Below are 70,416 nucleotides of genomic sequence, written 5' to 3' on the forward strand. Positions count from 1 at the left end.
TGTAAAAACATGATATTTACAATGCGGAATACATGTAAGAAGGAAGGCGAGTGGAAATTAATCTGACGTCTGACCTTTATTGGTGAAATGTTGTAAATCTCACATGCCATATGTCGGTGTCTTGGAACCGGGGGTCCCTCAACCAACGAGTGAGTTTGTGCTGCGTGCCCCTAATCCCGGATGGTGATGCAAAGAGACACAAGGTTTATACTGGTTCAGGCAATCGAGGCCCTACGTCCAGTCTGAGAGATTGATCTTGTATTCCTTGCACCGGAGTGCTCGTAGTAGGGGGTTACAAGCTAGGTGAGAGAGGGGGCTAGCCCCAGGTCTCGGTGAGGGTGGTGCAGGCTGCTTGAGGCGTTGTTCTCAAGCAGCGTAGTGGAAGTGTCAAATTCTATCGGTGTCTTCCTCTCCTTTCGGTCGCCCCTAGAAATGGCCCCGGTGCCTCCCTTTTATACTCTAAGGGAGACCTGGGACCGTACATAGATTGCTACATGGCGCTTCTGTAAACGGGGTGGCGTGTCCGAGCCCTGTAGCCGGCCACTGTCGTGGTATGGTCGATGGAGTGCCCCTGCCCTTGTCGTGCAGAGGTGACGCGCCGGTCATACTCGATCTTGTGCGTCGTGGGGCTCCAGTATAACTTGATGCAGGACATGGCGGGCGACGTGCTGGTCACCGTGTAATGACGTCGTAGGGAGCAGCGGCCCTGCAGACGCCGAGGCCGAGCCATCGTGGGGGGCTCGGCGGATATGGATCCTCAGGCTGCCGAGCCCCTGAAGCAAACTGCCGAAGCCTTGGGGGAGTTATTGGACCTGGGTACTGATTCCGAGGCCACAGTAGCCCAGACGTGGCTCCCCACGCTGCGTTGTCCTTGGATCAGGAGTTGGCAGCACAGTGAGGCATGGGCGTCCGCCATGTGCATGGTGGTCAGCACTGTGGCGGGTAACCCCTGCCCAGTCCGGGCGACGTGCGGGTCATCGTGTGATGACGTCGTGGGGAGCTGTGGCTCTGCAGGTGCCGAGGCCAAGCCATCGCGGGGGGCCCCGGCGGACGTGGATCCCCAGGCTGCCGAGCCCCTGAAGCAGACTGCTGAGGCCTTGGAGGGAATTATTGGTCCTGGGTACTGATTCCGAGGCCACAGTAGCCCAGACGTGGCTCCCCATGCTGCGTTGTCCTTGGAGCAGGAGTGAGGCATGGGCGTCAGCCATGTGCATAGTGGTTAGCACAGTGGCGGGTAACCCCTGCCCCGTCCTGCTTCCTGTCCCGTCGACCACTCTGCTGTACTGTGCCGAGCGTGCGGCCGATGTCAGGGGCAGCAGTTGGCTGAGTTAATGCGACACGACGTTTTGTCAGAGGGACGGGAGAAGGAAGAGGCAGCGGAGTGCTGCCGAGCCCGCCTCGCGCGGGACGGAGGGTCAGTGGCCCGGCCGAGGCCTTCAGCGGGGAGTCGCTCGAGGCCAGCGGTGAGGGTACCTCGGGCGAGTCGGAGAATCGGCCGAGGCCAGCGGTGAGGGGGCCTCGGGCGGGTCGGAGAATCGGCCGAGGCCAGCGGTGTTTTAGCTGGTTTCGATCTTTACGAAGCCTACGCAGTCGTTTTTTTTGGGTCTTGCTTAGGGTACCCCTTCTCACGGCATCCGACAGTAGCCCCCGAGCCTTGGGGGGAGTGAAGGTACTCCTCCTGAGGTTCTGACGAGGATTGGCTCTCGACAGTTCCTGTTGGGATGATGTTTGTACTCGAGGCTTTGGTGGGTGCGCGCGAGCGCACCCGCCGGGTGTAGCCCCCGAGGCCCTGGAGGAGTGATTTCATTTCTTCAGGGGCTTTTTTCTCCTTCGAGTGAGGGGTGTTTGCCGGGCCCATGGGTGTGAGTTTGGATCGCAGGGCCTTGACGATGCTGCGGAAAAAGCCCCTCAGCCTCCGCCTGGAGCGAGAGGGCCGTCAGGGGTCCCCCTGGCTGTTTGTACGACCCTCATACTTCTTTTTCGCTTGGAAGGAGGGGTGGAAGATGCCGCGCTACCCTCGGTGGGCGCGAGCGTCGGCATTTCCGGTGAGCTGTTATCGGGTAAGTCCGAGTGGAGGCCCGTACCCCGTTCGCTGGGGGTCGGCTAGCGGTCCGGGGACGTGCTCTAAGAGTACCGGCGGGTTTCTCTAGTGGGTGCCGAGGCCGTTCGCTGGGCCTTGGTGGCTCGGTGCCTCCCTACGGTGGGATCCCATTCGGAGACATCCTTGCCGGTCTCGGACACGACACAGGGTGCGCCCGTACAGGCTCGCCCGTAGTCGTCCCTGACTCTTTTGCCCTGGGGCAGCTGTCGAAACCCCCGGGGGGTCCAGCCTTCGAACCCCTGGACCGTAACGGTCTTGGGTCGCTTTTGTCTTTATCTTGGGCGTAGGAAGAGCCCCCGAGCCTCCGCACGGGGCGAGAGGGTAGTCAGGGGTCCTCCCGACTGTTTTGTCCGTCCCCGCACGTCCTTTTCGCTCGGACGGGGGGCTGTTTGCCGAGCCCACTCGTGTGCGAGCCTGAGCCGCTGGGTCTTGGCAAAGTTGCAGGAGGAGCCCCCGAGTCTCTCGCGCGGAGCGAGAGAGCGATCAGAGGTCCCCCTGGCTTTTTGGTTCGCCCCTCGCGCGTGAGGGTCTGTCTGCCGAGCCCCCCTCGGGTGCGAGCCTAGGTCGCGGGGTCTCGGCATCTTTAGCAGAGGGAGCTCCCTAGCCTCTACACGGAGCAAGAGGGCCGTCAGGAGCTCTTCTGGCTTTTTGAACGACCCTCGCGCTTCCTTTTCGCTCGGAAGGAGGGTTTGTTTTGCCGAGCCCCCTCGGGTGCGAGCCTAAGTCGCTGGGTCTCGGCAATGTTTTTTGCAGGAAGAGTCCCTTAGCCTCTACGCGGAGCAGGAGGGCCGTCAGGGATTCTCCTGACTTTTTACTCGACCCTCGCGCTTCCTTTTCGCTCGGAAGGAGGGGTGGAATGTGCCACGCTACCCTCGGTGGGCGCGAGCGATGGCAGTTCCGGTGAGCTGTTATCGGGTAAGTCCAAGTGGAGGCCCGTACCCCGTTCGCTGGGGGTCGGCTAGCGGTCCGGAGACGCGCTCCAAGAGTGCCGGAGGGTTTCTCTAGTGGGTGCCGAGGCCGTTCGCTGGGCCTCGGTGGCTCGGTGCCTCCCTACGGTGGGATCCCATTCGGAGACCTCCCTACCGGTCTCGGACACGACACAGGGCGTCCCAAGCGTTTCGCTTGCTTGGGCCTCGGCCTCGTATAGGCTCGCCCGTAGTCGCCCCTGACTCTGTTGCCCTAGGGCGGCTGTCGAAACCCCTAAGGGCCCAGCCTTCGAACCCCTGGACCGTAGCGGGCTCGGTGCCCAGTTCCTTTGCCTGAAAGGAATGGGGGGGTTATTTCTCTCCCTACGGCTAACAACGGCAGGCGCGTCTTTTGAGGCGACTTTTTCGGGGCAGTGAAACGGCGCCTGCTGCTGCTGCGGTTGGACGTGACGTGGTGTCCACCGACGGGACGTATCTGCACGCATGATTTAATGAGGAGGGAGTGGGCGCATGGGCGGTAAAACCGGATCTGGATAACCGCGCCGGATCTTTTGGGGAAACTTCCCCGATTTCGTCGCCCGGCGGTTTCGCCCTATCCCTGCATAAATACGTGAAGAACCTCGCCCTTCCCCTTCTTACCTTTTCTGCACTCGCCTTCGCTGCCTCCGTGCCGTTGCTGAGAGCATAGAGCGCCGGGGAGGAGAAGGAGGAGGGCGAGAGACTGAAAGAGAGAGGGAGAGAGATTACCGCCGTAGCAGCGTCCTCCGCCGCGCAATGGCTGGTGGCCCCGTCATCCTCTCGGCGGATCCCTGGGAGCGGTCCGACGTCACCGAGGAGAAGCTGCAGTCGCTCGTGGAGGCCGGTCTTCTTCGCCCGATCACCGACCCTGACGAGCCAGAGTGGATTGCTCCGGGGAACGAGTCGGAGCCGAGGCCGCGCGACGGCTACGTGGTGAGCTTCGTCGTCTTCCACGAGCGAGGTCTCGGGTCACCGGTGGACAACTTCATGCGGGCGCTCCCGCACTACTATGGTGTGGAGCTTCACAATTTCAGCCCCAACTCCATCGCGCAGGCGGCCATCTTCATCGCCGTCTGTGAGGGGTACTTGGGGATTGCTCCCCACTGGGAGTTGTGGCTCCACTTGTTCCGAGCGACGTTCACCACCAAGCCGGGGGGAACGAGGGGGGCTCGGAAGGTGCAGAGGGCCGGCGGCTGCACCCTTCACGTACGCTAAGATTGGCAGTCCCTCTACATCCTAGCCCAGCTGTCCTCGTCCAACCATCGTTGGTATGACGGCTGGTTCTACCTCCGCAACGACGGCGGAGGACTTCCCCCTTATACCGGGCGGGTTGTAGAGAGTCAACCAGAGAAATGGGGATACGGCGTCGTCAAGGCCGATCAGCCTAGGCTGGAACCGCTCTTGAGGGCCTTGGGGAAGCTGCGTGACCACGGTCTTTCGGCGGCCGTGGTCGTGGCGGCTTTTCACCACCGGAGGGTGTTGCCGCTGATGGCCCGACGGCGGCGGCTGTTCGAGATGACGCCGGGCGATCCGATCGCTAGTGTCAAGATGTCCGCCTTCGCCCTTACCGACGACGAGACCCTACGTCGGGTGAGAGAGGCGGTAGACGGGAAGCCGAAGATTGGCGATCTGATGCCGTTCCCGATGCGCCCGTCGCGGGGGTATGTCTCGCTGGTAAGTTGGATGTCGTCGAGGCTTTCGCGGCCTTCTTGTTTTTCGTTTTCCTTTTTTCTTTTTTGTCTGTTGTCTTACTTCGTTGTTCCCATAGGGGATAAGAGACGTGCGAGGCTCCCCGTCGCCCGTTCCCGAGGACACTCGGCGGCGGTCCGTGAACAGGGCGCGTGCCGAGGAGGAGGAGAAGAAGAAAGATGCCAAGGAGGCGAAGCGCACGAAGAAGCTCCTTGCGCGTGAAAAGCTGGACGCCCATCGCCGGTGTCAGAAGCTCGACGGTCTCCCGTTGGAGCCGTCTCCCTCGTCGTCGATGTCGGATTCTTCGGGCGACGGCGACGGGCGCGAGGTGGGGACGGCCTGCCTGGAACACCTCCCCGACATTAGGGAGATGGTGCCCGGGGCGCCGGCAAGGAGCCTGACGCTCCTAGGAGGAGGAGGTGTCCCGGGGCCGGTGGCGGCTCGTCCCGGGGCCGAGGCCGACACACCCGAGGCGCGGGTGTTGGAGGAGCGTGCCGTCAGCCCGATGGGTTCGACGGTGGAGGTGGAGCCGGCGACGGTGGGGGCGACCCCCTCGTCTCCGCGAAGGGTCGAGGAGGTGCCGGGGCCCGACGGAGGCCAGCTGGCACCGGTGGTCACCGAGGCCGCGCTGCTGCCACCACCGCCGCCGTTGCAGAGGAGACTGGCGGTGTTGAAGCGGCTGCATCCCCGTTCACGGTAAGCGTTTTTTCTAGTGGAGTACGTACTACTTCTTGTTTGCCCCTCGGTCGCGTGCTGACCTTGGGAGTGTCTTTGCTTCCAGCCAGACGCATCTGGTGGAAGATCCTCCCTTGGCGCCCCGTAAGGCGCTCAAGGTGAATGTTAGCTCCTCTGCCCATCAGGCAGCGGAGGCGCAGGCTGGCGTGCAGCGTGGCGCGGCGTCGGGCGGGGCCGTTTCGGAGGAGGCGGCTGCCCAGGAAAAGGGTGCCGAGGCAGCCGCGGAGCGAGTGGAGGAGGAGGAGCCCACGCCTCGCGACTGTCGCGGGTCTTGGGGCGAAGGAGGCTGGGGCGTCCATTATTGCCGAGGCCGTTGAGGGTGAGGCCGGAGCCCCCGAGACCTCTGAAGCCAGGGCGGTGGACGCCGGGGCCACCGAGGTAGAGATGGCGGAGGCCAGAGCCCCCGGGTCCGTCGAGGCTGAGGCGATGGAGGTGGAGACGGAGCAAATTTTGGCGCCGCCCCTGGTTCAGACAATCTCGTCTGATGATTCTTCCTGAGGGAAGGAGGCGGCGGACGTCGAGGAGGCCAGTACCGCGGAGCAGCCGGTCCCTAGATCCCGCCGAGGGGAGTTCGGCCCTTGCCCGGCTACGGCCCGAGCCCCGTGGGTGGAACTTCCCGCGTGTTTTCTGGCGGAGCCAGGCTGATCCCGAGGGGGAGCCTGTGTTCACCCTTGAAGATATCGCAGAGGGGGGGCGGTGGGATACCCTCGAGCAGTACCGCCAACTGGCAGTGCGGTCGCTGCAGACGGCGATGACTATTATGGGACGGGACTTGCCCGGTGTTACCCAGGTAAGTACCTTCCTCTCCCGTGCCGAGTTGTTTTCTCTTCGAGTTCCCTCGCAGCGTTTTGACGCGCGTTTCTTACCTTTATAGGAGCTCGAGACCCGGTCCCTTGGGAAATCGGTGTTCCTACGAAGGGAGAGGGATATCTGGGACCAGCTCCGGCGGCAGAGGGGCCTGCTCGCCGACGCCCAGGGGCTTTTGTCAGCGCGGAGTGCGGAGGTGGAGGACCTCCGCCTTCGTTGTGCTGACCTTCAGGCCGAGTTGGTCACGGCTAAGGGGCAGGCTGCCCCCTTGGAGGCGAAGATCAAGGAACTGGAGGAGGAGCGAGACTCCTTCAGGTCTCGGGCCCAAGAAGCGACGGCCTCTGCGAAGGCCACAGCCGGGCAGCTGGGTGCGGAGCAGAGCGAGCATCAGGCGACGAGAGTCGCCTTGGCAGAGGTTACCAAGGCGGCCGAGGCCTCTCGGGTCGAGGTCCTAGCCTGGAAGAACAAGGCCGAGGGTGAGTTCCGCTGAACCGTGTTCCTTGTTCCACTTGTTCTGGTTCGCGTTTGACTCCTGACCCCTCGTTGCGACGTAGATCTGAAAAAAGAAGCTTCCCAGGCGGCTGAGGCCTCCGTCGCAGCGCAAGCGGTGCTGGATGCTGAGGTCCGGGAGCACGAGGCGTTACGTAGCGCTGTCCGTACCGCCTGCGAGGCCCTGGACGTCGAGGAGGTCCAATCAGCCAGCTCCCTTGGGAGCCGCCTGATTGCGTTGAGCGGTCGCGTCCGCGAGAGGCTCCGGGGGGCTTTGCACACGGGTGTCAAGCGCGCCCTGGCCGTCGTCTCTTCGCACTACGCCATCAACCTCGAGGCTGTCAGCGACGACTATGTATTGCCAGAAGATGACGAGGAGGCTGATGCGGAGGTCGTGAAGCTGTTGGAGGCGGCCGAGGCACCTGGCACGGCGCTGGCTGGTCTGTTTGAAGAAGAGGTGGTCCCTCCCGCGCCGGCCACCGATCCTTGAGCTTTGACCTGGGCCAAAAGGGGCCATGTAATCGGATTGAGTTAGTTGTTGTATCGTGACGTTTTTGTGGCTGTTGAGGCCTTTTAAAGTATTTGCGTATGTGCGTCTTTTAACCGTTTTCTGTTCTACTTCCAAGCCTGTGCCCTCTGTCTCGATCTTGGGAACCCGCAAAGAAATCCCTCGGGACCTAAGCCGTCCTTCGGCGAAGGGTGGTGAGGGAGCTGCCGTAGCCCAGAGGCGTAGGCCGTTCTCACGACTCGACCGGCCCTTTGGCCTCCAGACAAACTTTTGGTCTTTGGGTTTCTTGTGGAGGTCCCGTCGGAGCGTAAGAGAGTTTGGCGTAAAATTTTTTTTGAAAGATCATTAACAAACGGTGTTCGAGACTCAGGGGGTTTCGGGACTTTAGGGGGTTTCCCCCTATTTGGCCCCCGAGGGAGGCTCGGCTTTGCAGAGGCAGAGCCGAGTCTCCCTTATAGCGCTATTGTGACGTCGAGCCCCTATCTCTGCATAGAACTTCCTCGGAGCCTACGCTATCCTTTGGGTGAAAAGGTGGTGAGGGAGCTGCCGTAGCCCGGAGGCGTGGGCCGTTCTCACGGCTCGGCCGGCCTTTTCGCCTTTGAGACGTTCGTACGGTCCTTAGGTTCTATACGATCGACTTGTCTATAAGGGGGGTTCCTCGAAAGATTATAACAACTAAGAACGCTTTCTTTATTGTATTTCGAGAAACAATGTAAACAACGTTTGGAAATTTAAGGGTAGAAGCGACGTAGCTGTTCTATGTTCCAAGCGTTTGCGAAGATTTCGCCCTTCTCGTTGGCCAACTTGTAGGTCCCGGGCTTCAGCACTTGAGCGACGATGTACGGCCCTTCCCAGGGTGGGGTCAGCTTGTGGCGGCCCTTGTTGCTCTGCCTCCGTCTCAGCACCAGGTCGCCCACCTTCAGGTCTCGGCTTTGGACTGCGCCGGGCTTGGTAGCGCCGTAGGGCTTGCTGGTACCTGGCTGAGTGTAGTAGCGCGACGTCTCGGGCTTCCTCCAGTTGGTCGAGGGCGTCTTCGCGGGCAGTGCGGTTGCTTTGCTCGTTGTACGCCTGTAGCCTCGGGGAACCGTATTCTAAGTCAGTGGGGAGGATGGCCTCGGCTCCATAGACCAGGAAGAACGGTGTGAATCCCGTGGCTCGGCTTGGGGTATTTCTTAGGCTCCAGATGACTGACAGGAGTTCGGCAAGCCATTTCTTGCCAAACTTCTTCAATTGGTTGAATATTCTTGGCTTAAGGCCTTGTAGGATCATGCCGTTGGCACGCTCTACTTGGCCATTCGTCCTTGGGTGCCCTACTGGCCGACCAAGCCACCCGGATGTGGTGGTCGTCGCAGAACGTTAGGAACTTGCGTCCGGTGAATTGTGTCCCATTGTCAGTGATGATGGTGTTAGGAACCCCGAACCTGTGGATGATATCGGTGAAGAACAGCACCGCTTGCTCGGATTTGATCTGAGCGATTGGGCGAGCCTCGATCCATTTGGAGAATTTGTCGATAGCTACCAGCAGATGGGTATGGCCCCCGGATGCCTTCTGCAGAGGCCCAACCATGTCCAGCCCCCACACAGCGAATGGCCATGTGATGGGGATGGTTTGGAGGGCTTGGGCCGGAAGGTGCGTCTGTCGAGCGTAGTACTGGCATCCCTCGCAGGAGCGTACTAGCTTCGTGGCGTCGGCCACCGCCGTTGGCCAATAGAAACCTTGGCGGAAGGCGTTACCCACGAGCGCCCGAGGCGCCGCGTGGTGCCCGCAGACTCCCGCGTGCAAGTCCCAAAGTAAGGATTGGCCAGCCTCGGTGGTGATGCATCGCTGGAGAACACCAGATGGGCTACGCCTATACAACTCGTCGTCGCAGAGGGCGTAAGTCTTGGCGCGTCGCGCAAGCCGTCGGGCTTCGGTTCTATCAGCGGGCAGTTCTCCTCGAACGAGGTGATCAAGGAAAGGGACTCGCCAGTCCGTTCCTTGGTCGACCTTGGGAGGCTCTACGTCAATCGCCATGGCCTTGGGCTCGGCGGGCGAGGTCTTGGTGGCAGAGGGGGCCTCGGGCCCTTCGGTGGGCTCGGCCGATGGGCCCTCTTCCATCGCTGAGGCGTAGTCGACGGATGGCTTGTGGAGGTCTCTGGTGAAGACGTTCGGGGGGACCGGGGTCCGTGCAGACGCCATCTTTGCTAGTTCGTCCGCGGCCTCGTTGAACTTTCGTGCAACGTGGTTGAGTTCGAGACCGTCGAACTTGTTCTCCAGGCGACGTACCATCACGCAGTACGCCTTCATTTTGGGGTCATGGCAGTTTGACTCTTTCATCACCTGACCGACGACGAGCTGCGAATCACCCCGTACGTCGAGACGTCGTACTCCAAGTTCGATGGCAACTTGCAGGCCGTTGATGAGGGCCTCGTATTCGGCGACATTGTTGGAGGCGGCGAAGTGAAGCCGGATCATGTAGCGCATGTGTACTCCGAGGGGCGAGACCAGGAGCAGGCCCACGCCAGCCCCAGTCTTCATCAGGGACCCGTCGAAGTACATGGTCCAGCATTCTGATTGGATCTGAACGGGTGGCAGCTGTGTGTCGGTCCATTCGGCTACAAAGTCGGATAGGACCTGTGATTTGATCGCCTTCCGAGGCGCGAAGGACAGGGTTTCCCCCATGAGTTCGATAGCCCACTTGGCTACTCTACCCGAGGCCTCCCGGTTTTGGATTATCTCTCCGAGAGGAAACGACGACACCACAGTCACCGGGTGGGACTCGAAGTAGTGACGCAGCTTGCGTCGAGCCAAGACTACTGCGTAAACCAGCTTCTGGATGTGGGGGTAACGCGTCTTAGTTTCGGAGAGCACTTCGCTGATGAAGTAAACAGGTCGTTGGACGGGTAGAGCATGTCCCTTCTCCTACCTCTCGACTACTACGGCCGCGCTGACCACTTGGGTTGTCGCGGTGACGTAGAGCAAGAGGTGCTCGCCCTCGGCGGGCGGTACCAAGACGGGAGGGTTGGTCAGCAGTGCTTTGAGCCTGGCGAGGGCTTCCTCGGCCTCGGCGGTCCAAGAAAAGCGCTCGGACTTTCTCAAGAGGCGGTATAGGGGCAGGCCTTTTTCACCGAGGCGCGAGATGAAGCGACTTAGGGCCGCAAGGCATCCCATGACCCTCTGTACTCCCTTGAGGTCTCTGATTGGCCCCATGCTGGTTATGGCTGAGACCTTCTCTGGGTTGGCCTCAATGCCGCGTTCCGAGACTATGAATCCCAAGAGCATGCCTCGGGGGACCCCGAACACGCACTTCTCGGGGTTGAGCTTGATGCCCCTCTCTCTAAGGCATTTGAAGGTCACCCCCAAGTCATTCACGAGATTTTCGGCCTTTCTGGTTTTGACCACGATGTCGTCCACGTAGGCCTCGACGGTCTGCCCAATGTTGTCGCCAAAGACCTGGGTCATGCACCGCTGGTACGTGGCACCTACGTTTCTGAGGCCGAAGGGCATCGTCACGTAGCAGTACATGCCAAACGGTGTGATGAAGGAAGTCGCGAGCTGGTCGGACTCTTTCATCTTGATCTGATGGTATCCGGAGTACGCATCGAGGAAAGACAGGGTCTCGCACCCTGCGGTGGAATCAACGATTTGATCGATTCGAGGTAATGGGAAGGGGACCTTTGGACAGGCTTTATTCAGACCGGTGTAGTCTACACACATCCTCCACTTCCCATTTTTCTTCTTGACTAAAACGGGGTTAGCCAACCACTCCGGGTGGGATACTTCCTTGATGAACCCGGCCGCCAAGAGCTTCTGTACCTCCTCCCCGATGGCCCTGCGTTTTTCTTCGTCGAAGCGACGCAGGCGTTGCCTCGCCGGTCTAGATCCAGCCCGGATGTCCAGGGCGTGCTCGGCGACTTCCCTCGGTATGCCCGGCATGTCCGAGGGACTCCATGCGAAAATGTCGGCGTTCGCACGGAGAAAGTCGACGAGCACGGCTTCCTATTTGACGTTGAGGGTGGCGCTGATTTTCAGCGCCCGGTCGTCGGGGCATGCAGGGGTCGACTGGGATGAGTTTGATGGTTTCAGCGGGCTCGAACGCCCCCGCGCGACGCTTGGAGTCAGGCACCTCGCCACTGAGCTGGTCTAGGTGGGCGATGAGGGTCTCGGCCTCCGCAAGGGCCTCGGCGTACTCGATGCACTCGACGTCGCAGTCGTATGCATGTTCGTACGTGGATTCGATCGTGATGACCCCATTAGGGCCTGGCATCTTGAGCTTGAGGTAGGTATAGTTGGGCACTGCCATGAACTTGGCGTAGCATGGTCGCCCCAGGATGGCGTGGTAGGCTCCCCCGAACCCGACTACTTCGAAGGTGAGGACTTCCTTGCGGTAGTTGGAAGGGGTGCCGAAGCAGACGGGAAGGTCGATGCGCCCGAGGGGTTGCGTGCGCCTACCCGGCACGATGCCGTGGAAGGGTGCAACGTCGCCTCGTAGCCTTGACCGGTCGATCTCTAAGAGCTCCAGGGTGTTGGCGTAGAGGATGTTGAGACCGCTGCCTCCGTCCATCAACACCTTGGAGAGTCGGGTGTTGCCGATGATCGGGTCGACGACCAGCGGGTACTGCCCAGGATTCGGAATACGGTCGGGGTGGTCACCTCGATCGAAGGTGATCGCCTCTCGGGACCAGTCGAGGTACTGGGGGGTGGCCACCTTGACCGAGAAGACTTCTCGGCGCTCCCTCTTGCGCTGCCGCGTCGTAAGGCATGCCGAGGGCCCACCGAAGATCATGAAAGCGTTGCGTACCTCGGGGAACCCGTCGTCCTTGTCCTCGTTCCGACCGCCGGCGCCCTTCTGCTTGGCGTCATCGTCGGGGAGCCCGAGCTTGGCATAGTAGCGCCGCAGCATGGTGCAATCCTCGAGAGCATGCTTCACCGGACCTTGATGGTAAGGGCAGGGCTTCTTCAGCATGTCGTCGAATAGCCCGGGGCCACGGGGGCCTCGGGCATTCCTGCGATCTGTTGTGGCGACATGGATGGCCTCGAGGACCTCCCGCTTCCCTGGGCGACCCTTCTTCTTTTTCTTTGGGAGGTGGGAGGTCGAGGCCACGGGGGCCTCTTCCCTCCGCTTACCCTTGCAATCGGCGTCGGGGAAGATGGCTCCGACAGCCTCTTCCCCTGAGGCGAAGCTGGTGGCGATGTCGAGGAGCGCGGCAGCAGAGCGCGGGACGTTGCGTCCTAACTCTCGGACCAAGTCCCGACAAGTGGTGCCGGAGAGGAAAGCCTGGACGATCTCCGAGTCGCCGACGCTGGGTAGCTCGGTGCACTGTTTGGAGAAGCGCCGGATGAAGTCTCGGAGAGACTCGTCCGGCTTCTGGCGGCAGCTCTTAAGATCCCAGGAGTTCCCGGGGCGTACGTAAGTGCCCTGGAAGTTCCCGACGAAGATCCTAACTAAGTCGCGCCAGTCGTGGATTTGCGAGGGAGGGAGATGCTCGAGCCAGGCTCGTGCCGAGTCCGACAACAGCAGAGGGAGATTGCGGATGATGAGCAGGTCATCGTCCGCGCCGCCCAGCTGGCAGGCCAGGCGGTAATCGGCGAGCCAGAGCTCCGGGTTGGTCTCGCCGCTGTACTTCGCGAGATTGGTCCGGCTATCGGAACCGGGCGGGGAAAGGAGCCGCGCGGATGGCCCTGCTGAAGACCCGAGGGCCTGGCGGCTCAGGGGAAGGACTGCGGTCCTCACCGCTGTCGTAGCGACCGCCTCGGTGCGGGTGGTAGCCCCGGGCGGCTCCAGTTGTCGTGGCGCCAGTCGCCCGCCAACTACTTCGTGGTCGCCCCGTGCCTCGCGTTGGTCTCTAGGTCGATCGCGTACCGAGGGGGCCCTGTTGACCGTCGGCGTGCGAGTGGCCTCGGGGCGGACCGAGGCGTCCTGGCCCCGGCGAGGTATCGCTGCGGGCTGCTCCGAAGTGCCTCCGTGCCGGCGGGAGGCGGAACTTTTGGCCTGCTGCACCGCTGCGGTCTCGAGGAGGTCGCGGAGCTCTCCGCGGACCCGTCGCCCCTCGGTCGTGGAGGGCTCGGGCATCGCCCGGACCAGCATCGCAGGCCGCTGCGACATTCTGGCTAGCGCGATTAAAGATTGGGGGTGGCTCTCCCCCCTCGTTATCGTTGATGCGGTGATGGACGTCGCGGGCCCTCCCTCGGGCTCCTCCGCCCTCACCACGCCCTTGCTGCTCCTGCTCAAGAGTGTCCCGAAGCTGTTGCAGAAGGAGTCGGTCTTGTTCGACCTTGGCTTGAAGCTCGCGGAGCTGCTCGAGGTCTGGGCGTCGATGTCCCCCGCGAACAGGATTCTCGTTCCGTGCTGCCGGGGGTTCGAGACGCGGAGGTGTGGCGTCGCCCGCCCCTGCCCGGGGCGGGGAATGGTTGCCTGTCCTCTCGTCTTCTTCGCCCACCCTTGGCATCCCGAGCCCGACGTGGAAGCACTCACGAGATGGATCGTAAGTCCCTTCGTCGTCGGGGTCGGAGTAGCCGAGGCAGTAGTCGCTCGCAGCCAAGAATTGGCGCAAAGCCCCAGGGTTGTGGAGTTCGGAGAAGTCCACCCCGGGCCATGCCTCGTCCTCGTCCGAGGAGTCAGGGCGGATGCTTAGGTTGGGAGCGAAGCGCTGGCGGGGTTCCGAGGGGCACTCGTGAGTGGCAGCGTAGGCGTAAGAGGCGGCGGCATTTCTCAATCCAAGGGATGGCGACGGTGCCGTTTCCATATTCTGCCCCGCCGGGGTCGGCTCTCCAGGGAGTGGTGGAGCGGAGCTAGACGGCGGGGTATCGCCGCAAGCCGCCGACGATGTTCCTTCGTCCATGCTCAGGCCAGACAGGTCCCCAGCCAGGGACCCCATACCAATAGCTGGTCGTAGGGTATCGGCGGGGAGTGGCGTGCCGCCCTGGGTTCGCGTAGCGTCGGGGTGGCCTTGCTCGCGTCGTGCCTGGCGAGCGTGGCGAGAGCGGCTGCCCGGGCGTCGCCTACGCCTGGGCTGCCGGGGCGTGACTTCGTCGTCGGACGGTGGGGCTCGAGGGGCGAGGAACACCATGTCGTACTCATGTCCTAGAGACATGAACTCTAGGCTTCCGAACCAAACTATGGTGCCGAGACGCAATGGTCGTACGGGGTCTGCCATCCAGAACTTGCTAGGATGATGAAGCCGACACGCAAACCCCCTACCTGGCGCGCCAACTGTCGGTGTCTTGGAACCGGGGGTCCCTCAACCAACGAGTGAGTTTGTGCTGCGTGCCCCTAATCCCGGATGGTGATGCAAAGAGACACTAGGTTTATACTGGTTCAGGCAATCGAGGCCCTACGTCCAGTCTGAGAGATTGATCTTGTATTCCTTGCACCGGAGTGCTCGTAGTAGGGGGTTACAAGCTAGGTGAGAGAGGGGGCTAGCCCCAGGTCTCGGTGAGGGTGGTGCAGGCTGCTTGAGGCGTTGTTCTCAAGCAGCGTAGTGGAAGTGTCAAATTCTATCGGTGTGTTCCTCTCCTTTCGGTCGCCCCTAGAAATGGCCCCGGTGCCTCCCTTTTATACTCTAAGGGAGACCTGGGACCGTACATAGATTGCTACATGGCGCTTCTGTAAACGGGGTGGCGTGTCCGAGCCCTGTAGCCGGCCACTGTCGTGGTATGGTCGATGGAGTGGCCCTGTCCTTGTCGTGCAGAGGTGACGCGCCGGTCATACTCGATCTTGTGCGTCGTGGGGCTCCAGTATAGCTTGATGCAGGACATGGCGGGCGACGTGCTGGTCACCGTGTAATGAACGTCGTAGGGAGCAGCGGCCCTGCAGACGCCGAGGCCGAGCCATCGTGGGGGGCTCGGCGGATATGGATCCTCAGGCTGCCGAGCCCCTGAAGCAAACTGCCGAAGCCTTGGGGGAGTTATTGGACCTGGGTACTGATTCCGAGGCCACAGTAGCCCAGACGTGGCTCCCCACGCTGCGTTGTCCTTGGATCAGGAGTTGGCAGCACAGTGAGGCATGGGCGTCCGCCATGTGCATGGTGGTCAGCTACTAGTGGCGGGTAACCCCTGCCCAGTCCGGACGACGTGCGGGTCATCGTGTAATGACGTCGTGGGGAGCTGTGGCTCTGCAGGTGCCGAGGCCAAGCCATTGCGGGGGGCCCCGGCGGACGTGGATCCCCAGGCTGCCGAGCCCCTGAAGCAGACTGCCGAGGCCTTGGAGGGAATTATTGGTCCTGGGTACTGATTCCGAGGCCACAGTAGCCCAGACGTGGCTCCCCATGCTGCGTTGTCCTTGGAGCAGGAGTGAGGCATGGGCGTCAGCCATGTGCATAGTGGTTAGCACAGTGGCGGGTAACCCCTGCCCCGTCCTGCTTCCTGTCCCGTCGGCCACTCTGCTGTACTGTGCCGAGCGTGCGGCCGATGTCAGGGGCAGCAGTTGGCTGAGTTAATGCGACACGACGTTTTGTCAGAGGGACGGGAGAAGGAAGAGGCAGCGGAGTGCTGCCGAGCCCGCCTCGCGCGGGACGGAGGGTCAGTGGCCCGGCCGAGGCCTTCGGCGGGGAGTCGCTCGAGGCCAGCGGTGAGGGTGCCTCGGGCGAGTCGGAGAATCGGCCGAGGCCAGCGGTGAGGGGGCCTCGGGCGGGTCGGAGAATCGGCCGAGGCCAGCGGTGTTTTAGCTGGTTTCGATCTTTACGAAGCCTACGCAGTCGTTTTTTTTTGGGTCTTGCTTAGGGTACCCCTTCTCACGACATCCGACACCATAGTAGACAGTGAAACCTCCAAACTTTGGTGCTTCTGAAGCCTTGAAAGAGAACCTGGAAGACAAAATAGAGGGCTAATCAGTCACCGATGGTATAGTGATAAGATGGGATTGTTAGAAAGAAACAGTCGGCCAACAATCTTTGACGCAACGCAAATTTATAATGCAAATGACGAAGAACCACGAGGAGCACGCGTTTCCCGGTTTCTAAGCAAAAACACACTAGCGGATGGCTCGGTCCTAGCAACTATGCACGCCGCGCCGCAGGGTTTCGGAAAACGTCTGCAAGAAAGAGAGTGCGTGGAGCAGCGGCGGCCGTGCTCGGTTTGAGAGGATAAGATTGACGCGTAAAGCAGAGCGCAGGCCTGTTCTGAGTTCTGACGGACCTGTTCCGGTGGCTATCGGGGTGTTGCATTGCATGGGCGAGGGTGACTCGTGACTGAATGGAATTTGGGCCGCTGCCAGATCAACCATCCAGTATCACGATCCTGCAGTTGGGACACCACAAACAGCGTTCATATTTTATATATAAAAAAAACAGCGTTCCATATTTCCTTCTTACGGAGTACGTACGTCTGGTACTCTGGTCTGAAGAAGGAACTCTGAAGATCAGTACCCATAAAAAAAACTCTGAAGATCAGTAGGGGGAACTAACAACACGGGGCAGCAGCGATGCGTCGGTCACCCTCTTCATTTGAACTTATCAGTCCGGCTTATCAGTGACTCCGCCTCGACCGACCTCCAAGGGTTGGGCTCCGCCTCACTCGACGACTGAGGACAGGCTCCGCCTCGCCCGATGGCTGAGGGCTGGCTCCGTCTCGTCCGACCCCCGAGGGCTAGGCTTCGCCTTACCCGACGGCTGAGGACAGGCTCCGCCTCGCCCGATGGCTGAGGGCGGGCTCCGCCTCGCCTGACGGCTGAGGGCGGACTCTGCCCCGCCCGATGTCTGAGGGCAGGCTCCGCCTCGCCTGACGTCTGAGCTTCGGGGCTGGCTCCGCCTCGCCCGACGTCTACATCCTGCCCCTTCATAATGACGAAGCACAGGGTAAGACAGGACACTCAGGTCAACCGCAGTACCGAGTACCATACCCTGCGCACCTACGAGAAGGTACCGTCAGGATACGACGGGACGGGTGCTTTAAGCCCTCCCAGGCATGGCAGAGCCCAAATAGCGTTGTAGGCGCCGACTTTTGTCCTACAGTGTTGTGGGCGCCGCCTTCAGCCCTCGGGCATGGATCCTAACACAGGCATACGACAACCACTACAATCCAAGAGGGAACTCACGTCATCAATAGTAACTGGCGTATAGTCACTTCCCCGTCTACTCCCCGTAGGGTCACTGCTCGGCACCCTGCACACACCGCACCGTCCGTCGGGGGAGGATGGGACGTGACCACTCGCTGAAGCGAAGCCAGAACCCGGCCCTATCAAGACCAGCGAAACATGCTATCCCTGGCACGGTCTGCCATGTCAGCAGGGCAGGCTCAAGGGAAAAGGAAGACCCAGCACCTTCGAAGGACCTTCTCGACCTTTGGTTTTTTCCCCTTTCTCCCATCTATAGTCTCTGCACCCCCTTGGCCTATAAAAGGGAGGGCAGGGCACCCCACTAGAGAGACGGATCGATTCCACACACAACACACAGCCAAGCAGCAACCGAGCTCTTGGCATCCTTTCGACCTTTCTATCAGAGACTTGGGACCTGTCCCTCTCTCGACCATTTGTACCCCTACTACGAACCTTTTTCGGTACTAATAACATGAGCAGCAGCAAACTGGACATAGAGACATTCGACCCGAACCAGTATAAACCTTGTGTTCTTCAGTACACCATCCGAGCCTAACGCGCAACAAATATAAATTTACTAGTTGGTGTTTGTTTGAAACACCGACACAGTGCAGCATGTCTGCGACTCCGACGACGAGGTCAACGGTGACAACGCCCAGTCGCATTGATGTCGCTACCAACAGAGAGGCCACAAATACCCCTGCATGAAGATCCGATTTCCCTCTGTCCCCGCTGGATTTGCATCGGCTCTGCCGGATCGGGGTGCCACCACGCCAGGTCGGGGTGCTGCCGTCGATGGAGGGTGGCGGCGCTGCGCTTCGTTTGCCCACCATTCCGCCGCTTTCCCTGTGACAAGCGTGCAAGACGAAGAAGCACGTGAGATTCAGGGAGACACTAGCGACGCGTAGCCTGGCTGGCGTCGACGGCGGCGACGGAGACCTGGGCGTGGGGTAGCGGGGATGTGATGCGGGCAGCCGCGACGCAGCGGGGCACGCGCTGTAGCCTGTCACCTGAGGTCGTGGTAGCAGGCAGCGACGGCGGCGGTGGAGACCTGGGCGTGGTCATCCTCCGGGTTCAGCTGGCTTCCGTGGGGGTTCGGCTGGACTCGGCGGTGCCGGAGGACGGGACGGGCAAGCAACGTTGAGAGGCAGGGAACAAGAGGTGAGAGGAGGGGAGAAAAATCAACGGACTTTTTAGGGAAGGAAGAGATTACTGCGACGACACGAACGTTTCGGTCCCACCTGCCGGCGCCTTGGAACGATCATCGCGGTACCGCATGAAGGAGGCAGAGGCAGACCCAAAACAAATATTGCACCAAAAAATGTCCATGCTCTGTTCTTTTTAGTTGTAAGTAGAAGATGTGGCACTTGGGGGTATGACACGTTGTGCATAGATTGAAAGTGTGGTTTATTTTTATAGGAGATATAAATTACTTTTTTTGTCTCTAAAAAATTAATTTATAGAGTTGTTTTGAGTCAATTTTTTTATAAGTTTGACCAAATTTATAGAAAAGAGTACTAAGATTTATGACATTAACTAGTTTGCTTGAACTTATCAACCTGACTTATTAGCCATGGTACAGTGTTTTTTCTCTCACAACAAATCAGCGAACAATATTTTTCAGCGAAACGAACATGATTTGTATTAATTTAATCAAACTTAGAAATGTTTGACTAAGATAATTGATTTATTTGAAAACGGAGGTAGAGCTGTGAGAAATAACCTCTATCCCGGTAGCGAGTGATACAGCACCGTATCACAGGTTCACGTTGGGACAGCCTGACAGCATTCAGGTTCAATGGCCTGTTCGGCAGGACTGAAAAATAAGCCAAAATATCTGTTTTATATGATTGTGTATGCCATTGTTTTAGATAAAGGGCGCGTTCGGCTGGCCGGCCAGCCCACTCACGGAATCACTGTTCACGTGACAGTGTTTTCAGATATCTCACAACAATCAGCCGGAACAATGGCAGCACCCTTTATCTAAAATTGCTCTCTATAGTTCTTATACCATGTCCATCCTTTATCTAAAACAATAGCAGCACGACAATCATATAAAACAGATATTTTCAGCACAGCATACACAATCAAATCCAACAAGAACAAGGCTTCTTTGGAACATCATCTCAATGTGCACGTGTGATTGGTTACTGAAGAGCACGGCAGAAATTAGATGCTGGATAAGAATCATAAGGGTAAATGTCGTTCATGAAGCTCTGTACACAATCTCAACGTGTCTCAGGTTGTCCTGGGAGGAAGAAGGGAGGAGATAAAAGGTCAGCAGGCCATCCTTTGCATGAGTGAACTCTACTTCGTTTTCATCAACTCTACAAAGCTCCGGCCTGATGGCTGAATACGCCCCAAACCGCCCTGGTCCTCGGCATTTGATATGAATTGTCGTAGCTGAAGAATCTGCATCGCTTGAAACATTGTCAAGTGCACCACCAGAGTTGAACATGTCGATCAGTCCAAGAGGCGCAAACCGAACGACTTCGCCGAAAATCTGGTGTAAGAAACAAAAAATTTCTGTAAAAACATGATATTTACAATGCGGAATACATGTAAGAACGAAGGCGAGTGGAAATTAATCTGACGTCTGACCTTTATTGGTGAAATGTTGTAAATCTCACATGTCATAGTAGACAGTGAAACCTCCAAACTTTGGTGCTTCTGAAGCCTTGAAAGAGAACCTGGAAGACAAAATAGAGGGCTAATCAGTCACCGATGGTATAGTGATAAGATGGGATTGTTAGAAAGAAACAGTCGGCCAACAATATTTACATGAACCGAAAGCATATACTGCAGTCTCTCCATTCCAATTATCACCAGCTATCTCCTCGAGAGATTCTACATTGGACGGTGAGAGCTGACCAGTGATGTTTATGTTGATAGGAACATAAGCAGTTTCTTTCACTGGCCAAACCCACTGTCCAGCTCCCTGAAAATTGAACACTCCAATGACACCAGTGAAATTGTTCAAGTTCCATATCTTCAGCAGACTGCAGAAGAATTCACAGATTAGTATGCTATAAGGAACAACTTAGTAGCAAAAGAAAATGGTAAAGCTATATTCGTGCTCATACCTTTTGCCATCCATGACTGGGTCAGTGAACAGACAATCGCGTGTAGGACGACCAGCATACCTTGCTCTTAGAATCGAGCCGTCTGGTAGAACAAGCTTTTTTAGAACACTGAAATCATGCACCCCGGGTTTGTCGCTGCATATCACAACAAATATACATGCATGGTGAACTCCTGTGCTTGAGTTAAAAGCAACCACAAGAAAATAACTAGAAGATAGAAGTAAATGATCTACACAAAACTACCTGACATAAACACCACTTCCACTCAGGGCTCTAGCTGCTCCATGAATTTCCGCTGATTCATGCTTGCTCTTCACAAGGAAAATGAAAATTAGCTGCTACTGAAGTATAGAAACGTGCCTAAATATACTGCTCGAGATGTCAAAATCTCACATGGAACATATCCCAGTCAGGTATGAAGATTTCTCCCAACAATAGGCTATTGAATGCCACAGAAGCGATGTGCAGAGTTTGCAGTGTTGGTTCCCGAGGCATGAAATCTTCTGAGGCTCTAGCAACTGCACTCTTCAAGGCACTAGAAAACAACCAAGAATTATATCAGATTCTATCTACACAGTAGCTCATATTTTCCACAGCTAGAAATATGCTACCTAAAGATGCTGTCTGAATTGTGACTCATGCAGCAGATTAGGTTGTTTGTTTTGAAGTTCTGGGCAATGGATTCCTCAAGAGCCTGCTGATACTTTCGAGTTACTGCAACACGACCACCAAATCCGCATCCAAGAGTTTCCAACACGTTCTGAACATCAACCTTCACGCCATCCACACCCACACTAGAAAGGTAGCTGTGCTGATCATTGTAGAACTCATATATCTTGTCAGGATCAATGATGCCCACTCCAAATTTCTCCAAGCTGTCCATGGCAATATCCCTCAGGTTCGCAACATTACCTGGCGATTGGACTGGGTAAACAAGCTTTGGATTATACTTCTTCATCGCATCAGATGTTGCTAAGATGCCTCCCCAATATCCAAGTAAAGCATGCCACATGTAGACACACCTATGGTTTCATGCATTGCATTTTAATCAGCCAAAAATAGTATGAAGATTAAATCATCATAGAACAAGTACTTCGACAAAAAAAAACAATTACTTGACTCCATGTTTTTCTTTTATCTTCTTAATGAGGTCCCCAAGATTCTTGCAGGTTTCTCCCCTGAACTTATGGTTCTCCTTCAGATCAGTCAGCCTATGCGCAAATCTGGCATAATTACAATACAAATCAGGAACCGACCCTCACCCGGTGCACACTTTTATGGGTTACCAAAGGATGGAACACTAACACGGCCTGCTCACGGATGGCTTCGTCCGCTTCCTTGAATTCGTCAACTGTTTCTTGCCAACCATCATCTATAATCAGAAACCTTGGTGGCACACCACCTTCACGCAGACTGTAGGACAAGAAATGCATTATCACTTTATCAGCAAGTGATAGCTATGAAAAGGAGGCAAAAGATACTCTTCTTAGTGTGTATTCCAAGTGAAACATTTGTTCCTGCAAACCTTTGAAGGCCCTCCTCAATCCCACTTGGGTTCACAGCTTTGTAAAATGCATCCCAAGTGCACCACCCAAACCAGTCCAAATTTGAAGGAATCTGATATTTTGTAATGAATTTAAACAAGGCATGAGAAAAAAGAGAAGAATGAAAAGCTTCCCAAGAAGCAATATTACCAAATCAGGTGAAATGAGCATAATTTTACCTCCTTGTCCTCTATATGACTGAAAGTTCCTTTGATCTTGGACACCATCCTAAATGAAGAAGTTGAACAATTAAGCCAATTGTTGAAAAGACCATGTCCATGTGGTATTTTAGGACTTCTTTTTTATCGACTGTGCCTAAGCAAGTACAAGTATAAGAGGAGTGTTATTTTAGGACTTGTGTAAGAGAATGGCATTACTTGATGGATTCCTTCAGAAGATTGAAGGGGTTGTCCCCTGAGTTGATGAACACTGCATCAACTGCTTCCATCGTCTGGACATCAGGATCACCTACCAACAGTCCAGCATTTCCTCTCAGAAATTCCAATCAAAATCCCAAGTTTTGCACATTTTGATGCGATCGACGGATGGAGTACTTAAAGTTTCAAGTTTCATCAGATGGCAGGAGACAAAGCTCACCGCTCTCGAAGCAGAACTGGAGCTCGTCCTCGGGGCTCCCCTGGAGGCTGGCCCGGAAGCCGCCGTCAAGAACCGGCAGCATCAGCGCGTACAGTGAGCCATGCTCCGTCGCGGCCGCAGAACCCACCTCGCTCGTGGACTCCAGAAGCAGCATCTGCGTCTCCGCCGGCACAGCCGCCGCGCCGGCGCCCGTGGCCGGCATCATCCACCAGATCTTGAACCTGAACAGTGACAGCCACCTCCACCCACTGCGAGGCCACCGATCCAAGAACAAACCATCAGTCACAAATCGAATTGGTGGCACAGGCGCCCCCGCCCGCCAGCGCGTCGCGTTCTTGCACGCAGGACACGAGTACTATGACTGACTTACCTAGCCAGGTTTCCGACGGAGAACACGTGGCGGCTGGACGCCGCCGCCGCCCAGGCTCCGAGGAACGCGGCGCCCGAGGCGGCGGCGGCCTCGTCGTCGGCGACGCCGGCACCGGCTGGCCGTAGGGTGACGTTGGGCGGGGCGCGGACGAGGAGCTCGCGCCCGCCAACCAGCAGGGACCCGCGCTCGAGCTGCGCCATACTCTGCTGCCGCGGCGTGGGCGTGATGGTGCTGAGGTCCTGGCAGGCTCCCAGCATTGCTCTGCGGAGGAGGAGGAGTCTGCGACCGCGGTGGCAGCAGCAGCGCGATGTCTTATACGACGGCGACGGGAGCGACAGCGAGAGCGAGCACGGCGGGCGCGAGGCCATCATGAGCAGCCTCGTCAGCACCACGTAGGAAACGCGTCAGACGTTGAACTCCGGCAGTCCCGCGTGTGATGATAAGCTAGTACAGTAGTGGGTTTTGTGGGTTGTGGCCTGTGGGCGCATGGCTGAGAGTCTGAGACGTGCGGAACGCGAAGGCAGGGGGAGGAGAGAGACCCAGAACGATCTCAGAGCTGTCGGGTCTCCTGGTCTCCCCGCCGCAGCTGCAAACCGGCGCCGGCGCTCGGGAGCACCTCGGGTCTTCCACGCGGGGCCCTTCTCTCTCGCGTCGCCGTCGACCAGTCGCAGGAATCGCACCCTCGGAATTTCCATGGCCACACGGGTGTGAGACGATTTATCTATCGATCGTGTGACACGGAGCGTATCTGTAAACGCGCGCGCACACACAATGCCCATCCTGCTGGTTACCCAGGGCAAGAAGCACCCATTTTTTCTTCTTGGGGGGAGTCGAAATTCAGCCTATTTTTTCATGATTAAGAAAATTAAATCACATATGGTGCTTATTTATAGGTGCACTTCTGATAAAACGTGGGCACTCAATTATTCTAGCAGATAATAACTTTTTTCAAAAAGAAAGAAAAGGTCGACAAGATATGATGATAATGATAAAAACAGCACTCGAAGCGTGCAATGGGTGGGCCCGCACGCTCCACGCGACCATGCTGTGCACTCCGCCACAAACGCTGCACTCATCGCGGCGCCCGCTCCGTGCCGCGCCACGATGCTCCAACGACGCCCAGCCCTCGCCGTCCACCGCGCCTGGTGCTCTCGCCCGAGGGCCGAGCGAAGCTGGACCCGCGGCCGGACCGCGACTTCTACGCGTTCCCGCGCCTCGTGACGCACGTGGACGACGGCTTCATCGTCACGCTCACGGGCCTCTACCGGGAGCGCCTCCGCGCCGGGTGGGACGTGCTGGACCTCATGAGCTCCTGGGTCAGCCACCTGCCGCCGGAGGTCCAGTTCCGGCGCGTCGTCGGCCACGGTCTCAACGCGCAGGAGCTCGCCAGGAACCCGCGCCTGGACTACTTCTTCGTCAAGGACCTCAACAAGGACCAGCGGCTGGAGCTCGAGGGTGGCACCTTCGATGCTGTGCTCTGCACCGTCAGCGTGCAGTACCTGCAGTCCCCTGAAAAGGTACTTATCGATCATCTATTGCCTTTGGGTTGGGGCAGTTTTTCCCTATTGGCGTCATCGCAGTGGCGATTTGGCATGAATCAGGTCTTCGCGGAGATGTTCCGGGTGCTGAAGCCGGGGGGCGTGTGCATCGTGAGCTTCGGCAACCGGATGTTCTACGAGAAGGCCATCAGCGCGTGGCGGGACGGCACGGCGTACAGCCGCGTCCAGCTCGTGACGCAGTACTTCCAGTGCGTGGATGGGTTCACGCAGCCCGAGGTGATCAGGAAGCTGCGGTCGGCCGGCGGGTCGTCGCCGTCCTCGCCGCTGGACGCCGTGATGAGGCTGTTCGGCGTGGCGGGCTCCGACCCGTTCTACGCAGTTATCTCGTACAGGAACTTCAAGCCAATGTGAAACCCTGATTGACGGAACCTGTGCTACCATTGGGATGTACATACAATCTATAGAATCACTACTGATGCAGAGCTAGTTTGTACATGTACACTGCAGCACTAGCTCAGCTGCGGACAGATGAAAGTTCAGAAGCTCAAACATCATCCATCGACCACCTGATTCAGAAACATGCTAGCAGCAATCCTTGTTATTACAGAAACCACACTTTCACCAACGTCGTTCGTGAACATGAACGAACTAAGACCACCTAGCTATTCAGATGAAGAAACATTAACAGGTAAGCCGTAGCGATCATATGTACAGAGCATAGAGAACCTTATTTAGGGGTCCTGCAACTGCGCGGAGCGGCTGGTCAGTGGGACGTAGCGCACGGACGCATCCTTCTGGATGCTGATTGATCCATCCGTGTTCTTGTCGACCACCTGCAGGTCCTGCAAGTAGGTGCCAACCGGTATGACCATCCGGCCACCAGGCTTTAGCTGATCAAGCAGAGGCTGAGGGATCTTGGGTGCCGCTGCACCAACGTGGATAGCATCATAGGGTGCCACGTCTGGAAAACCAAGCCTGCTATCTGCAGTTTTGAGAGCAGTCAGACATCTTAAGCCCCAGGTTATTTCAGAGTTTGCTGGCCCAACAGAACAAAGTTTCTCTAGCTAGAGCACCAAGAACAAAATTCCAGAACCGGGATATATAATGAAAAAGGTCTACATTTGAAGACAACTTGATTTCGCCATCTGGCACAACAATGACATGTATTAGCACGCGGACTGAATCCCATTTGGAAAAGAAAAAAAAATGTACTGCAAACTGTCTACACTTTGAAATAGCATGCCAGCAAGTAAACAGGAACCAACAGTAGCCAACGTTGCTTCATCATAACATGCATACTGAAGAAAATAACAATCTTTAGAAGCTTTAAAGGCTGTGTAAACTGTTGCTTAATGAAATTAATAGCTCAGCATATTATAGATAAACCAATCATCATACCTGTAACATGAAAAGAGAGCGATCCATCCCTCAGTAGTGGAGCTGCAGCGCTTCTTTGCACATTTTCAATAGAAGAAGCAACAATCTCAGGAATGTGTTCAATTCCCACTGCACGACCTTCTGGTCCAACCATCATGGCAAAACAAGCTGTCAGGTAGCCGCTACCTACAATGTGACAGGAATGCATTTGTGACATCAATTAGAAAAAAAAAATAGAGCAAGCTGTTTATTCAACCGCAATTGCTGATGGACACTGGCAAATGGCTAAAGTATCAGCAACAGACCTGATCCAACATCCAGAGCATGCATTCCTGGTTGCAAATTATCCTTCAATAGCTCTAAGCAGGTTGCATGCATGTGAGGAGCAGATATTGTTGCATTGAAACCAATAGGCATAGGACTGTCGACGTAAGGGGTACCCTCTGGTACAAATAGCGCTCTATAAATCGTTTCCATTAATTCCGCCACTTTATCAGTTCTAACAGCACCATACTGCTATAGGTACTCAACCAGAGCTTTGTTCCGGTCCAGTGATGGTTGAGTCCAATATTGCTGGAAGTTAATCAAGAATCGGTGAGACTCCACTTTATATGTATGGCTACAGTATGGAATTGCAGCAATAAACAGGCCATCACAGTGATAATTTGAATTAACTTTCTTTTCTTATAACAGAAAAAGATTAAGCATAAATGAAACAAAAAGACTAGTGTGGCATCAAGCCCTTTAACATTAATACAAGTTAAATGTCTATTTACTTGGACATTTCACAGGGGAACTAAAAGTTTGTATGAAGCTTCTCTTGAAGAATAAGAATAGTTCTGTGAAGATTCAACAATCTCATAAAACTACAAGTGCACACTAAAACAGTATTTATACAGCTAGCTCAACTCTAGGATCATGAACCCCCTCATCTGGTCCACTTGTACAGCATATTGCCGTATTCAGAATTACCATGGAGCAGCTAGATATGCAAGCAGCAAATGGCCCGTCCAAAATTCTCTGTGGATTACCCAAAGAAATTATTTGTGGATACCTATGTATCAGAAAGTTGCGGCAAGAGGTGAGCTTCAGATACATCACCTCTGCTACACTTTGACACAAGCTGGCTATCTTCAGCTGCCCACAAACAAGAAGGGAACTTTTTACATCTTTTATTAGTCAAAACCAAATCTTAGAGTATAAAAGCCATGTAACCAAAAGCAAGCTTCATTCTAGTGCAAGCCAGTTTCCAAATTTGTTCATCCAAAACTAAGCCTACCACTCAATTCCACTTAATCGGTTTAACCTAACCCGTGCAGCCATCCAATTTACTGTAGCCACTAACAACTTAACAGGTGCCCGTGCGAGATAATCCGGGTAAATTCCACGACCAACTGACCAAGGGAGCTCAGAGACGAAACGGAGGTGGAAGGAGGGGGGACAGGGCGTCGTTGGTAGCGTGCGACCGCCATATGGTAGAACTTGAAGCAGCGCCGCAGCAGGGGCGGTGGCGGCGGGTAAGGCCTCGTGGGGGCGCCGAGGAGGCTGTGGATGAATCGGCGCGGGAGCGCGGTGGAGGCGGAGGGCGAGAGGCGGCGTGCGGGGGAGGAGGCGGACGCGCATGCGGCGGCGAGGCACATGGCGATGGCAGCCGTGTCGGGAAAAAAAAAATCCGTTATAAGAGAGCCGGGGGAGCAGCGGCCGGCTGCGGTGGCTGCTTGGAGAAGCCTCGTCTCGACAGGTGGGGGTGCCGCCGCCGCACGCGTTCTACTACCACGCCACGGCCACGGCTCTTCTAGTTGCAAAGCCTGCAGCCTGCAGGACACGTCGCCACGGCGCGGCGAACCGACCGCACGAACTAAGGCCTGGTTTAGATTGTAAATTTTTTAATCTAGACACTGTAGCACATTTTGTTTGTATTTGACAAATTTTGTTCGATCATGGACTAACTAGGCTCAAAAGATTCGTTTCGTGATTTACAACCAAACTGTACAATTAGTTATTTTTTTTACCTACATTTAATGCTCCATGCATACGTCCAAAAATTGATGTGATGGAGAGAAAGTGAAAAAACTTAAAACTTTAAGGTAATCTAAACAAGACCTGAAGTGCTATGGCCTACCCATCATCGCCTGTGTTCCACCAGCACCTAGAGAGGAGCTGACTAGAGGTCTAGAGGCAACTAAAATTTTACTGTATAATATACACTTTTATGCGTTGCACGAGTCGAGTTGATTCTAGATATACTTATATGAGATGCCGGTGTGCTAGCACCTTGGTGATGAGCGATTGACAACACGGTGTGCGTGTGACGTATCTCTCGGCAGGTTGTGGTTGTAGGTGACAGGTGGAGACAAGGTACATGCGGCGACGAGTGAAGAACGAGGATAGGATGCCGTTCCGAAGAACCGTGGGGGCGGAGAAGGGCGGATCGAGGCTTGCATTCGAGGGACAGGCGATCGTGTGGTGTACGTCTACTGTACCTGGCTATACGGTGAGAGGACGTCGAGGGAGGTTTCCAGATTACGCCACAAAATCCGAGGTTCGCTGGTTGAGCCACAAAGCCATGCATCGTACCGGGACGCTCGCGCGGCGTGCGTTGGCCGAAGATGGAAATTCTGGCGATCGCGATACGATTTCGGATGGTCGTGCGGCGACATCGCGAGGATCACATCGCGGAGATGGAGGGATCGCGGACATCGCGGAATTTGCCATGGAGGACGTAATTGGAATTTACGCCCCTACGTTGAATTTATTTAGCGTAGGGGGTTATGTGAAAATAGGTCGTGCCACCCTTTGGAGATATAAATATGTGGCACCTAAGGTTGAGAAGGGAGCGAAACGTTTTGGACTCTCGGCGAGTTACTATTCACGCATGAACAGTACCTGTGAACAGTACTTGTGCCCCCGGGGTTCCACGGTTCAGTTTTCCTCTCTCCGGTCTAGCCTAGGGTTTGAATTTTAGTGAGAGGTTTTTGTTGATCTCTCCGATTAAGAGAGGGAGGATATTCGGGCGGAGGCTAGATGCACTTTTGTAAGTTTAATTACTCAATTTAATCTTTCATCTATAATGATTGATCTTGTGCATCTCGATTGGTTCTTTACAATTCTCGTCAGCATCTGACATAGTCTACTTGTTTTAATTTTATCTCAAGATCCGTAAGTCCGATTGACGTGATTTCAGTTGGGTTAGTTTCGTAATTTCATCTAGTTTAATCTGACAAATTTTTAGGTCGATCGGAGTTACGGATTTTCGTCCACATCAGGTTTACTAGGTACATAGAGTTCTGGCCAGATTTGAAAAATGTGATTTAATCAGGTTTTGTGTTTAGGGGAAGGGTTAGAAATTATTTTTGGCTTCCGCGACCATTCACCCCCTCTGGTCGCCTGTTTCGATCCTTCAATTGGTACCAGAGCCGGTTTAGGTTTTCTATACCTTAATCGGTGCTGAAAGCTATGGCGACCAATGAAAAGTTTGATGTTCGCACTCTGTTTTTTGATGGGACTGATTATGATTATTGGAAGGCACGTATGACCAACTATCTCAAAGGCAAGTCGCTGAAGCTATGGAAAATCACACAAAATGCCACATATGTGATTCCAGCTGAGGAACCGACTGACGCCGCTGAGATTGGGCTTCTTGAAACAAATCATTGCGCTGTTGCTATTTTACAGGCTTCTATTTGTAAAACTGAATATGATCGGGTTTCTAGTGAAGATCTCGCTTATCAGATCTGGGAGAAACTTAGAAAATATCATGAAGGCTCAAACACTGTGAAAAACCGAAAATTTGAGATTCACCGAAAAGAGTTTGATGCTTTTTGCCAATTGCCTAGTGAGTCTATTGATGACATGTTTGCACGTTTTCAAGTGATTGTTAATAAGATGAAGGCCATGAATAGCAATATGCCTTATGATGATCATGCTAGGGCTCTCAGATTATTACATTCACTTAATGATGAATGGGATATGAAAGTTGAGGCGATCGTTGAATCTGTAGGTTATGAGACTCTCACCACTGATGAGCTTTACAGTAAGCTCAAATCAAAAGAGATCGAAATTGTTTCTAAGCGTAAATTGAAAAATCCCACAGCTGCTTCTTCTTCTGACGTTCCAATGGCTTTGGTTTCTGGAAATAAGACTAACACTAATGCTAATCCAAATGTTTCCAGTTTTGCTTTGTCTTCTTTGTGTCATGTTGCAGATGAGGAGTTGGAGGTGCTAGATGATGATCAGCTTGTACTGCTCTCCAACAAGTTTAAGCGTGTGTATGACAACAGGCGTAATAGAAGACGTTCAGATGGCTGCTTCAACTGTGGTGAGCGAGGACACTTTGCTGCTGATTGCCCAAACAAGCAGAGATCTTTTGAGCAGGGCAATAACTCCTCCAAGCGCCAGGAGAAGTTCAGGGAGAGGAAGAAGAAGAAGGATAAGCAATGGAAGAAAGGTGGACAAAAATACTCTGACAAGCAAGTCGCTAAGGCTGCAAATGTTTTGTTATCTTCTCTTGGACAGTATGTTTCAGGTGGCTCATCAGACTCCAGCGATTCAGATTCCGAGGATGAGACACCCAAGAAGAAGACAGACGGACTTTGCTTCATCACTGACGCCGGCATCAATGGTGGGATATGTACTATGGCCTTGGAGGGTGATGCATCAACCGACAGCAACGATGAAACTTCTGATGATGAGGTAGATACTTCTGCAGAACAAAGAATAGCTAATTTAACTAAAATTGTTCATAAGAAAAATAAAGTGTTGGCTAAACTTAAAACTAATTATGATAAAACTTATGCTGAACTAGCTACTCTCAAAAATGCTGCATCTAATCCTGCTGAACCTGATGAATGTGAAGAATGCTCAATTCATATGATTTTGCTTTCTAAATTGCAAACCAAGTATTCTTCCATTGTTGATGATCGAGATAAACTTTATGCTGAACTAAATGAACTTCGTTCTCGGTCGAATTTGCTTGGTACTTGTGTTTCTTGCCCGCTTCTGAAAGTTGACTTGGATAATGCTTTATGTCGGGTAAAAAATTTTGAAGAACACACTTGTCCTGATTTGCCGGTTTGTTTGATTTGTCCAACTTTACGATCTGAATTAAATGTTGCTAAATCACATATTGTTGAGTTGGAAAAACACACTTCTCCGGTTCTTCCTTCATGCCTAACTTGTCCTAATTTTGTTGTTGAAAATAATAATTTAAGGGCCAAACTTGCTGATTTGGAAGAAGAAAATAAGCATTTGAGAACTATTCTTGGTTGGTGTTCTATTCGTGAGCCTCAAATTGGTATGGCTATTGCTCAAATTAAACGGGGTGAGCGTTTTGGTCCCGGTTATGACTTGAAACATGTTTTTGGTGAAAAAAGTGGACCGCCTGTTGATGAGAAGAATCCACCTTTGGCTAAATATACTGGACCACCTCCTAGGAAGGGTTCAGGTGTCACCTCTAATGGGTTGCTGGTTGAGACATCTAGATCTGCTCCTAAAAAGCAGGTTTGGGTGCCTAAGCCAAAACACTTCAAGGGTGTACAAAATACTAAGCCAAATGGTTCTTCTTGTGATCATTTGCTAAGCCTGTTTTTGTTGCTTCTAGTTCTAATGTTGAGGCTTCTTTCGCTCCTGCACGCAAGCTTTATCATTGTGATTTTTGCAGTCATGATGGTCATCTTTATGAGTTCTGTTATCGGAGGATGCGTGCTGAACGACGTGAGCAGTACCCCACACGTGGTACTCATGATCGTCGTGTTTTTAGATGTGAGCAGTACCCTGTACGTGGTACTCATGATCGTCCTGTTTTGAGACATGAGCCATTTGTTCGCTCTTCTGGTTTTCGCTCACGTACTCGTGCTCTTGCACAACATCGGGATGACAGACCACATTTTCCCCCTCGTGGTTCTCATCGTTTTTTTTGAGAACTTTGATTTTGCTAACGCTTCTTTTGAGCAAGTGGCTCAGCACTGGTTTTCATTACATTATCCTAACCCCAGTGTTGAGTCATTAGCTCACCCTCGCTCTCGTTGTTGATTGTAGGTTGGAGGCGAGGAGGACATATGGATAATGGACTCCGACTGTTCACGCCACATGACCGGAGATGATAAATGGTTCTCTAGCCTCACCCCCACGAGCGTAAAGGAAAACATCACTTTTGGGGATAAAAGTCAAGGTAAGGTAATGGCGCATGGCTGCATCAAGGTAACAGATAAATACATGTTAAAGGACGTCGCATTGGTAAAGAATTTGCATTATAATTTGCTGTCTGTTTCGCAACTTCTTGAGGATGATTTTGAGGTTCGTTTTAAGAAAGGAAATTCGCGTGTTCTTGATTCTGCTGGTAACCTTGTTTGCAAGATTTCTCCTTTTAGACGGATTTTTAAAGCTGATTTTTCTAAATCTTTTGGTGAAACTCGCTGCTTAGTTGCTCATGGTTCCCCCCTGATTTGGAAGTGGCATCGTCGGTTAGGCCACTTGAGCTTTGATTTGTTTTGTCGTTTGAGTTCATTGGATTTAATTGATGGTTTATCGAAACTCAAGTTTGAAAAGGATTTGATTTGTGCTCCCTGCAAACATGGAAAAATGGTTGCTGCTTCTCATGCACCTATGACTCAGGTGATGACAAGACGACCGGGTGAACTGATACATATGGACACTGTTGGTCCAGCCCGTGTTCGGTCTGCTGGTGGGAAGTGGTATGTGCTCATCGTTGTGGACGATTTTTCTCGATATTCATGGGTGTTCTTTTTGGAATCTAAGGATGAGGCTTTCTCATATGTTCATGATCTTGTTCTGAAGCTGAAAAATGAGTTGTTAAATAATGTCGTTAGAGCAATTCGCAGTGACAACGGTACAGAATTTAAGAATTCTCGCATGAAAGCTTTTTGTTCAGAACAAGGTTTAGATCATCAGTTTTCCTCACCTTACGTTCCTCCCCAGAACGGTGTTGTTGAGCGTAAAAATCGTATGCTTGTTGAGATGGTTAGGACAATGCTTGATGAACATAAAACTCCTAGACGTTTTTGGGCTGAGGCTATCAACACCGCTTGCTATGTTGCTAATCACATTTTTCTGAGAGCTTTTCTGGGAAAAACATCTTATGAGTTGAGATTTGGTCAACCTCCCAAAGTTTTCCACTTTCGAGTTTTTGGCTGCAAGTGTTTTATATTGAAAAAGGGAAATTTGGATAAATTTGAATCGTGTTCTTCCGATGGGTTATTTTTGGGGTATGCCTTGCAAGGGCGAGCGTATCGTGTGCTTAATCTTGATACTAACCGCATCGATGAGACATGTGAGGTCACCTTCGACGAGACAATGCCTTGTTTTTCTTCTGCTTTTGAGTGTGCAGGTGATGACGAGATCGGGCAGGATATTTTTGAGGATGAGAAAGAGGAAGATGGATGTGACGACGACGATGACGATGATGCCCTGCCTGCGATGCAGGGGGAGCCTGGCGCTCAGCCTGAGCAGGCGCCCTCCACCACTTTGGAGGATGGACCATCACCGACACGTACATCTACAGCAAAGCCTGCAGCTTCATCGACTATTGATCATGTACCGGCTGTAGTTGAGGGGGAGGCGATTTCAGAACGTACAGCACCACGACACATTCAGAATCGTCATCCTGCCAAGAACATAATAGGTAATTTGGATGAACGCACGACAAGGAACAGAGGTATGAAAAATAAAAATTATGGTGTCTTTGCGCATACTGCCTTTGTTGCCTCTTTTGAACCCCGAGATATTGGACATGCTTTATCTGATTCTAACTAGGTCAATGCCATGCATGAGGAGTTAGAAAATTTTGCACGGAATCAGGTTTGGGTTTTGGTTGATCCTCCTCCTTGTAAACCAATTGGAACTAAATGGGTCTTTAAGAACAAACAAGGGGAAGATGGTCATGTTGTTAGAAATAAAGCTAGGCTGGTTGCTCAGGGCTTTTCTCAAAAAGAGGGTATTGATTATGGTGAAACTTTTGCTCCTGTTGCTCGTTTAGAAGCCATTCATATTTTGCTTGCATTTGCTGCTTCACGTGGATATAAGCTTTATCAAATGGATGTGAAAAGTGCTTTTCTGAATGGTTTTATAGAAGAAGAAGTTTATGTTAAACAACCGCCTGGTTTTAAACATCCCAATTTTCTTGATCGTGTTTTTAAGTTGCAAAAGGCTTTATATGGTTTGAAGCAAGCACCTCGTGCTTGGTATGCTAGATTGAAAACTTTTCTGCTTAAAAACGGGTTCAAAATGGGTTCAGTTGATAAAACTCCTTTTCTCCTCAGGCAAGGAAATGACACTTTAATAGTTCAGATTTATGTGGATGATATCATTTTTGGTGGTTCCTCTCATGCTCTTGTGAAAAAGTTTGCAGATGTGATGAGTAAAGAATTTGAGATGTCTATGATGGGCGAGCTGAATTTCTTTCTTGGCTTACAAATAAAACAAACTTCGGAAGGTACATTTGTGCATCAGGGAAAGTACATGAAGGATGTCCTGAAGAAGTTTGCGATGGATGATGCGAAGCCAATTTCTACGCCCATGCCGACTAGCGCTGCTTTGGATGCTGATGAGGACGGAGAGCCCGTGGATCAGAAGGAATATCGAAGCATGATTGGGTCGCTGCTATACTTGACTGCTACGAGGCTAGATATACACTTTGCTGTGTGTATGTGTGCTCGTTTTCAGGCGTCCCTCAGGACTTCTCACCGTCAGGCGGTGAAGCGCATAATGAGGTATCTTCGATTTACTCCTGCATTTGGCCTTTGGTACTCTGCTGCTTCAACTCTCAGTTTGTGTGGTTATTCGGATGCTGATTTTACTGGGTGCCGTTTGGATAGAAAGTCTACATCGGGTACTTGCCAATTTTTGGGTTCTTCGCTTATTTCTTGGTCCTCTAGAAAACAATCTAATGTTGCTCAATCTACTACAGAGGCTGAGTATGTTGCTGCTGCTAGTTGTTGTTCTCAGCTTTTATGGATGATAGCTACCCTTCGCGATTTTGGTTTGTCGTTTTCTCGCGTTCCTCTCTTGTGTGACAGCACTAGCGCTATAAGTGTTGCAAAGAATCCTGTACTTCACTCTAAGACGAAACACATTGAGGTTTGTCATCATTTTCTGAGGGATCATGCTGAGAAGGGTGATATTAAGCTTAAATACATTGATACTAGTCAGCAACTTGCTGATATTCTGACTAAACCACTCGATCAAACCACGTTTGCATGTTTGCGTGGTGAGTTCGGGGTGTGTTACCCATTCTAGTATCATTGTAAGTTGCTTCAGTTACATATGTCTTATACTTGTTTTGGCTAGTTTGCGATCGATGCTTTTGGAGAGGTTTGAATGTTTTGCTTGACCAATTTTTATTTTGAAAACAACACAGATATATACTTAAAAATTTATGTTGGGCTATGCTTGCTTTTCTGGATCTAGTGACTTGTTGAATACTTGACATATGTCTTGCTCATGGTTCGGTTGTCAGCTTCTTTTAATGGGTTTTCACTGCAAATGTAACTCACAATGCAAGTTTTAACTTGGAAGTGCATAGTATGGTTGTAAATGATCTGCTTGCTTTCCTGAGAATTTAAATATGGGCACAACTCTGATTTTTCTCATGTCCCTGCTGGTTCTCGCTCATAATCAAAATTAAACAAACTGGCTGGGCACAACTCTTGCTTCCCATGTCCCTGCTAGTTCTCGCTCATAATCAAAATTAAACAAACTGGCTGGGCACAACTCTTGCTTCCCATATCCCTGCTTGTCAAGCTCACAAAAGCCAGAATTAAATATGACAAATGCATGCATTTGTGGGTGTTGCAGTGAACTTTGACTGAAGCTGTGTATCCATCGTGTCAGCTTGCTATATGTTTTTGTCTTCAGCTTGGCACTAATTTTGGAATATGCATGTTTTTGCCTGGCTAATTGGTTTTTCAAAGAGATTTCAGTTCTAAAATTCTATTGGTCATGGCATTGTGTTGCTCCTTCTCTGAGTAGCTCGTGTTGCTGGTTAGCTTTTATAAGTATTTTGTATATGTCTCAGAAGCTTCGACTTGTGCTTTCTCACATGCTTTTCTCTAAATTGGTTCCTTGCATTTTATCTTGATGGAGTGCTTTGTCAACAAGGGGGAGAGTGAGTCACAAATTCATTTTTGTAGGGGGAGTTTGATTTCGTTTTTGCTGAGACTTGGCATGCTTGTTTTGAGGGGTTGAGGGGGAGTGTTGCTGAAATTGTTGAGTTTTGCTGCTGAGATTGCTTTTGGGAAATTGATATGGCTTTTGATTTATTTTGGGGAGAGTGATTTTTTTGTCTTGATTGTGTCGAGCCTAGCTTTTTCGCTAGCCCATGTCTTTGGGGATCAAGATTGTTTATTTTTCTTTCTTTTTATTTTTTAGTTACAATAAATTTGTGCGGTGTGGTGTTGTCAATGCACTCATCAAGGGGGAGATTGAGATGCCGGTGTGCTAGCACCTTGGTGATGAGCGATTGACAACACGGTGTGCGTGTGACGTATCTCTCGACAGGTTGTGGTTGTAGGTGACATGTGGAGACAAGGTACATGCGGCGACGAGTGAAGAACGAGGATAGGATGCCGTTCCGAAGAACCGTGGGGGCGGAGAAGGGCGGATCGAGGCTTGCGTTCGAGGGACAGGCGATCGTGTGGTGTACGTCTACTGTACCTGGCTATACGGTGGGAGGACGTCGAGGGAGGTTTCCAGATTACACCACAAAATCCGGGGTTCGCTGGTTGAGCCACAAAGCCATGCATCGTACCGGGACGCTCGTGCGGCGTGCGTTGGCCGAAGATGGAAATTCTGGCGATCGCGATACGATTTCGGATGGTCGTGCGGCGACATCGCGAGGATCACATCGCGGAGATGGAGGGATCGCGGACATCGCGGAATTTGCCATGGAGGACGTAATTGGAATTTACGCCCCTACGTTGGATTTATTTAGCGTAGGGGGTTATGTGAAAATAGGTCGTGCCACCCTTTGGAGATATAAATATGTGGCACCTAGGGTTGAGAAGGGAGCGGAACGTTTTGGACTCTCGGCGAGTTACTATTCACGCATGAACAGTACCTGTGAACAGTACTCATGCCCCGGTGTTCCACGGTTCAGTTTTCCTCTCTCCGGTCTAGCCTAGGGTTTGAATTCTAGTGAGAGGTTTTTGTTGATCTCTCCGATTAAGAGAGGGAGGATGTTCGGGCGGAGGCTAGATGCACTTTTGTAAGTTCAATTACTCAATTTAATCTTTTATCTATAATGATTGATCTTGTGCATCACGATTGGTTCTTTACAATTCTCGTCAGCATCTGACATAGTCTGCTTGTTTTATTTTTATCTCAAGATCCGTAAGTCCGATTGACATGATTCCAGTTGGGTTAGTTTCGTAATTTCATCTAGTTTAATCTGACAAATTTTTAGGTCGATCGGAGTTACGGATTTTCGTCCACATCAGGTTTACTAGGTACATAGAGTTCTGGCCAGATTTGAAAAACGTGATTTAATCAGGTTTTGTGTTTAGGGGAAGGGTTAGAAATTATTTTTGGCTTCCGCGACCATTCACCCTCTCTCTGGTCGCCCGTTTCGATCCTTCATTATAAATAGTCATCAGTTTAGGCTTTAGAGTCCGTGTTACAGCAAACAAGACAATATACTGCAGGCTCACATATTTTTCACCTGGATTCTGAGCTCCAGGCGCGGTGATGACGGCTGGGCTGTGTTTTGTTATGTCAAATACCATAACAGCACGAAAATATTCCAAGAAATGCATTTGTAACAATTTCTTAAAGCGATGTAGAAGCTGCGTGTGTTTACAAGACATTGATTTTTTTAATATCACGTGACAAGACATTGATCAGGCATACGATTCCGCTGATGCATCCGGGCATCTTCTTTATCCTTTCATGCCAGACACGCTTGGATAAATGCATTCGCCCAGATAAACAGTTTTGGAAGCTCCATGGGGTACCTCAAAAGTCTAAGAGCAGTTGTGGCAACACACGCTCCAGGTGGGTGGGTTCGATGACACTACCATCCTCCGCTTCAGCGATAAAAGCAGAGCGTTGAATAGCCTCTGCAAGAGAAATTTAAGTTAAACTACCGAAATGGAATTACTTCCCCAACATCAATTAGCTTGTAGTGATGCAGCATTTTTTCAGAGGTGCAAACCTGTAACAAATATTCGCAGAAGTTCGCAGCTGACTTTGAGAGCATTTGCATTGGCTGTCAGGTGAACATATCATGTTAGCATATCATGAACAAGGACCATGCACTCAGTGAAGTTACTTTCAACTGTATATTGTCCACTAGAAACCAAAGGGTGACGATAATTGAGTCAAATACATCTTTCGAACTCTTTGTGGTGTCAATTCTTCATCTCTTATATTTGTTTTTTTTAAAGAGTCCCGCCATTTTCGTTAAAGAACACCATTTGTTCACCAAGTTTCATCTTACTGAAACTCTTACCTCGAGTCACAAGCAGAATTAAGCCACTAAGACATAACAAGGCCAAAAATACCAAAGTTAGGAACCGGTTTTAACATAGTATCTGGGAACCATACACCATCTAGTTCCAATCTAGACAAAAGAACAGGTAGTTCTTTTTTTTTTCTAAAAAAAACACTACTCATGATGATGTGGGATGGGGTTGGAGAAACAACTCGAGCCCTTGAGCTGCATTAGATGGAACACAGGGAAGGAGGCTCTTTTCAAGCTTGATTTCCCAGTTCAGTCATTCCTCATATATAGAGCTGCTCATTACAAATCCATCCAAGCTAACAAACAACGTGCATGTCTAACAACCCAGTTCCAATCCTAACAATCAAACCAAGCTAAAACTTGATAACAAAGCAAATAAAATCTTTGTCTGGCCTACGGTGGCTGGCACGGACTTCTTGCAGCCGATGTTCAAATGGGTGCCCCCCAAGGCCCAAGTAACACATGAGACTCTACATAACCTAAGGAGCAGTGCTTTGCGCAGACAGCCTTGAACGCTTGAGGCATGTAGGTGCGGTTACACAAGTCAATTGGTGACAAACAATGTAAAATTGTCTTACCCACTTCATATAGCTATTGGCAATAAGATGATATTACATCTGCTGTAGCAATACAGCTCACACTTTGAAGGTATAAAAGCCATCTACTTGGACAGGAAAGTGGTGCTTGTTGGATTGATTTCCCACGCCATTAGGCCCAACGGCCTTTGGGCCTTGTTCTCGCGCCCTGATCGGGGGCGCCCAACCCTACATGGTTGGTGGGCCCCTGTCGCACAGCGCTATAAAGGAAAGGTGGGGGCCGGGGCTCGCAGTACGAGGTTCACCGCGCCGCCAGTCACCCCACCGACATCCTAACCCTAACCCGATCTTGAGAAGGGGCGCTGCCAGCGACGGGAAGCACCACCGACGCCGGCAACGCCACCACGACGCACACGCCGCCGCCAAGGACGCCACTGCACCGACTCCTCTCTCTCCACCGAACGTCGCTGTCGGCGCGCAGATGGCGTCAGCGAACGAGGCCGCGGCCGGCGCTTCCACCACTCCGATGGCTTCGACCACTACAGCCTTCGATGGTCTGCGACTACCTATTTCACCTACCCCTTTTGTTCCATTTATATCTTTGTAGTTCATGCATTAGGTTTTGTGTATATACTGTGAATCTTGAACATGTATTCCTATTCTATGTACCTGATTTGGTGAACTTGACTCGATTGAGTCCTAAGAAATACAACAATGGTACCGGAGCTAGGTTAGAGAAGAAACCGGATCGGGAAAAAGAAAATAGAAAGAAGAACAGAGACATTCGATTGTGAATCGGGCGAAAGAAAGAAATCAAATTGAACCGATTTCAAATCGGTCAAACTAACCCGAACCCTAGATCTAAATCCTTTCGTATAAGAGAAAATCAGACCCAAATCCAAAGAGGGGAAATGGGATAACCTTGGAGAACTCGAATCAAACAAAAGAAGGGTCGGAACCCTAACCCTAACCCTAGTCTCCCATTCGGATGAACTCGAAAAGAAAAGAAAGAAGATAGAAATCGAATCCGAAGGGAGAAGAAAGTCTACCTCGACGCGCGTCGGATGTCCCTTCACCGGCGCGGGAGAAGAAGGGCCGGGGGGGGGGGGCAGCCGCTCGCCGGGCTCGGCCAAAGGGGCGCTGCGGCCAGGCCGCTCGACGGCGGCGTGCTCACCCGTTGGGGAGCATGCGCGCCAGCGAGGGGGCCGGCGACGGCGCCATGGATCGCCCGCTCCTCCGCCTTCGAGTCCCTCTCGGCTGCGCTCGCCTCGCTGCTGCAGCTGAGAGAGAGAGTAGAGAGAGAAGAGGGAGGAGCGAATGGCTCTAGGGTTCGGGAGGACGCGGTCAGAGGCCATTTTTGTTCGCCCGAAGACGACGCGCGACCGTCCGATCAGAACCAACGGCCACGGATGCTCGGGCCGTCGCCGGCCCAGGCGGGCGCGAGCGCGCGCGGCACTTTGCCGGCCCAGGCCCAGGTAGCGGCCTGGGTGCGGCCTGTGCGGGCGCGGAAAGATGGGCCGCTGCAGCGCGCGCTGCTGGCTGGGCCGCGCGTATGGGCGAGCTGGGCCGCGCTGGGCTGAAATGAAATAAAAATTTTGTTATTATTTTCCAGGAGTAATTTTAATGCATATTTTTTGATGAATTTGAATGATTTTGATATAATTTTTCTGTGCAAATTTTATCCAACGATATTTTGCTCAGAAAACAGTGAATTTTTTAGTGCTTCTAGAAAATAATAATATGAAAGATTATTAAGTTTCCGTTGTGCATGATAATTTTCGTTCTCTTTTGATTAAATTTGAACCAACGAGATAATTTAATTTTAGGAAAAGTGATGAATTTCTGATAATTTTGATGAGATTATGATGTTGTTATTTTCTGACCAACGTTGTTAATAATAATATTATAATTTTGATCCATGAGAAATTGTGCATTAATTTTACTTCTACCCAACGGTGATGTAAAATATTTGCATGGATGAATTATAAGTTTTAATTTGACCAACGTTGAGTTAAAGCATGAAATTTTATGTATAAATATTTCTTACTTACTCTGGTGTGATTTTAGGAGGCAAATACATTGTGAACATTGCCAACATCCCGACACTCAATGGGACTAATCACCGTATGTGGCGGGAGAAGTATGAATTGGAACTTGCGTTGGGAGAGGTCGATTTTGCCATCACCTCACCGTGTCCTACTGAGCCAGAGGACCCAGTGAGAGGTGAAAATGAATCTGACGCTAATTTCGCTGCTCGAAAGCGTGATCATGCTAAAATAAGAATGAAATATGACCTTGAACATAGACAATGGACTCTCTCCAACCGCAAGTGCCTGTTGGTGGCCAAAGTCACCATAGAAGAACAGATAAGGGGCTCAATCCCTGAATGTGCTACTGCCAAAGAATATCTTGAGAAAATCAAGAGTCAGTTTACTGGGTCTACCAAGGCCACAGCAAATTCACTGATTAAGAAGCTTGTGAATGAGAAATTCACTGGTGGTAGCATAAGAGAGCACATTTTGAAGATGAACACTACGGCATCTAAGCTAAAGGAAATGAATTTGAAGGAGGAGGATTTCCTGATTCATTTAATTTTTGCTTCTTTGCCAAAAGAATATGACACCTTCATTGTGAACTACAATATGTAGCCTAAAAGATGGGGCATAGAAAGACTCATCTCAACGTGTGCTCAAGAAGAGGAGAGGATAAAGTCCTCACAGGGTGAAACCGCTCATTTTGTGAAGGATAACAAAAGAAAGAACTTTAATGGCAAGAATTCTAAACCACAAGAGAAACCTAAGTGGGATAAGGCCTCTTCCTCCAATTCACAGGGAAAGAAACCCCTGGATTCTGAGAATCAGCAGTATGGTGGAGCTGAAAAAGATCAGTGCAAGCACTGCTTCAAGAAGGGACACTACAAGAGGGATTGTCCAGACTTCCTGAAATCTCTGCTAAAGAAAGGTAATAAATTTATTATATTTGTAGATGAATCCCTATATTTATGTTATGATAAATCCACTTGGTGGGTTGATTCAGGAGCAACTACTCATGTTGCAAATTTATTACCGGGGTTAAGTGGGACGAGAACCTTACAAAGAGGAGAAAGAACGATTAAAGTTGCAAATGGAGTGCAAGCCAATGTTGAAGCCATTGAAGTTTTTTCTTTAGAATTGAATAATAGTTTTGTACTTAGACTTAAAGAAGTACTTTATGTTCCCTCTTTGCGTAGAAATTTGATAAGCGTTTCGAAACTTGATGATGATGGAATTGATTGCCATTTTAGTGATGGCAAGTGTAAGATACTGGTTGATAATAAATGTATTGGTCTTGCCTTCCGACAAGACAAGCTTTATTTGTTATCTCCTGCTGAGAATGCGAACAATGTATGCGATGAGAATGTGAATGATTCCCCATCTGCGAATGTAACTAAGAAGCGAAAGAGAATTGATTATGTCTCTTCGAAATTATGGCATTATCGTTTGGGCCATATTTCGAGGGGGAGAATAGAACGATTGGTTAAAAAATCAATTCTCCCGCACTTAGAATTTTCAGATTTAGAACAATGTGTTGATTGTATCAAAGGAAAGTATGTCAAGAAAATTAAGAAAGATGTCAAACGAAGCACATGAATTTTAGAAATAATCCACACAGACATATGTGGTCCTTTTCCTATGAAAAGTGTGGATGGTTATAACTCGTTTATAACATTCACAGACGACTACTCTCGTTATGGCAATATTTATCCAATTAAAGAAAGACCGGAAGCATTGGATAAATTCAAAATATTTAAAGCTGAAGTTGGAAATCAGCACAATAAGAAAATCAAGATAGTACGATCAGACCGAGGTGGAGAGTACTATGGGCGACATACCCCATATGGCCAAATTCCTGGACCATTTGCAAGGTTCCTACAGGAAAATGGCATAGTTGCTCAGTACTCCACACCAGGGGAGCCTCAGCAGAATGGAGTGGCTGAAAGACGTAACCGTACCTTAATGGATATGGTAAGAATCATGATGAGTTACTCCACATTACCGATTAGTTTATGGATGGAGGCACTGAAAACCACCATTCACATACTTAATCGAGTACCAAGTAAATCGGTGCCTAAAACACTGTATGAATTATGGACAGGAAGAGAACTCTCACTTAACCATTTGCGTATGTGGGGCTGTCCAGCTGAGGCGAAAGTGTTTAACCCAAACATATGAAAGTTGGACTCCAAGACAGTCAGCTGCCATTTTATTGGCTATCCAGAAAGATCGAAAGGATATCGCTTCTATTGTCCTGACAGACATACGAAGATTGTAGAAACAAGACACGCTGTGTTCTTGGAGGATAACATGATCAGGGGGAGCATGGTAGCACGAGAAATCAGCCTACAGGAAAAGTGGGTACATGTACCCACTCCGATGGTTGAAGAATCATTCTTCACGCTACCTGCTGCTGTTGCACCAACAGTGAAGGACACTGTAGTGCCAACACCTGTTGCAAGTTCTCTCGTGGCGACAATGAATAAACATGAGGAACCTATCCTTGAGGAACCTATCATTGAGGAACCTATAGAACCAAATGTTGCACATGAGAAAGAACAACAACAGCCCAATGTGGAACAAGTGCTAGAGGCACCTAGAAGGTCTCAAAGAATAAGAAGATCAGCTATTACTGATGACTATGAAATTTATGAAACAGAAGAATTTTAGATGGGGGATGATCCCACCTCATTTGAAGAAGCCATGAGAAGCGACCACTCATCAAAGTGGCTTAAGGCCATGGAAGATGAATTAAAATCAATGAGTACCAATAAAGTTTGGGACTTAGAAAATATTCCTAAAGGAGCCAAAATAGTAGGCTGTAAATGGGTCTACAAAACGAAATATGACTCCCAAGGGAATATAGAAAGATTTAAAGCGTGACTTATGGTGAAAGGCTTCACGCAAAGAGAAGGATTGATTACAATGAGACGTTTTCTCCAGTCTTATGTAAAGATTCCTTCAGAATTATAATGGCACTTGTAGCCCACTATGATTTGGAGTTACATCAAATAGATGTAAAGACGGCTTTCCTAAACAGGGATTTAGAAGAAAATGTTTATATGGCACAACCGAAAGATTTTGTCGTAAAAGGAAAGGAAAATATGGGATGCCGCCTGAAGAAATCAATCTACGGATTGAAGCAAGCTTCAAGACAGTGGTATTTGAAGTTTGATAGAACGATAAAAGGTTTTGGGTTTAAAGAAAATGTTGAGGACAATTGCGTTTATGCAAAGTTCAAGAATGGAAAGTACATATTCCTAATTTTGTATGTGGATGATATCTTGCTTGCTAGTAGTGATATCAATCTACTAATAGAAATGAAGAAATTCTTGTCCTCAAACTTTGATATGAAAGATCTCGGTGAGGCCTCGTTCGTTTTGAGAATAGAGATTCACCAAGACAGAAGAAATGGGGTTCTAGGATTATCGCAAAAGGCATACATAGAAAAGGTCCTGAAGAAATTTAGTATGCATGCGTGTAGTCCTTCACCTGCTCCTATAGTCAAGGGTGATAGATTTGGGGAACATCAGTGTTCTAAGAACCAATATGAAATTGACCGAATGAAAGTGGTACCATATGCTTCAGCTGTTGGAAGTTTACAATATGTTCAAGTGTGTACATGCCCTGACTTAGCTTTTGTTACCGGGTTACTTGATAGATATCAAAAGAATCTAGGAATTGAACATTGAAAATTAGTGAAGAAAGTCATGCATTATTTGCAGGGTACGAAAGGCCTCATGCTTACGTATAGAAGATCTGATTCCCTGCAGATAGAGAGGTATTCAGATTCTGATTATGCGGGAGAAGAAAGAAAATCCACGTCAGGATATGTATTTACTCTCGCAGGAGGGGCTATATCGTGAAAAAGCTCCAAACAAACCGTAACTACATCCTCGACAATGTATGCCGAGTTTATAGCATGCTATGTGAAAGGATCTAGGATGTCGCCTAGAGGGGGGGGGGTGAATAGGCGTTTCTGAAGAATCAACACCTTTAAAAGCAGAAACAATTAATAATAGGAGTTTCCAAAATGGAAACTCCAAATCAGAGTAATACAACCCCTCACAAGTTAGCCACAAAGTATATAAAAGATACTAGATAAACCTAGGGAGCCAAACAGTGGCAACCAAAGAGTTGAATCAAAATGCACTAGTCAGTTAATGTCGGAAGTCCCAATAGTTTGGGTCAGAACTTCCGACGTGTCAGAAGTCCCGATGTTTGGGTTAGAACTTTCGACATGTCAGAAGTCCCGACAGTTTGGGTCAGAACTTCCGACGCAAACTGTCAGCACTTCCGACCCCTACGGGAAATGAACTACAAGTGCTAAAATGAACTTTGTGATGCCGATAACTTACAAACCATATTCCTAGTGGTAAGGTAAGGTGTTGGGTCACTCTCTTGACGTTGATAAGCCACCACTCCGTAGATCGAGGCCCAAACCCTAAGAAATAGCTAGAGAGAAGAAGACAACCAAATACATGTAATTTCGAGCAAATCACAACAACAACAAGCACGCAGAAGACAAGAATTTATCCTGAGGTTCGGCAGCCCCACAAAGGAGCTCCTACGTCCTCGTTGTTGAGGTGACCACTTTGGTCAGAGTCTCTTCCACCTCCTTGCCTCACTCAAGGATACCACAAAGGTCACTTAAGTTTCTTCACTAGAAATCAAGAGTAATACAAACTTTCCAAGGCTCTTCCACAAGATGGAAGCTCTTGGGCGACGCCTCGCCGGCTAGGGGAAAATCCCCAAGAGTAACAAATGCAAATCAAACCGGCTTGACGAAGAAATCAAGTGCTCAAGCTTGCTCAAAGTGTTTTTCTCACTTAATCCACTCTCCAATCACTCAAACCCTTTAGGAATTAAAGTTGGAGGCAAAGGAGAGAAGAGTGGCGAGCCTAGAATGCTTGGGGGCTGTTTTGGCCGAGTGTTCGTTGCAATGAAATGAGTGGGCAACGGTTAGAAATGAGAAGAGGGGTATATATACTCCAAGGCAAAATCTAACCGTTCAGATCTACGTCGGGAGTTCCGACGCAGATCTCAGGACTTCCGACGTATGAAGAAAACACTGTTCATGCAAGGTCAAAGTTCACTCGAGATAGCCAATGTTGGAACTTCTGACGAACGTCGGGACTTCCGACGGTCGGAACTTCTGATGAACGTCGAGACTTCCGACGTGCACAGTCAGCAGGTTAGTAGAACCATCGATGCCGGGACTCCCGGCTTGGGTCGGGACTTCCGACTGTCGGGACTTCCGACGTCCACAGTCACCGTGCAGGCTGTGACTAGGAGTCAGCACTTCCGGCAAGAGTCATGACTTTCGACTGTCGGGAGTTCCAGCTTACGTCGGGACTTCCGACACCGACAGTCACAGAAAATTATTCTATGTGCTCGTGAAGTGCTAGAGTGTCTCTCTTTTGATTTTATTATTATGCTTGAGCACTCTATCTTCCTCAGACCACCTAAACTTGCATCCCTCTTAATAGTACGGCATACCTATTAACTCAAGATCAAAAGAAAAAAGAAATTAAACCTTTTGAGTTGATCTTCTTTAAATTGATGCCGTGTTTTTCAATCTTCATCAAGTGAGGGTGCCAACATGTCAATATTGATCTTGTCACTTGAGCATAGCCATCTTGAGCAAGTGACTTGATTCCATTCATCAAATATGAATGACTCCAAATGCATCAAGTCACTTTAATCAACTTGTCCAATATAGATTTGATCCTTCACATCAATATGACCATCTTAGCTTGATTAGTACCTCAACTAAATGCAAGTACTTTCTTCTTCACCCTAGCTAGGTTCTTCAGCCGCCAAGCCATCGCTTGCCCTTCACCCTTGCTTAGTACCTCGAAGCCTTTCATTGCTATCTTCACTATCTCAAGCCATTAAGTCACATCTTGTGTTGAATCATTCATTCATATGTATTGTTATCTTTTTTATTTCAATTTAGCAAGCTTCAAATATGAGACCATTTCATATACAATCCCTCATGTCTCATTAACTAATACTCATGAGCTTGCTTTCACATAGTACATGGAAATCCCACAATAAACAAGCATTTGCATGAATTCCATTTGCATTGTTGTCTTGTGCTTGAACTAGATTGTTTATACAACAACACATCATTTTGGCTTTCATTAAGTACCTGTGGGATAACCTATTACCTGTCCACACTTAGCAAACAGGTTAGTTCTTTAATCACGTTGTCATTCAATCATCCAAAACCCACTAAAGGGCTAGATGCACTTTCAATCTCCCCCTTTTTGGTGATTGATGATAACTTGATTAAAGCTTACAAAATAATATAAACATTTAAACTTTTTGGTTCAATGATTTATGAGAGGCTCCCCCTTAATATGTGCTTATGATTAGAATTCACAAAATGACCTCAAATGTCAATTGCACATACTAAAACATATAGGAGACTCCCCCTAAATCATTGCATCCATGGGGTGCATGTGTGTATGACAAAGTGAAACCGTGATGCATATGACAAGATATATCACACAAGAATAAATATAAAGGCATCACATCAAATATTTTCATTCTAGCATGCATAGTCCGTATGAAAATAAAAATAACATATGTAATTCACACATAGCACTCATTACACATTTTCTCAAGTCCACAAGCCACTAAAATATAAATAAAGATCATGTCTCAAGAGATACATAGATAAAGCATAAGTAAGTCTTATCTCTCACATGATGCAATCTATCTCAAGATACATCAATGAAGCTCAAAAACAAGAAACGACAGTCTGCAGTACATATCTTTAGGTACAAAGATAATCAAATGAAACTATCCCGAAGCTTTAATCAGTCTCTCTCCCCCTTTGTCATCTATCACCATAAAGGTCCAACAACGACATACTAAGGACAAAGGGGCTACAAGCTGTCACACAAAGCACAAAGGGTGCTTAAGGTTCAAACTTTGTACTAATCTCTCCCTTTGTATTAAACTCTCCCCCTTTGTCATCTTAAAGAGGTTGTACTTGTCACTTGTTTGCAATTCAAAATAGATCAAGTACATGGGTTTACTAGCTCATGAACAAACTCATACACTAACCACTAGATCATATAATCATTCAAGCAATAGTGGTAGTCTATGAATCTAAAAAAAATTCATTTGTAATGCATGATCCTATAAGCATGTACTATATGCACTAACCGCATACTAGTAAGGGATGAAAAATGATCATGCACAATACAATGATACCTTTGCTATATTGGAGAGGAAGATAGTCATATAGATTTTAATTCATTTCTCCAATAGCACCATGAAGTCCAATTATAAGCTTGGTGAAGACCAATAGATACTAATTCTTTGAATTCATATTCTTCACCCATATGAATTGAGAATCACTAATGATCAAGTGCACTCTTCTTGTTGTGGTTGGCTTGCTTCTTCTTTGATCATTGCTTGCTTGAGAGAACTAAAAGATGCACCACTTGTAATACCACTTGAAATTTCATGATACCACTTGAAATTTCATGACTTGTTCTCTTTTGGGTGTTGCTTGCTTTCTAGACCAATCTCTTGATTTTCTTCAACCAAGTACCTCAAATATCCCTTTAGATTACCACTTCAATTTTAGCCATCCAAGCCTAGGGCGAAGTGACCTCTCTCCAAAGAACCATCCTTGATACTCACTTGAAATAACTTGAAAGAAAACCACTTGATCCACTTGAAAGATTTTGTTTGATTGATCCATATTGTTGGACTTAATTTGATGAATAACTTTGAATCCTTCTTTAAGTCATTTTCTTTCTACTTGTTTAAGTCCTTTTGTTTCTATCAAAAGATCTCCAATTATTACTAGAACTTAAACTTCATCTTCATCTTGATCTTAGTCTTGATCTCTAGCTTGAGTACCAAATGCGTACCAGATATACTCTTCAAACAAATTGTCTTGTACTCATCATTTGTCATGCTTCTATCTCAAACCAAAACCAAAACATAGGTACCTCAATCACTTATAGATATGATTCTAATTTGGGGACCTTTGCATCTAAGTGACTTTTGATCAATCCAATAATTGTCACTTTCCTAGCAGATTCTGTACTCTTCAAAGAATAAATCATATCTCCCAAAGTATATATCCAAAAATCATGAAATTTGGTGAAGATGTGACACACTAAGTTTTCTAGTAGCTGTAAAAATTTTAGCTTCTTTTAACTTCTTTATTGCTACCAGATTTCATATCTTTCCATACTGCTACATGCTGAAAACTGCTGCACTATAGCTGACAAGATCTACTCCAAATCCGAAGTATCACTTATCCAAATCTCATGAAATTTGCACAACAACTAATACCATAAGTGTAGAGCATGCAGACCAAATTTCAAGCCAATACAAATAGATTTGGTTACTCAAACATGTCTATGATCACTGCTACCTCAGATTTTCAATATTGGATAGATTTCAATAATTGAGCTATTTTTCTTCAAATTGAACCAAACTTGAAATCAACTTGTTTGAATACTCTCACAAGACATATGTCCATTCAAACCACTTACTAGAAGAAATCTTATGAATATATCCAATCAAACCAACTTCAAACTTGATTACTTAAGCATTTAATCCATTCAAACATCTCATAGCAAGCAACATATGCATATATATCCAATTCAATTAACTCATATGCACCCAAATAAACTTTGATCAACAAGAGATATACCTTGATAGCTTATGATCATCTTTGCAAGCTTCAACTCCACTTATTTGCAGGCCTTCAAATATATCAATAAATGTCCACAATTTGAATATGACACTTGTATGTTGATAGCATATGGACTTCACTCAATTTTGACTTGGCATTGGGATAGAATTGCACTAGGTTTCAATACTTGACTCAACATAAGATGAACAATAATAATTCCATTGAATCAAGTCTCCAATGCCATGGTACCTACAAACGATCATCCACTTTTCGATGGTACCCAAACTAGTTTGGGTCCTCTCATGTTAGACGCAACATACTTAGGCATAGTCTTAGTATGAATAGCATTTTTTTTGCAATACTAACCAATAAGGTACCATAACAAACCTTCCTAGGCATAATATTTGCATCGATTGAAATAGGCTTAGGATCCTCACTTAGGGGACATGAATTAGCCAAGAATTGATTTTCTCTTTTTTGAATATTTGGCAAATTTATGATTTTCAAAAACTTGAGAGAGATTTTAGACGGATATAGGGATTTTTATGGACTTGAGAGAACCATGTCACATGTGATTAGGCAAATAATCAACCAAGGGTAGCAATAATCACAATATGACATGACTAGGTCACAAAGATCCAAAAACATCTATCCTATATCACACAAATGCACACACTAGCATATAAAGGGCCTTAGATGCACTTACAATGCATGTATATAAATACATACCTTTGTCTTGAGCCCACAATATCGCCACTGAGATAATACATGGCATGACAACATCATGTTGACCTCACTTGTCAAATAATCATACCATATATGAAATCAATTTTCATCCAAAGGACTACAAATAATACTAGATAATTTTGTTAGTCCACAATGGTGCAAAATAGAAATTGAGCTCCCCCTAAATAAGTACCACAAGTAATTTGAATGACTTTCAACAAGCACTTTATTCTTTTAAGAATTTGGGAGTCAATTTTCTATTTTGACCAACACAAAGTAATTTGCCATATTTAAATTTCATTGAGACATACTCACAACCCACTTAGATTTGATAGATCACAAGCTTCTGAGCAAATTAAGGATATATGAAATCATATGGATCAAACCTCAATTGCATCCCAATTAGTGCTCTGGTTCCTGCCATACCAGACACGTCCGGTAGACATACCGGACACGTCCGGCATGTGAAGAACATAAACACTTTTCCTTTCTACCCTAGCCATACCAGACATGTCTGGTAGGCGCAGGACAGAAACAATTGAAGCGCTGCTTGTGATTCTTCGTTTTAGCTCTAGTACTTCTTGTATGCCTGCATCTGAACAAATGCATTGCTCTACTAGAGAGCCATTAAAAGCATCACATGGCAAATATGATAATGGTTAAATAAAACTAATTAGTCACTTCCAATTATTTCACAAATATGCTTATTTGTGAGCCATTGAGCACTAAACACAAAGTGGCTATCCTATAAGGTCTTTAGGTACTTGTTACCAATGGTAGAGATGAAGTAAACGATATGGTCATTGATTTATCTTCGGGTCAACCATATATGAGATTATGATAAGAATTGATTGATAGATTGAGTGAATATTTTCAATTTGCTTGCTCAACCACCCCGAAGCTATTATCTCACCACCAAGTACCTACATTATCAACCTAAGCACATTTTGGTACCCAACTCTTGTTGGGTCCTTTTGGGTTAGTCAACAAGTGCTTAGGCACCCAAATGGCCTTAGTACTAGTTTGTGGTGAACACATCACCTTGCTAGTGCTAATTCTATTTGTGGTCTTCCTAAGCATATTATCATAAACAAATGTGTTCGGCTTAGGGATGTTACCATTTGGGCAATCATAGCTTAGATGCCTCTTTCTTCCATAAGCATAGCATATGCGACCTTTGTTTGCTCTATGCTTGTTTTGCTTGTATGGACATTCATCAACCTTGTGGCCCATCTCATTGCATCCATAGTATCTTCTTGTTGCAACTTGGGCTTCCTTTCTTGCCTCCTTGTACATTGGGCATTTCTTGGTTGGATGCCCCAACTTCTTGCATATGAGATAAGTGCTTTGTCCATCACTTTTCCTTTGGTTGGCCAACTTGTTTGAGGCCGTTTGATCGGCCACTTCACACTTGTCGGCCCAACTCTTGTGTGGACACATGGTAATCTCATGTCCATTCACTCCACAACCATAGCATAGTCTTTTTCCATGTTTCTTGCTCTTGGTTGTGTTGGCCTTGCTTGAAATGTGATTCTTTTGTTGGGATTTGGAGGAAGCAAGGTTTGAACCCTTCTCAAGCTTCTTCACCATGTTAACACGGTTATCTTGCAAAGGTTGTGCTCTCTCCTTACCCTTCAATCGAATCACATCATTTCTTAGCCTTTCCACTTCTTCCTTAAGCTCTACATTTTCTATAAATTTTTGCTCAATCGAAGATTGGCTTGCTTGAGAAGCACACTCATTAGCACAAGAAATATTCAATTGAGATTGTGTACAAGTGAGTGTGTGAGTGGGAGGTTGAGATGATTTTACCGTTGTAATCACAACCTCATGAGCCACCTCAAGCATGATGCTTGATTCTACTAATTCTTCATGAGAGCACTTGAGATGAACATAGTTTGCTTGTAGCACATTATATTTGCTTGAGAGTTCATCTAATTTTGCCTTGAGCTCAAAGTTTTCCTTCTCTAGTTGTGAAACACTAGAAGAGGAGTTAGTAACTAAAGCATGCTCAATTGATAATTTTTCATACCTCTCATTTATGGCCTTTAGCTCTTGCAATTTGGAGATGAGAAACTTTTCTTGATTTTGAAGTGATTGCTCTTGTTTCTCATTCTCTTCCTCTAGCTCATCATTCTTCTCAACTAGCTTCATGAGAATGAGCTTGTCTTTGTTGCTTAGATGATCAAGAGTGTAGCTATCTTCAATTTCAATATCACTCTCTTTATGATCATCTACTCGTGCTATCTCCTTGGCTTGATCTTTCTTGCTAGCCTTCTTCTTGCTTTTCTTGGCCATGAGACACAAGTGATGAGTATCATGAGATACTGAGGTTGACTCATCACTTGGCCTCCACCGGGCTTGAGCCTCATCATCACAGACTGTCTGCTGTCCGGTTGCCTCGGCCATACCGGACACGTCTGGTAGGGATACTGGACACGTCTGGTATGTGCTTGCAGACAGCGCAGTCGCCTCGGCTTGCACCTCTTGCTCTGGCTCGATGCTCTTGAGGTCTTGTGAGGCTTCTTCGCTGTATGAAGACATAATAGACATATTTTCCATTGACTCGACCTCAAGTGCATCATCGCATTTGGATTTTCCATATACCTCAACGAGTTTGGTCCAAATGAGATGAGCACTCTCAGGAGGTGGTTGTCCATTGAATATTGCCTCATCTTGAACCTCTGCACTCAATGTACTCAAAATGATATTGATAGCTTGAGCATTGAGTTGCACGCATATTTCTTCATCTTTTGATAAATTCTTATAGTTGCTCCAATCAACTATAGGAAGAGGTATGCTTGCAAACATAATATGCTCAACAAGAGGACTAATATCTCTAAAAGCATTGAGTACATGAATTGACCAAGGTAGAAAGTTTGAACTATTATTTTGCAGAAGCATCGGCTCCAACTCGATAGGCATCGACATCCTTTTCTCATAGCGGTGAAGCTTTAGGTGAGAACCTCGCTCTGATACCAATTGAAAGGATCTAGGATGTCGCCTAGAGGGGGGTGAATAGGCGTTTCTGAAAAATCAACACCTTTAAAAGCAGAAACGATTAGTAATAGGAGTTTCCAAAATAGAAACTCCAAATCAGAGTAATACAACCCCTCACAAGTTAGCCACAAAGTATATAAAAGATACTAGATAAACCTAGGGAGCCAAACAACGGCAACCAAAGAGTTGAATCAAAATGCACTAGTCAGTTAATGTCGGAAGTCCCGACAGTTTGGGTCATAACTTCCGACATGTCAGAAGTCCCGACAGTTTGGGTCAGAACTTCCGACGCAAACTGTCAGCACTTCCGACCCCTACGGGAAATGAACTACAAGTGCTAAAATGAACTTTGTGATGCTGATAACTTACAAACCCACTTCCTAGTGGTAAGGTAAGGTGTTGGGTCACTCTCTTGACGTTGATAAGCCACCACTCCGTAGATCGAGGCCCAAACCCTAAGAAATAGCTAGAGAGAAGAAGACAACCAAATACATGTAATTTCGAGCAAATCACAACAACAACAAGCACGCAGGAGACAAGAATTTATCCTGAGGTTTGGCAGCCCCACAAAAGAGCTCCTACGTCCTCGTTGTTGAGGTGACCACTTTGGTCGGAGTCTCTTCCACCTCCTTGCCTCACTCAAGGATACCACAAAGGTCACTTGAGTTTCTTCACTAGAAATCAAGAGTAATACAAACTTCCCAAGGCTCTTCCACAAGATGGAAGCTCTTGGGCGACGCCTCGCCGGCTAGGGGAAAATCCCCAAGAGTAACAAATGCAAATCAAACCGGCTTGACAAAGAAATCAAGTGCTCAAGCTTGCTCAAAGTGTTTTTCTCACTCAATCCACTCTCCAATCACTCAAACCCTTTAGGAATTGAAGTTGGAGGCAAAGGAGAGAAGAGTGGCGAGCCTAGAATGCTTGGGGGCTGTTTTGGCTGAGTGTTCGTTGCAATGAAATGAGTGGGCAACGGTTAGAAATGAGAAGAGGGGTATATATACTCCAAGGCAAAATCTAACCGTCCAGATCTACGTCGGGAGTTCCGACGCAGATCTCGGGACTTCCGATGTATGAAGAAAACACTGTTCATGCAAGGTCAAAGTTCACTCGAGACAGCCAACGTTGGAACTTCCGACGAACATTGGGACTTCCGACGGTCGGAACTTCCGATGAACGTCGGGACTTCCGACGTGCACAGTCAGTAGGTCAGTAGAACCATCGATGCCGGGACTCCCAGCTTGGGTCGGGACTTCCGACTGTCGGGAGTTCCGACTCACGTCGGGACTTCCGACGTCCACAGTCACCACGCAGGCTATGACTGGGAGTCAGCACTTCCGGCAAGAGTCATGACTTCCGACTGTCGGGAGTTCCGGCTTACGTCGGGACTTCTGACACCGATAGTCACAGAAAATTATTCTATATGCTCGTGAAGTGCTAGAGTGTCTCTCTTTTGATTTTATTATTATGCTTGAGCACTCTATCTTCCTCAGACCACCTAAACTTGCATCCCTCTTAATAGTACGGCATACCTATTAACTCAAGATTAAAAGAAAAAAGAAATTAAACCTTTTGAGTTGATCTTCTTTAAATTGATGCCGTGTCTTTTAATCTTCATCAAGTGAGGGTGCCAACATATCAATATTGATCTTGTCACTTGAGCATAGCCATCTTGAGCACGTGACTTGATTCCATTCATCAAATATGAATGACTCCAAATGCATCAAGTCACTTTAATCAACTTGTCCAATATAGATTTGATCCTTCACATCAATATGACCATCTTAGCTTGATTAGTACCTCAACTAAATGCAAGTACTTTCTTCTTTACCCTAGCTAGGTTCTTCAGCCGCCAAGCCATCGCTTGCCCTTCACCCTTGCTTAGTACCTCGAAGCCTTTCCTTGCTATCTTCACCATCTCAAGCCATTAAGTCACATCTTGTGTTGAATCATCCATTCATATGTATTGTTATCTTTTTTATTTCAATTTAGCAAGCTTCAAATATGAGACCATTCCATATGCAATCCCTCATGTCTCATTAACTAATACTCATGAGCTTGCTTTCACATAGTACATGGAAATCCCACAATAAACAAGCATTTGCATGAATTCCATTTGCATTGTTGTCTTGTGCTTGAACTAGATTGTTTATACAACAACACATCATTTTGTCTTTCATTAAGTACCTGTGGGATAACCTATTACCTGTCCACACTTAGCAAACAGGTTAGTTCTTTAATCACGTTGTCATTCAATCATCCAAAACCCACTAAAGGGCTAGATGCACTTTCACTATGAGGCAACGGGACATGTGAATTGGCTGAAGAAATTCATACCCGGATTGAAAGTGATTGATAATATAAATGAACCACTGAGATTGTATTGTGATAACAATCCAGCGGTACAGTACGCTCACAACAATAGGTCAAGTGGTGCTGCCAAACACATTGACATAAAGTACTATGTTGTGAAAGATAAAGTTCGGGATCATATAATAAATCTTGAGCATATAAGTACAGAGAAAATGCTCGCGGATCCGCTCACAAAGGGCTTACCACTCAACGTGTTCAGAGAACACGTAGCCAGCATCGGTTTAAGGGAAAGCCTATGATTTCCGAACATACGAAGGGCCCAAAGAAAGTTTACATTCCAAAACGGAGAAGTGTATTATGGCTGTTAGTCTAACGGCACTAATTGCTGTGACGATGGGACAGTTCTATGCACAAATCTGTAATGAAATAGGATGGAAGCAAGAAAAATATGAATCAAAAGTTTTGAGTAAGAATTGAATAACGAAGAAAGTGATGAGAGATCAAGGGGGAGAATGTTGGATTGATCTCCCACGCCATTAGGCCCAACGGCCTTTGGGCCTTGTTCTCACGTCCTGATCGGGGGTGCTCAACCCTACATGGTTGGTGGGCCCCCGTCGCACGGCGCTATAAAGGAAAGGTGGGGGCCGGGGCTCGCAGTACGAGGTTAATCGCGCCGCCAGTCACCCCACCGACATCTTAACCCTAACCCGATCTTGAGAAGGGGTGCTGCCAGCGACGGGAAGCACCACCGACGCCGGCAACGCCACCACGACGCACACGCTGCCGCCAAGGACGCCACTGCACCGACTCCTCTCTCTCCACCGAACGTCGCTGCCGGCGCGCAGATGGCATCAGCGAACGAGGCCGCGGCCGGCGCTTCCACCACTCCGACGACTTCGACCACTACGGCCTTCGATGGTCTACGACTACCTATTTCACCTACCCCTTTTCCTCCCTTTATATCTCTGTAGTTCATGCATTAGGTTTTGTGTATATACTGTGAATCTTGAATATGTATTCCTATTCTATGTACCCGATTTGGTGAACTTAACTCGATTGAGTCCTAAGAAATACAACAGTGCTAAGCTAAAAGAATTTGTGTGTGCTAGGTGACAAGATAAGTGTTTACTGTTACAACTACGAACCAGAGCAAAGATAAGTGTTTACTGTTACAACTACTAATCAGAGCAAATGGAAGAGTGGTTGATGAATAACTGATCAAACCTGTTAAGTGCATGGCTTGCCACACAGAAATCTGCTACGAATTGGATTTATGCAGACCCCTTAGTAATTTCGGAAATAACTTGTAACAAAAATTTTTGTCTAATGGGCATATGCTATGCACACCTATGTTGGGAGACAAAAGTTTAAGCACATTTTTCTTTACTCGTACTTACACTTGGTTGCGCAAGAGGACACATTCTTGGTGCAGTCTTGGACGCTTGAGGCATGTAGGTGCGGTTACACAGAAATCTGCTACGAATCGACGTGTTCGACTGGTATAGTCTTGGATTGTTTCAGAACGCTATTAAATCATCCAAAACCAGCCGAGCGTCCATGCGTACCAGCCGAACACCCCGATTAGCTACTGGGGAAACATTAACAGGTTCTTTGCAAACGGATGCCATTTGGCTGCACCAACACGTGTACTTCCTGGAAGCCATTTCATGCCGCTAGCTCTAGTAAAGACTAAAGAAGGAAAGGACTCTCTTACCAGTTGTACTCCGATTTCTCCTCGAGGTCTCTGGAGCAGGCTGACGATTATTATTAGAAAATAATAAAGCACACAGGTCAGTAGAAGGTGAAGGGACAGTAAAAAAGCCTGAACATCTAGGTTACGGGGGACCAACGAATCACCTCGACGTCGATGTCCTCATTGCCGCCGCCGCCCTTCCCCGCCCGCCGCCTCCACACCAGCTTGAAGATGGCGTGAATCAGGTCCTGCTCAAATCCCAACAGCGCGTCATCAGATAAATCAACACAAATCGGATAACAGGAGTTGCAGCCGGAAGGAAAATCAGAGGGAGGGTCCGTTGTGGTTCGTGCGAGAAACTAACAGGATCGAATGTCTCGAAGGCGGGCGAGTTGCCCGTCGTCCCATCTACGTCCATGCCGGCTCGCGATTTCGCAGGACAGGGGGTGCGCTGTGCGCAGCAAGGAAGGAAGGAGAACTGGGCCACCTGGGGCAGAACGCAGCAGGGACGGCGGCGTCACGATAGAAGGGCCTACACAATTGGGCCTCCGTGGGCCGTTCAGGGAGTCGTAGGCTGGACTTCGTTTCGATGTGAAAAATCCATACAGCCATACAGGGCTCATCGGGACTCGGGAGACTTATTTTTCTCTCATAATAAATCAGCATCAGTCGTTTTTTCGGCCAGTCGAATAGGGCCTTACTTAACTCTAAACCCATTTGTATTTTTTTAATGATTCGTGTTCTAGGGCAAGTCTATGGCTAAACCACTTGCTTCTTCCGCTCCATGTTTTTTAAGCCAAACAAATTCAACTCCATGTACTCCGTTTGAGAAGAAAATGTGGACTTGTGAGAGCATCTAAAGGGTGCTTCACAAACTCTAGGTCTTTTGTGGAGCTGCTCGACGATGAAATTTGTGAAGCAGAGTTTGTAGAACAGTCCCAAACACGCACTTAGTCCTAAGGTACTATGTCTTAGTTTAAGTGTAGACTGGATATTTTATCGTGTTCGCCGCAGCGTGACGCCGTGACCTAATGAAGATGTTGTGTGCACAAAACAGGTGAGGCTGTGTTTGTTTTCATAGGCCCCGTTCGTTGGTCTGAAACTTGGCTGAAAAACGCTGTTCCGGCTGAATTATTGTGAGAGAAAAACACTGTTCCGGCTGAAAAAAAAAGCCGAACAAGCCAAATATAGGGTAAGCGGGCCATAATACTCTGCATCTCTCTCTGCCCAATATCATTACTTCGTTAGCATGCTTGAATGGCAGATCTCCTGCCTGTTCTTCATTCTCAAAACAAAACATCAGTAGCATGCTATGATCCGCACACTGATACAAAGTTACAACTTACAAATGCATGTCATGGCGCAATAAAACTCCAGAGATTTTTTTTAAAAAAAAATGTCATGAGACATCTTTATTGTCAATACACAAACAAACCGTGAACGAAGTAGACGGAAGAATTCGATGAACAGCCTGTTCGTTTCGGCTGGATCGGCTTATAAGCCATAGTTAAAAGTATTGATAGCTGATTTAGTTTGAGAAAAATATATTATTCGTTGGCTGATAAGCTAAGACTTATAAGCCGAATACGAGCTGCCCGATCACGCTGGAAGTCAACGAGGCATGCTTTAACTGGCCACTTCTCTAGCTCTGCAGCCTAGCACCTTAGACCACCAGCTAGTACTTGCCCCGGTACATGAGCACGAACAGGTCGATCTCGAAGAGGACCGTCGCCGGAGTCGGGTTTCCCAGCAGCTTGAACAGGGAGTAGCCGCGGGCCAACCTGAACTTCCCGGTGCCGCCCACCAGGGGGCGCTCGATGGTGCCGTTGAACCCGAGAACGGGGCCCTGCATGGACAGCGTGCTCCCCTTGTACTCGCCGGCGGTGAACACGCAGGTGAAGGAAGTCAGGAACTCGGCGCCCCCGTCAACGTCGGTGCCGACGACGATTCCCTGAAACCGCCCGACGAGCTCGGACGCCCGGTCCCGGCCGACGCGCAGCTCGTCGTCGAGCACGCCCACGGACCCGAACGACGAGCTGGAGCCCCGCGGGGACGCCACCGAGCTGATCGCGGTCGCGTGTTGTCCCCCTTGAACGTCGCGTGGAGGTAGAGAATAGAGATGGATGTGCGTCAGGCCGCTGTCTTCGCCGCTGGATGCAAGAACGGTGGTGGTTGAAGACGACGATGCCATGAGGAGCAAGAAGAGAGAGAACATCGGCGAGGAGGTGGCCATGGTGACCTTTCGAGGTTATAGCTAGATCAATGCGCGTACAACAGGCTTGTTGGCAGCTGCAGGAAGAAGCCATGGTGTCCCGGGCTCGACACCGTCCCCAGCTGGTTGTTTCATCTCGATTATTCAGCCTTGCATTTCAATTGTATGTACACTGCTCTGCTGCGCATGCACGTGTAAACGCGCGAAGAAGGTAGCTGGTGCGAAGAGACTTGCGAACTGCTACCTTCCTGTAGCTGCTGGTTGTTCCAACTTCTCCCGTTGCTTACTTAAATTACTACATGCTGATGAACTACCAGCTTCATTAGCAGTTTCAGACTTCCTCTATAAAAGAATCACTGCAAGAATGGTGTGCTTGCTTAAACAAAAATCGATCTAACATTCTAACTGCCGTGCCTTATCATAGCAGCTTAAGACTTCAAAATAATAAAAGAATCATTGCAATAGTCAACCATTCTAGCTAAGCCAGTTAACAACGATGACCAGGGTAGTCATAGAATAAGGTTTCACTTAATTTATCATTCCAGTTAATTCATGTGTACTCCCTCCATACCGGTAAAGGAAGTCGTTTATGACAGCACTTAGCATACCAAGGAGTAATTAATTAGGGTGTATTTTTCTCTGTTTAGCCAAAGGGCGCCTAGTTGAATCGGTTAGGTGGCTTGGCGTCACTCCTCAGGTCCTGAGTTTGACTCCCTGTGGGAGCGAATTTTAAGCTGAGGTTAAAAAAATCTCCTCGTCCGTCCCATGTGCCAAAGCGCAGTAATGGTCCGGCCCGGAGTCTGGCCCAACTTGTGGTCCGTATGTGTGCGCCTTGAGTGCCGCACGGCCTAGGTCCGGCAGACGCCATCTCACTGACCAAGGATACCGCTGCGTCAGGATGTGGACGGGGGTTCGGGAGTTTTCTCGATTTGTGTGAAAAGATCTTCTTCTTAAATGGAAAACCGAGAGGCCGTCATAACCCTTGTCGATCGAGTTTTTTTTTTCTTTGTTTGTCCTTATTAAATACGGTTGTAGGTACTTCTCAAGCAACAAACGTTGGTAGTTGGAGCGGTGAGCGCGTCGCGGCCTGAGGCAAGAGGTGCGCACGGTTCGAGCTCTCTCATGCGCGTGATATTTTTCCAAGCGTCCTGAATTTTGCATGGCACAGACCAGTTCGGTGCGTTTTTTTTGGCCGTTCTTGCTCGCGTTTGGGGGTCTGGCACGCGTTTTGCATGGCCATTTTGCTGGGTTCGATCTCAACGGGCGCACCTGCTAGCGAGGTGGCGAGCCGGCGGCAGCCTTCAACATCGTTGCAGTCATGGGTCACGCCGCAGCGAACGCAAGGATGCGGCTGGGAGTCCGGCGGCAAAGAGTCTGGCACAAAGTCTTGCTGCGCGCTGGAGTCCAGCTCGAGTTCCTGCGGCGTCAAGGAGTCCTCGAGGTCCTGCGGCGCCATCTCCATGGCGTGAGCGAGCTTCATGACGGAATCCGGCGCCACCACCTCCCCCGACGTCACAGAGTCCGGCACAACCTCCATGGCACGAGCGAGCGCGGAAGAGAAGGCCAGCACGTGAGCTAGGACGAAGGGGAGGCGAGCGGACGGGATGGCAACCGAAGCAGCGCTATTTACTCCCGTGAATAAATGAGCGTATTAGGAAACCAAGAGTCCAGGGCAATTGCGTCCAAAACCAGGTTAACAAACCTAAAACGACTTCATTTGTGCAAATGACGCCGGCACCACTTCCTTTGCCGATACGGAGGGAGTACCTATCTATTCACATTGAGGGCCTTCCCCAGAAACGAGTGGGCTCAAGTGGCGACATGTCCGCGTTTCTGCGACCTGCCTCGCTGCCTCGACGACCAGCCGCACGCAGCCGAGGGACCCATAGATGACACTATCGCCAGACATGTTGGGTCGGGTGTGTGTGACCTAAGCATAAATATTCACAATCAGAGATATTTCTTTTTTTTAAGTCAGCAGGGAGCCCCTACTAATTTTTTATTATATATGGTGAACTGTGCAGATTAAGGCTTTCAAAGCCCAAAGAAAAAAGAAGCTTACAATTACAGGAGACTCACTATCCACAAATTCAGAGGCCCTTTGATATTTGCTTGGTCTTCATACAAACCAAATCAAGCTCTTTTCTGAATTTATCTTTCCAGACATTTAGGGAAAAACTAGCATTACTAAAGATGACTCCATTTCTGGTCCAGATGATCCAACACGCTGCGATGACCACTTCCCTGAAAATGTGGCGTCCAAAGGCAGTTCGAGCTTCAATAATCACATCTAATGGTTGGAGAGTCAGGTTCCAGTTTATAGAAATAGACTGCCAACAAGCTGAGCTGAGGGGGCGCTCAAAGAATAGATGCATGCTTGTCTCTTCACATGGATTATTACAGAGCGCGCAATTGTAGTCATGATTGTAAAACTTGTCCAAAATTTGGTTGAGTAGGGCTACATTTTGGTTCTTCATGTTGATTATGCCCAATCCTCCTTTGGTTCTACAGGCAGTCTCCCATACAGCTAGACAGCTACCTGTTCTAATCAGTGACGAAGCCAGAAAAAAATTTAGGAGGGGCTGAACAAAAAAATATAGGCTTTTTTATCTTCTCTTAACCTTAGCTCCTCCTACCTAATACATATATGCATAAAATTTTAACAGAGGACTTAGGGGGGCTCCACGTGCCCAGGATCGGTAGGGGGGCTAGAGCCACCCTAGCCCCACCACTGGCTTCGTCACTGGTTCTAATAATATCACCTCCACTCCATAGGCAGTGCTTACCTGTCAACTTGTTTGATGATTGTTGGAGGCAATTGGAGGCTACACATACAGAAAAGTTGGTAGTGCTGAAAAAACCGAGTTGGCCAAGATTAGCGTTCCATGATAGAAAAGAAACCTGCTGACTCGCAAAAAAAAAAGAAAAGAAACCTGCTGATTCCAGTGAGCCTTCTCAATCTTTGAGATCATTGGTGGGGAGATAATCCGGGCCCTTTAACAACGTGTGTATGCAAATGCAAAGCATGTTCGTGAAAAAAAAAATGTGAACAGTGTCACTAAGGCCGGTCTCAATGGAAGATTCATGAGTATTAACTAAGCCAACATGGTATAGTGTAAATAGAGAGATATGATAAAAGTTTTATGAGAATAACACTTATTTACACTGTTTCTAATATATGAATGTCTTAAAACAGGGACATTAAACCTCCACTTGTACTGGCCTAACGACGCGGTGCTCTTCTCCCTCCCTCTCTGCACACTTCCTTTTCTTTCCCAGCTGCCCCCACGCCCCCACCACACCAGCCTCCGCCACAGGCGCCCTCGCCGGCGTCTTCAACGTCCACCTACCACAGCTATCGCTACAGTCCTTCTCTTCCCTAAGAAGTATAATAGCAGGCTGTAAGCCGACTAAATGCTGAGGTGGAGGAGAGAGGGGAGAGAGAGGAGAAGCGGGCTGTAAGCTTACAGCCGGCTTGGGCACAAGAACCAAGAAAGTCTGTGAGATAGACAAGTGGGCCATGTATTAATTGTAAAGAGCTAACTACTGTATGAGTGGGCTGAGAGAAGACTGTACAGCCAACAAGCCGGCTATATTATTAGCCTTGCTGTAATGTTTGTCCTCTTCTTTTTTTCTCTTACCCCTTTCTCAGTTGTCACCATGCTGCCTCGGCACCGCCGCCCTGGATGCCGGTGACCGCACGGGGACCTTACCGCCCATCTTCCACCTCCAGTGCCTTCACCCGCCCTTCCTGTCTCAATCGGAGAGGAGTTGAGTAGAGGTCTACTAGAGCCAACTAAAATTTCATTGTATATATACTTTTATGCGTTGCACGAGTTGAGTTGATTCTAGAGGTACTTATAAATAGAGTCATCACTTTAGGCTTTAGAGTCCGTGTTACAGCAAACAAGACAATACTGCATGCTCAGATATTTATCACCTGGAGAGCCTGTTCGCTTGCTCGTAAACGATCGTAAATTTTCAGCCGGGAACCGTGTTTTTCTCTCACACCAAACCAGTCAGCAGTAAATAATCCACGATACGATACGGCCTCCCGAACAGGCTGAGCTCCAGCGCGGTGATGACGGCTGGGCTGCGTTTTGTTGTGTCAAACACAATACAAACACGAAAATATTCCAATAAATGCATTTGTAATAATTCCTTAAAGCACGGTATAGAAGTTGCGTGGGTTTACAAGATAAGGATATCCAGGCATCTTTATCCTCTCATGGCAGACATGCTTAGATAAATGCATTCGCCTAGATAGATGGTTTTGGAAGCTCCATGGGGTACCTCAAAAGTCCAAGAGCAGTTGTGGCAACACACGCTCTAGGTGGGTGGGTTCAATGACAGTACCATCCTCCGCTTCAGCGATAAAAGCAGAGCGTTGAATAGCCTCTACAAGAGAAATTTCAGTTAAACTACAGAAATGGAATTGCTTCCCCCAACATAATTAGCTTGCAGTGATGTAACACTTTTTAAGGGAGTGCAAACCTGTAACAAATATTCGCAGAAGTTCGCAGCTGACTTTGAGAGCATTTGCATTGGCTGTCAGGTGAACATACAGCATACCACTGAACAAGAACAATGCACTCAGTGAAGTTACTTTGAACTGTATATTGTCCACTGGAAACTAAAGGGTGGCGATAAATGAGTCAAATACATCTTTTAAACTCTTTCTAATGTCAATTCTTCACTTCTAAAAAAAAGGAAACCAGTCCCGCAATTTTCATTAAAGAAAACCATTTGTTCAAGACTTCAAGGTTTCATCTTACTGATACTCTTACCCCGAGTCACCAGCAGAAATTGACGTGTTTGGTTTGCCGAACGACTTGATGTGGAACGTTCTGAACCTACATCCAAGCCTGCTCGTGGTGTTTGGTTTGAGTCACAGCATCGATCGCTTCGTCATCAAACCATTCCCTCCCTAGTATAAATGCGTCACCAACTTTATCCTCTGGAAACCTTTGGACAACATGGTCCGTGAACCCATGAGGGATGTGCTAATTCTGGACGGGGTCACTCGTCGAACCAAACAGGCTGTAAGTCACTCGGACATAAAAAATACAGAAATGCCAAAGGTAAAAGCCAGTTTTAACATAGTATTTGGAAACCTTACACCATCTAGTTCCATTCTATACAAAAGAACAGATTCTTCTTTTTTTTTTAAAAAAAAAACACTACTCATGAATCATGATGTTGTGGTGGGACGGGCTGGAGAAACAGCTCAAGCCCCTGAGCTACATTATTTTAGATGGAACACAAGGAGGCTCTTTTTTCAAGCTTGATTTCCCAGTTCAGTCATTCCTCATATATAGAGCTGCCCATTACAATCCATCCAAGCAAACAAACGATGTGCATGTCTATTGTCTAACAAACCCAGTTCCAATCCTAACAATCAAACCAAGCTAAAACTAGATAATAAAGCAAATAGAATCTTTGCCTGATGGCCTACGGTGCCTGGCACAGCCTTCTTGCAGCCGATGTTCAAATGGGTGCCCCCAAGTAACACATGAGACTCTACATAACCTAAGCATCAGTGTTTTGTGCAGACAGCTTTGAACCGTTTGAGCGCTTGAGGCATGTACGAGCGGTTACACAAGTCAATTCGTGACAAACAATGTAAAATTGTCTTACCCATTTCATATAGCTATTGCCAAATAAGATGATATTACATCCACTGTAGCAATACAGCTCACACTTAGAAGGTGTAAAAGCCATCTACTTGGACAGAAAAATGGTGCTAAGCTAAAAGAATTTGTATGTGCTAGGTGATCAAGATAAGTGTTTATGGTTACAACTACTAATCAGAGCAAATGGAAGACTCGTTGATGAATGGCTGATCAAACCTGTTAAGTGCCGTGCTTGCCATACAGAAACCTGCTACCAATTGGATTTATGCAGACCCCTTAGTAATTTCGGAAATAACTTTTGACCAAAAATTGTCTAATGGGCATATGCTATGCACATGCACACCTATGTTGGGAAACAAAAGTTTAAGCACATTTTTTTTCTTTATTTGTGCTTTCACTTAGGTTATGCAAGAGGACACATTAGCGACTGGGGAAACATTGGCTAACAGATTCTTTGCAAACGGATGCCATTTGGCTGCACCAAAACGTGGACTTCCTCGAAGCCATTTCATGCCGCTAGCTCTAGCAAACAAGAAAAGGACTCACTTACCAGTTGTACTCCGATTTCTCCTGGAGGTTTCTGGAGCAGGCTGACGATTATTAGAAAACTAGATATCTGCCCGTGCGTTGCACGCGACCATGATTTTTTGTCCATATCTATTGCAGCCAAGAGATATTTTTCATGAGCACATTAACATATGTTGTTGCAGAACCAGAGCGGCAAGCATTGCTCCTTACCGGAAACAAGACACAACTCGTCATGCTTCTGCTTATCAGCCACATAGTAGGATTCGCCTATGAGCCCCCCCTACCCAAACCGAATCAGTGCAAATTACTGTAGAGCCCCTATGAATTTTTAGGCAAAGTTCTACAATGTAGGGGGGGCTGAGACTTAAGATCGAGCAGCAGTGTTGTTCAGTCCCCCCTAAAATATTTTCTGGATCCGCCGCTGCCTATAGGGAATGAAGCATTGACGATGGACCGTTCCATTGTGGCTGTGGGCAGCACCCGGCCGGACATGAACCTTCCCAGAAAGTTAGATATTCGACACCGCTATTGTTTTCGCAAAAATAGCCACTCAGTACGTATGTCTCTCGTATTTCTACTATTGCACCTTTTTTTTTTCCTTTTTCTATTTTCTTTATTTTTTTCTATTTTCCTTTTTTGCGTACGGGGCTGGAGCTGGAAAGGTCGTGTCTCTTCGTCTCTACACGACGGGCGAAGCTTCCTTTTCCGTACGCGATGATGGTGCCCGACGTGACGCCGCCGCCAGATGCGCTGCTGCCTCTCGGCACGGCGCTGCAGGTCAATGTGCTGCTGCCGCCCGACGCGGTCGCCCTTGTGAGAACCATGAAGCCCGTGCTATGTACACGGCGAGTTCAAGCCCATCACAGCTAGCCATGGGATAGTAGTTGGCGACGTACCGGCTTCACATGGCACAAGCACCTCTTAGGCTCTGCTTCCATTTATAGGAGGACGTAGTCGACGTGGACTCTGCAGACATGGGCGGGGCAAGCAGAGGATCCCAACACAGACTCCGTAGACATGGGCGGACATGAGATTGAATTTGCAAGCAACAATAACTCTTTACCTTTTGGTCCTGTACATGGTTGCTTTGTTTTTGAATTAACTAACACTTAGCCCGTACGTGATTGCTTTGTTTTGGGCCTGTACGTGATTGGTTTGGACGAGTTGGCTGCGTCCGTTTAAATAATTGGCGAGGTGGCTGCCTCCTGGTTGTAAACGATCGTAAATTTCTATCCAGAGCAGTATTTTTCTCTTACACCAAATCAGTCAACAGTAATAATCCATGACCTTACACTAAATCAGTCAACAGTAATAATCTATGACCGTATACGATCGTATCAGCATCACCAAACAGTCTATTGGACTATATTCCGATGCGAACACGTAGCGAGGCACACGACGATAACACTTCACGTGGTGTGTCCAATACGGTGTCAAAGTCGGCTGATAGGCAGCGGGAGTGAAGCCATTGATTAGCACGCTTGGACTATATTCCGATGCGGACACGTAGCGAGGCACACGACGATAACACTTCACGTGGTGTGTCCAATACGGTGTCAAAGTCGGCTGATAGGCGGCGGGAGTGAAGCCATTGATTAGCACGCACGTGATGATGAGATTAGTTATTTTTTAGGTGTAGAGAATCGCTCACGCCAAGCAACAGGGCTACGGTTGCTCACGGCATGCAGCAGGGCTACTGTCCTTTTTGCTTTATCTAGGTCTTATTGGGCTAGTTGGGAAAACAGCTGACGTTGATAGTGATTTGTTGTGAGAGAAAAACACTATTATTTCGCTGAAACGTTACGGCTGTGAAAGATTCTTGTGTGGTTTTGGTAATTGAGTGACAACTCTAGGTGGATTAATTGTGTTTATATGAGATACACAGGTGATTAGTTCACAAGTACATATGTGTGAGCAACATATGCTGTGAAGGTGAAAATAGTTTGGAGATGTTACAAAGCTCACACATGTGATGATGAAGGACCTTATTGCACATGAGACATGGCATTGAGTCATGTGATCAAGGTAGAGAATATCAAGACAAGACTTGGCTTGATGGACTGGTTACAAGCGTGAAGGGCAAGTCGAAGGCTTTAAAGCGATGGATCACGTGGTGGTGAAGCTTGAGTAAGACTTGGCGCCGATGGACAAAGGTAACGGTGAAAAGCAAGTGAAGTCAAGATCGATGAACCAATATGATCACGTGATGATATGAAGTGGATCATATCATTGTTGATCATGTTGGTGCATGTGTTGCATCGACATCGGAGGAGATGGAATGAAATGCGCAAGGTAAAGATATAACATAGGGTATTTTATTTCACTGGTCATAGGTGTGTAAAGAAGTTGATGACCGGGTTTAGGATAGATGGTCGTACTATCAAGAGAGACAAACTTGTTTGCATATCGGTCATCTAGTGCCACTCGAGTGATCTAACTTTGCATCATCGCTAGGATCGAGTGGCGTGGTAAGTTGAGTGACTAATCCTTTGGGAAAAATTTATGAAAAGCTAACACACTTACACATGGTGGTGCACACTTGGTTGTGTTGGCACATTTGCAAAGGAGAAGAAGTTAGAGTTGTCGTGAATCAACTTAAAGAAGAGAAAAAGGTTTTTCAGTGTACTCCAAACTACAGGATGGTCCTTGGATTGGAATACTATTTTGATCCATTGTGATTTGGATCAAGTATATATGTGGGATGTGTAGCCCTCTGAGTAAGCTTTCCAAAATATCTAAGATCATCGAAATCGGAGTTAAGAGCTAAGAGTTATAGCCGTTTTAACGCTGAAAGGTCTATGATCGGACGCTGGCGCGAAAAACGACCGGACGCTGGGGTCCAGCGTCCAGTCAGCACCTGTGAGTCCGATCACAGCGTCCGGTCAGTGTTTTTAGTGTGTCCAGAAGCGATCGGATGCTGGGAGAGTCCGGTCAGTGATGACCGAACGCGTCCGGTCGCTGAAAAACGTCGCTGGAATCTCTTTGTAAGTGACCGAACGATGGGTTTCAGCGTCCGATCAGTACGCGCTTTGCCCATTGAAGGGGTAACGGCTATTTTAGCCCTTGGGGCTATAAAAGGAGTGTGTGGCCGGCCTTGGGCTGGTTGCGTAGCACCCTCACGCCTATGTGGCTTGTGTAGGAGTGCTTGGATGCCCTCTAACTCACTTGTGCTTGCAAGAGTGCGAATCGATTGCGAGTGAGTGTGATTCTAGTGCATTGCATTGTGAGATTACATCGAGTGGCACTAGGTGATCGAGTTGCAAACCGGTGGTGCTTGTTACTCTTAGAGGTTGCCACCTCCTAGACGGCTTGGTGGTGGTCTCCGTCGAAGCCCGCAAGAAGCTTATGTGGTGCTCCGGAGAAGAGCTTTGTGAGGGGCATTATGCTCGCCCCACGAGAGCCGCGAAGAGCAACTCTAGTTGAGCAGTGTCATTGAGCTACCCTCACTTTCGGGGTAGGTTCTTGCGGTGCCCGACGTGCGGGATTGGCGGGTGATGCCAATTAGCCGTCGAACCACCAAGTGAGCGGTCGACGCAACGGGGACGTAGCGTGTTGGCAAGCACGTGAACCTCGGGAGAAAATCACCGTGTCAACCTTGTTCTTCCCGTTGGTTTACAATCCCCTTACACAAGCTTGTGATTACTTTTATATACATTATGCTTGTGTAGTTGCTCTTGTAATTAGTTAGCTTGTGTAGCTCACTAGTTACCTTCTTGCTTGTATAGCATAGAAGTAGCTCCCTTGTGTGACTAATTTAGTTTGTGTAATCTTGTTAGTCACTTTGCTTAGTTTGTGTAGCTAAGTATTTGTGCTCTCTAATTTAGCAGTGGTTGCCTTGTTATTGAGCATTGCTAGTGAGCTTAGTTGGATTTGTGCTTTTGCTTACTAGCATGTGTAGGAGCTCCCTCATTGCTTGAAATACTAGTGGCATAGATTTGTGTGACCTTGCTCCTAAAATTGGTTAGGTGAGCTCTAGTTAGGCCAACATCTTTGTTGCTTAATTAGGATCTTTGCAAGGTGCTAGAGAACATAGATAGAGGGGTGTAGTCTTGGCTAGACCGATAGTTTTAATTCTGCACTTGTTTTGGTTAGCCAACGTGATTAAGTTTTAGAAATGACTATTCACCCCTCTCTAGTCGCCATCTCGACCCTTCAAGTGGTATTAGAGCGAGGTCTCTCATTTGTGGTCTTTACCGATCCGAGAGGATGGCGAACTTTGGGCTAGAAGTTGTTTGTGACTCACATATTTTTGATGGCACATACTATGCACGGTGGAGACGTCATATGCTTGATCATTTCTATGAATTGGGTCCCAAGATATGGTGGATCATTGTTGTTGGTTTTTCTCATGATGCTTTGGATAAGGACAACCTAACCCAAACGCAAGAGGATTGCTTATAACTTGATCATCGTGCTCTTTATTATCTAATGTGTGCTTTACATGATGATGTTTTTAGATGTGTGTGGGACTTGGAAAGTGCTTATGATATGTGGATGGCACTCCAAGCCTTCTACGGTGACTCCTCTACAAGTGATGATGGGAAATTCAAGAAGGAGGGTGATCATAAGGTGGAGGTACATGATTGTGTTGAGCATAATCATAATTTGGTGATTATAGAAGATTGCTCCACCTTATGGTCAAGTGATGATGTTGATGATCGATCCACTATAAGTTCACTTGACAAGGTTGATGATGATGCCACAAGTGTTGCACATAAAGATTCTACCTCAAGCACACTTGGTGGTGATCTTAATGATAATGGTTCATGCTCGGGCTATGATTATGATGCTACTACAAGCTCTTCTACATGACCACATTGTTTCATGTCACAAGGTGATACCAAGG

The 70,416-nt window shown here is 48.6% G+C and overlaps 4 protein-coding genes and 2 pseudogenes across 4 annotated transcripts; 2 read left to right on the plus strand and 4 right to left on the minus strand.

Moving 5' to 3' along the window:
• Nucleotides 1-19,288: 19,288 nt before the first annotated feature.
• LOC136493155 (probable galactinol--sucrose galactosyltransferase 2) lies at nt 19,289-23,440 on the minus strand. The gene is made up of 14 exons (XM_066489203.1): nt 22,881-23,440; nt 22,511-22,758; nt 22,291-22,381; nt 22,093-22,141; nt 21,895-21,986; nt 21,675-21,782; nt 21,485-21,592; nt 20,981-21,391; nt 20,763-20,904; nt 20,613-20,680; nt 20,370-20,504; nt 20,068-20,285; nt 19,888-19,976; nt 19,289-19,789 (listed from the first exon to the last, which is right to left on the minus strand). The coding sequence occupies exons 1-14, from the start codon at nt 23,249-23,251 to the stop codon at nt 19,493-19,495; spliced, it is 2,427 nt and encodes an 808-aa protein (XP_066345300.1). The 5' UTR covers nt 23,252-23,440; the 3' UTR covers nt 19,289-19,492.
• A 482-nt stretch (nt 23,441-23,922) lies between these two features.
• Nucleotides 23,923-24,791, plus strand: LOC136490816 (uncharacterized; annotated as a pseudogene).
• Nucleotides 24,792-24,831: 40 nt separating this feature from the next.
• LOC136490818 (protein-L-isoaspartate O-methyltransferase-like) lies at nt 24,832-27,532 on the minus strand (annotated as a pseudogene).
• A 1,680-nt stretch (nt 27,533-29,212) lies between these two features.
• On the plus strand, nt 29,213-34,647 carry LOC136491992 (uncharacterized). Its single transcript, XM_066488168.1, has 6 exons — nt 29,213-30,787; nt 31,793-32,050; nt 32,513-32,651; nt 33,102-33,307; nt 33,527-34,411; nt 34,588-34,647. The coding sequence occupies exons 1-6, from the start codon at nt 29,213-29,215 to the stop codon at nt 34,645-34,647; spliced, it is 3,123 nt and encodes a 1,040-aa protein (XP_066344265.1).
• A 2,888-nt stretch (nt 34,648-37,535) lies between these two features.
• LOC136490817 (protein MHF2 homolog) lies at nt 37,536-57,617 on the minus strand. The gene is made up of 5 exons (XM_066487004.1): nt 57,562-57,617; nt 57,362-57,445; nt 57,219-57,258; nt 37,920-37,973; nt 37,536-37,824 (listed from the first exon to the last, which is right to left on the minus strand). Exons 1-5 carry the CDS (start codon nt 57,613-57,615, stop codon nt 37,721-37,723), a joined length of 336 nt encoding a protein of 111 aa, XP_066343101.1. The 5' UTR covers nt 57,616-57,617; the 3' UTR covers nt 37,536-37,720.
• Nucleotides 57,618-58,872: 1,255 nt separating this feature from the next.
• On the minus strand, nt 58,873-59,430 carry LOC136492910 (dirigent protein 21-like). Its single transcript, XM_066488951.1, has one exon. The coding sequence runs from the start codon at nt 59,428-59,430 to the stop codon at nt 58,873-58,875; it is 558 nt and encodes a 185-aa protein (XP_066345048.1).
• Between the last annotated feature and the right edge of the window lie 10,986 nt (nt 59,431-70,416).

Source organism: Miscanthus floridulus, chromosome 11 (genome assembly GCF_019320115.1).
Source record: "Miscanthus floridulus cultivar M001 chromosome 11, ASM1932011v1, whole genome shotgun sequence".
NCBI lineage: Eukaryota > Viridiplantae > Streptophyta > Magnoliopsida > Poales > Poaceae > Miscanthus > Miscanthus floridulus.

Coding starts and splice junctions, on each gene's coding strand:
- LOC136490817 (XM_066487004.1), bottom strand. CDS start 57,615: ATGGACGTAGATGGGACGACGGGCAACTCGCCCGCCTTCGAGACATTC. Junction 57,446..57,561: donor CCTTCGAGACATTCGATCCT/GTTAGTTTCTCG, acceptor GGATTTGAGCAG/GACCTGATTCACGCCATCTT. Junction 37,825..37,919: donor TCTGCGAATATTTGTTACAG/GTTTGCACCTCT, acceptor TTTCTCTTGCAG/AGGCTATTCAACGCTCTGCT.
- LOC136492910 (XM_066488951.1), bottom strand. CDS start 59,430: ATGGCCACCTCCTCGCCGATGTTCTCTCTCTTCTTGCTCCTCATGGCA.
- LOC136491992 (XM_066488168.1), top strand. CDS start 29,213: ATGGCGACCAATGAAAAGTTTGATGTTCGCACTCTGTTTTTTGATGGG. Junction 32,051..32,512: donor TTCTTGAGGATGATTTTGAG/GTTCGTTTTAAG, acceptor TTGGAATCTAAG/GATGAGGCTTTCTCATATGT. Junction 34,412..34,587: donor GGCTAGATATACACTTTGCT/GTGTGTATGTGT, acceptor CCGTTTGGATAG/AAAGTCTACATCGGGTACTT.
- LOC136493155 (XM_066489203.1), bottom strand. CDS start 23,251: ATGATGGCCTCGCGCCCGCCGTGCTCGCTCTCGCTGTCGCTCCCGTCG. Junction 20,286..20,369: donor CCAGTCATGGATGGCAAAAG/GTATGAGCACGA, acceptor ATTCTTCTGCAG/TCTGCTGAAGATATGGAACT. Junction 19,790..19,887: donor ACAACATTTCACCAATAAAG/GTCAGACGTCAG, acceptor TTCTTACACCAG/ATTTTCGGCGAAGTCGTTCG.